This window comes from Oryza glaberrima, chromosome 11, assembly GCF_000147395.1.
Source record: "Oryza glaberrima chromosome 11, OglaRS2, whole genome shotgun sequence".
Classification (NCBI taxonomy): Eukaryota; Viridiplantae; Streptophyta; class Magnoliopsida; order Poales; family Poaceae; genus Oryza; species Oryza glaberrima.
In genome coordinates this window covers 8262042-8334130 of record NC_068336.1, presented here as the reverse complement: position 1 = coordinate 8334130, position 72089 = coordinate 8262042, and the positions used below count along the sequence as shown (strand labels likewise).

Genomic DNA, 72089 nt, shown 5'->3' with positions numbered 1-72089 from the left:
CTACCTATCATCTCTTATTTCAATGAGCAATAACATAGATTCAACCTAACTGGTCTATATCATTGTATTTTATGTTTGTGTTTATTTCCCTTTTTCACTGACCTATACGGTTCCATCAGTTTTTGTTAATTCTCACATATTTCATTTAACTGTTTCGCTAATCAACCCCTGAAATGAAGGTTTGTTAGTGGTGTTACCTTCATACTTGTTGGTGCTAAGATCTTTAGATTATTTTCCCCACCCTTCAACAAATAATTAAAGCTCTTGCATTCCATTGAAAATTTGAAAAAAGAGAGAAAAACATTAGCTTTGAATTCAAATGTTAGTTTAGGGTCTGTTTAGTTTGCGAACGAAAAATTTTGGCGTGTCACATCGGATATATGGACATACATTTGAAGTATTAAATATAGACTAATAACATTAGTTTTTTTTCTATATTTAATACTCCATGCATATGTCCAAACATTCGATGTGAGTCATGTGACAGGGTAAAAAATTTTTATTTAGGAACATGGCCTTATACAAATTATATATACTAGTCGCCAACCCGTGCGTTGCACGGGATTTTGTTATGGAGAAAATTCTTTTATAAATAGTAAAAATCTTAATCATAGCCTAAACATGCTTGTTAATTTGCAAATTACTTAACTCAGGACAAACTTTTTATACGTGGACATGTTAGCTAAGCTGTACCATTATTGATTTTGGGTTAAATTAACATATACCAAATTCATAATCCATTATATTTGAATTTGCTTGTTTTATTTAATATGAACTATGGTTATGATTTAATATTTAACTGCGATGATAGTACGATCTACCTAAGATATATAAACTGTCAAATCAAATAATGCCATGCTGTTTTGACAAATGTGGCAATTTCGTTGTACACCTTAATCAATTTATGGGCAACTTTCATGGTATGTTCCTCGACTCAATTCATTATTTGAGATGCAATTTAGCTTCAAATTATCATAAAATGGTCGTGAAACATTATGGGGCAAAGATTACTGATTATTTGCATGCCTTCTAAATAACCATGAAGATTATGGAAAATGTTGAGAATATAAATTATGTCATCGTGTATCACCCATATATATAAAATCAAGGTATGCATAGAAATTTCAAACAATATAGATAATTTTATTTCTTCCAGTAAATAGATGAAACAATACTCTTTCTCGTGAATTAAAAAAAAACCAATTAACTTTATCCGCTTCTTGTCACTGTCTCCATATATAGTGTGATTCGAATCGTTTCAACTATCCGTATGCTTAAAATTCAAATAAACTGCTGCCAATACTTATAAGGATTAAATGATATTAATTAAACTTACACAGTTTAGGGCATAATTTTGTGGATATTTCTCATTCCACCACTTTACTGTGTTTCTTCAATCAGTCCTAGCTATGTGAGATGGTAAGACAACGATATCTGCACGAGGAAAAGGGTGAGGTCAATATCTATCTATTATATACTAAAAATCTATTAAACTTCCTACAAACGCTCTCAAGCCGCTACATGGGACTCCTACAAATGCTCTTTGATTGCCATGTGGCATTGTATAATCTCACCATTGATTTTCAATTAAATTGGTGAACCCATTATTTTATACTATTAGATTAAATATATTTCCTTGCTATGTAAGTACGCACAATGGGAAAAAAAAGGGAAAAATCTCATGTCACGTACGTACGCGGAAAAAAAGGAAAACCTCACGTAACTACACACCATGGGGAAAAAAGGAAAATCTCACGTACGTACGCACAATTGGGAAAAAAAACTTTAGATACTGTTTTTTAAAAAAAGTACATATGTACGATAAAAAATCTATTAAAAAGGTACTGTTTACTTGAAAAAAATTACATATATATGTATGCGAGTAAAAAGAAAAGCTATAAGACCGAAAATATATATATGTACGTCGGTAGAATAAAATAGATGGTTTTTTAAAATAGTACTTTCTATAGTAGAAAAATAAATTTTATTACTCCACAAATATGGTAAAAAACATACAATAAAAATATATGATTGAAAAATATATGTTTTCAGGTGCTCGGGCATTCTTCTTATTAGTGAGGCTTTAAAAAGTAGATCTAACAATAACAATATATAGTCACTTTCTATTTTATTTATGCATAGCGGTGAAGTGGTATAAGATGAAATAATATATAGTCACTTTCTTTTTATAATTTTTCATACATGTTTGAATAACATTCAAGGGATACTAGATACTATTAGAAGAAGAATATACATTTTACAAGTGAAGTAGACAACATATGTCATAAATTCTAGTTGTGGTTTTTATCATAAATACCAGATGGGTCCAAATAGATAAAAAAATGAGCGTATGATTTAAAAGTTAAAAATTATGACAACATAAAATATATTGTTACAAATAAATCTATAATTTAGAAGGTTGTAGTAATTTAAAAATTATTGTTGCAAATATTTTCATAAAGAGAAAAAGGGAGAAAAAGTAATCAAGAGGATAAACTTCCTACAAACCCTTCTAATCTGCCACATAGTACTCTATAAACACTCCTATACTGTTATGTGACGCACTAATAAGTTATAGAAATTTTAAGAAAAAAGCAAAACATTTAACCATCGAGTTTCATTTAATCTGGTGGACCCATTATTTTCAACCATTAGATCTATCTTAAAAATTACTAATTAAATTTATCTGTAAAAAGGTCCATGTCGTAATGCCACTACCTAGGTACGTAGGTATTCCTCCATAAGAAAAGTATGTAACTACGTACAGTATATACACATACACATGTATTCCTCCCTAAGAAAAAATATGTACACACGTCTGGTCCCACATCCTTTTTTTTCTTTTTTTTTCTCATTTAGATTTGACGGAAAACCAAACTAATAATTTAAACACATATTAACTATGCTTTAGGTTGTAAAAAATTATGCTATTTCGAGTTGTATTCAAATTAGGCGCATGTGATCGAAACATCAAAAAAAATATAAATAAATTAAAAGTATAGATTATGTGGTTGTTAAATTAGAATTACATTTTCCAAAATATAAACAACTTAAACCGTGGGTAGAATTTTCTAAAATTACTTACTCCCTATTTAAAAAATACTGATATGGCAAAAGGATGTTACTAAATTTATCATAAATATATTTTTATGTATTATGTGTTTGCTATTCATATATTACTAGAAAATTGAATATCCAACATACTCATTTGACACCATATCAATATCCTTTTTATCCTACTTAGCCTTGGTTCGATCTGGCTCATTGATTTAGCTTATCCAGGGCCTGTGAAAAGACACACGCCATTAGCTCATGATTAATCGAGTATTAAATATTACAAACTTAAAAATGGATTTTATTTTTTCAGAAAACTTCTATAATAAAAAATATTTTGTAAAATACACACCATTTAGCAATTCGGTAAACGTGGTCACGATAAATAACGAAGTAGCCAATCCGATATGTACTTTAGAAGTTAACCATAAATTTATCACTTATGTACTAAAACTAAATATGTAGTATATAATATACTTTGTGAATCAAGAATAGCATAATATATCAATCATATGTCCCCGCTAAATCCTATGTAATAAGTTCTATATACAAACCAGTGTCACCAATCGTCAAGTTATATTGCTTATGATACATCCATGCACAATACACCCAATAATTAGTTGACATCCAGTAAACAGGTGTGTCATCAAGCACCAAAGATAAAAGGATGATACTAAGTGGGAAACCATTAACAATAAATCATAGGTAAATAGAGGATGCCACGAAATCACACAATAAACAATAGTTGACTACAAGCAGATTGTGAGTACGAGTAATAGCGTTCCTATACTCCTACAAGCACTTGTAAGATGCCATGAGATGCTCTAATAAATAGGAGAAAATTTAAGAAAAAATATTGGGGAAAATAAAACATATAGCCATCGATTTGCACTTAAATTGGTGAATCCATTATTTTCAACCATTAAATTAGATTGATTCAGGTAAGCTCTCGCTCCTAAGAACCAGCTAATCCCTCTATATGCACGTACATACACAAGAGATGTCAAAAACAAAAAAGAAGAGTGCATATATGGTCCACCACGTGTGGTAGTTTTCTGTTTTTTTCTTTGTAGCCCTAAGGTTTTTCTAAAATTATGCATATATGTAGCGACCACTCTTTGTGAGGTTAACGAAGAAGCCACGCTGCCATGGCGCTGCTTCATACCACCCTCGTCAATTTTCTTGAAAGTATTTTTTTAACTAACAATGTAAAAGGCAATCATAAGCGGTCGTATAAACGTGTGCACACCCACCCTATGAATGCACATACACAGACCCTACCTCCTATGAAAGAAAAATATTTGTCCAAAAAAACACGAAAAAGTATGTAGATATGAGAGACTACCATTCGCAAGAAAAAACTTACGTACATACGGACATATGGAACCATATTTTATCTTTTTTAATTATATTGTTCTCATATAAATTGTGCTAACAATTAGTACAAATAATTTTGACAATATAGAGTATTCCTTTGTATATTACCCATGAACATGTATACGTAAATTAGATGTATAATAAAAGAAAAAAATCAACACTCATATTATGTATACAAAGGATGATAATAGGTAAGTTTACATATAACCGAAACAAAGCAATTTTTGTTTGAATATGATAGACATTATCATTTAATGTATCAAAATCTATGGTCTATTTCACGGTTTAAATATTTTCTTCTTTTACGGTAAAGTTATGAGGTAATCTATGGTTTTTTTACGATGATATATGACTTTTCTCAATAGTTTTTTATAAAAAGAAATAATAAATTAGCTCGCGCATTTGCGCGGGCTTTCTTCCTAAGTTAATAAAGAAACTTGTATATGATAGAAATAAATTTTGTTGCGAATAAATAATGGTCCAAACTCCAAACCAACACCTTACCAAATAAATATATTTTCCTTGGAAACACTCCCAATGTTTGAAAATGTAAATGTTTAAGAAGTTGACTGGATATCATTGGAACTTGGAAGTTGGACAATAAAATGCTACAGATGAAACTTTCAAATCTATTATCATGTACACTTGACCATCTGTTATTAATGGACCTAAAATTTCTTTACTACCATATATCATGGTGACGTGCAACAAAGAAAATAAATGATAAGAGATATAAATATGAATAATATCCGTACGTGGAAAGAATAACTAAGTATCATGTCAAGGCTAATAACTATTCCTTCTATCCACAAACATATATAATGGATATGGGTTCAAAATTTATCCATAAATATAAGAGATTTTACAGTACTACTTCTTATTTAATTTTCACCAAATCTTAAATCCAACCACCATATCTTCCTCTCCAAAACTATCCATCCATTACTTAAAGAGGGACATCAGAATCATTTTCGTTTATCTTTAATCTCTGGAAAAGACTTAGAATCACTTTTATCTGTGCATACGTTGTTGTTCAGATTATGATAAGCATTAGTCTAATTGCTCTGACCTTGCCTTTCCATGTTTCCTTCTTAATTGGAACAATTTTAGCCATAGACATGCCACTGTGTTATACTCCAACTTTGATAATTAAAAAGAACAACTATGGATTAGGCTGATAAATTATATATATCGTCATTCAAACAAATATATTTGGACGAAGTATGAGACAGATTTATTATTAATAAAAATTGAACGGCCAATAATACTTAGGTTGTAGATTACATACATTACATATGGACTTATAGAGACATTGGGCATAGGAAAATTAATCATTAGTTGCTAGTTTATATGCATAAAAAAATTATGTATATATATATATATATATATAGACACTCATATGTTTGGATGCTATATACCTAGAATCAAATTCTAATAAAAACATGTTTAAATCCAGTTCGAACTTGTTTTGAACTAGTTAGTAAAAGTAGTTGATGTTAATATGTAAACATTTAAAAAATTTCAAACTCATTCAAATTGAGTATATACTCAATTTGAATCATGGAGCCCGGGCACCATGGAGCACCAAACAAATTTAATATATATATATATATATATATATATATATATATATATATATATATATATATATATATATATATATATATATATATATATGGCGCTACAGGCGCCACGTATTAGATGGCGCCTGACACAGCCGCACCACCACCCTGTCCACCTTCCCCCCACCCACCACCACGTATTTGAGTTAAAATTTAACTCACGACACCCCACACCTGCGCCCTCCCCCACGCCCATAATCCAAGTTAAATTTTAACTTGATGTTACTCAACTTTTAGTGTATATATATACCAGTGTTGTTCATCCACCCCGTAACCAACCACATATCCAGATCCTATTTTTTCGGATATGAGAGCGGCGAGTGGGCGTGGCGCCGGGCGGTGGCGGCATTGGGCGGATCCGGCACGGCACGGCTGGCGGCGCGACGTCGAGCGCCACCTCCACTGCCGAGCGGCGGCGGGCGTGACGTCGGCGGATCCGGTACGACACGGCTGCAGGCGTGGAGGCGACGGTTGACGGCGTGTAGGAGGCGACGAGGCGGCGCACTCTGCCGCCGATCTGCGCCCCACGCGCACGGATCCGGCTATGGTAGGGCGTATCCGGCGCGATGACGGATCCGTGGATAATCCTGCACAGGAAAGCACGGCGTCGGCGGATCCAACATGGCATGGCGAGGCGTGGGGGCGGTGCATCCGGCCGCCGCTCCACGCCCCACGTACACGGATCCGGCTGCGGTGGTGCGTGTTAGGCGTGGATGCAAGCGACTCGACGGCGGATCCCGTGACGGGGCGTATGCGAGCGACAGCCGAGGCGGCGGCGGATCGGGCCACCGCTCCACGCCCCACGCACACGGTGGTGACCTCCGCGGCGGCAAGTTCGAACACCGAAGGACATGGAGGAGCAGCGGCGAATACCTCCATGACGCTCCGCCGTTGATGTCCGGAGCAAGTGCCAACAAAAATTTAACTTACGCTTATAGATTGTGAGGATGTATATGTTGAGTTAAAATCTTGTTGTACACAAGTTAAAATTTAACTCATACAAACTGAATTAACTCTACAAGTTTTGTATCACGAGTTAATTTTTAACTCAGCAGCGACCAGACTCAATCACATATCATCCAGAATTGAACAACAAGTAATTTTTTAACTCCAAAACCATGTCATCGCATCCCACCACCCAATTGTACATAAGTTAAACTTTAACTCATATCATCTGAAACTATGTATAATATTAACTCCTCAACGACGTCATTGCACCCACCACCTAACTATATCTAAGTTAAAATTTAACTCCACCGGTTTTACCCCACCACCCAACTGTATCTAAGTTAAATTTTAACTTAGACCAACTGAATCATCACATAATATTAACTCCTCAACGATATCACCGCACCACCACCACCAACTGTATCTAAGTTAAATTTTAACTCCGCGGGTGGGTTGGATGCCTCGTTGGTGGGATTTTGTCGGTGGTGGGCTGACCTCTCCTCATTTGTGTCTGGCGCCATTTTGTTTCGTGGAGCGCAGCGCCTGTGGGTGGCGCTGTCTAGCGCCACCGTATATATATATATATATATATATATATATATATATATATATATATATATATATATATATATATATATATATATATATATATATATATATATATATATATATATACTTTTTGTTCTCCCTCCCCTACCGATCTCTCCCAGTCCCCCTCCCTCCCGATCTCTGTTCTCTTTTTTTTTCTTTTTTTTTCTTTCCTCCCTTCTCTCTTTTTTCTCTTTTCTAAAAAAATAAAAAATAAATTGGTACTTCAAGATTTGAACTCACAATCTCATAGTTCATAGCAAGTTCTTCTAACCAATCTATCCAATGATGATATTTGTTTAAAGGATTATTGTTGTTTCTTTTGTATCTCACTTTGTGAGAAAGAAATATGGTGACCGATTCTAATCTTTTTCACCATCGCCATACAACAAAATAAATATGTTATTACGAAACTCAAAGCATTTTACTATGTTCCAGTAGTAACATTATAGTATGTCACGTTACTGCAAAACATATATGAAGTTACCACAATGTTGGCAATAAACATTATGGTAGAAGTGTAGTAACGCATTACTGCAGAACATATATGGTGTTACCACACTTATGACAGTAACATTGTGGTGAAATTGTAGTAAACTAGGAACCGAAACAAAAATATATAGGTTAAAGGTCTCACATGCTAACCATATACTTATTATTGTATAAAAAGTAGTAGTATTACTGCATGGTAGACATACGTTACCACATGTTCATGTAGTAACACTATCCAATAATTGTAGTAAGACGCATTGTTACTGTAAAACTCATAGGATGTTACTGCGTTTTTTTAGTAAAATTATGGTGTGATTGTAGTAAACCAGAAATTAAAACAAAAATACATGAGTTAAAAATATTACATGCTAAATATACTTGTTACTGCACAAAAGTGGAAGTGTTACTACATGGTAGACACATGTTACCACATGTTAATGCAGTAACACTACAGAAAATTTGCAGTAACACTACACAAGAATCACAGTAACATCGTGATGCGATTGTAGTGACGTACAACAGACGGTAGTAATAAGAATGCTAGAGTATTACTTATTGTGGAGAGTCAAATTTCAAAAAGTCAATGTTTGAAGAACAATATCTGTCACGTGATGTACATTTTTTTTAAAACCGTTTGCACATGATGCTAGAAAAAAAGTGCTTATCAAAAGTAGATCCGTCATGACTATATTTTGACTATATTCGAACTTTGTTACTGCACACAAGACACGGTGTTACTGCATGATGGCTGTCGCGTTACTGCATCGTTCCGCAAGACGAGAGCTGAGAAGAGGTGGGTGGTGGGGGGAGTTGATAGGCGGTTTGACCGGACTTTGACCGACGTTGGAGTGCTTTGACCGAACTTTGACTGAGGTGGGAGGTGGGTTTGGCCCTTGGGAGGGAGGGAGGTATAGAATAGCTATTCTATACCCGTGTGTATATATATATATATATATATATATATATATATATATATATATATATATATATATATATATATATATATGTTCACTGCTTCAAAATTATGATTAGTGATCAATATCTTCATTGAGAAAATTATGGGGTTTTTATCTGTTCAACTTATCTGTAAAGAAACTCATAATATATAGGAAAAACAGAACATGATTAATTAATCAAAATCGTAATCAAGAATATGTTGAACAGAACACCTGTATGGACTGTAGATGCGACTACTTTATATGAATACACGACAAATCTAAGCAGATGGCCGTGGACAGCAAGTTCGTGAGGCGTTTCACCTGGGGCTCGATAGCTCTGTCGATCTCTTCCACCTCTGCAGGCAGGACTCGAACTGCATGCAAGAACGGATGGGAACCCTCTTTCTTTCCAGCACATAAAAAGGAGCGCGCATTATTGCATGATTAATTAAGTATTAATTATTTTTTAAAAAATAGATTAATTTATGATTAATTAAGTATTAATTATTTTTTCAAAAATGGATTAATTTGATTTTTTTAAGCAACTTTCGTATAGAAACTTTTTTTAAAAACCACACCGTTTATCTGTTTGAAAAGCGTGCGCGCGGAAAACGAGAGAGAGGGGTTGAAGGAAAGAACACGGCCTAGCAGCCATCAAACCCATCCACTACCACTAGTCCGAGTGTGAGCGAGATTGCAGGAGCACAGTCGATGCAGATGCTCTTAGGGCACCCGCAATGGTTATCTATAGGCTCTCTACAAGAGATCCATGTCAACATATTTTCTTACTTGGAAGAGATTAAATGAAGAGAGAGAGCAAAGCTATCTACTAACCTGGAGATAGTCTATAGAGAAAAATGAGGCAATGGATTAGAGAGCTATAGATACACATGTAGACATACCATTAAAGTGGTTTACTATTAATCTAGCCTATTGCTGAGATGTACATGTTTTATAGATAGCACCTTACTTTACCATTGCGAGTGCTCTTACCATCAAACACGTGCGGCTGGAGGATGACGACGTGTTGCCATGGCTGTGTTAGTCTACGTTTTATTTTATCATTATTCTACGTTTAATACTTCAAACATGTGTTTGTATACTTCAAAATCTTTACACCCAATGAACAGCACACCCATAGTTCTGGCGCAGACGAAGCACAGCAACGAACATAGTAGGTAGCTAGGCTCCAGAACTAGCCGACCACAATTTCTGAGGTTTCAGAAGCCTAGCTACCTATCAAGTGTTTCATCTGAGGGTGCTTTTGTACGAACATAGCTAGCTATAGGCTTCTGAAACCTTCTCCTGCTTGGCTTTCTACAGATGAACCACTTGATACAAGCCTTCTGCTGGCTTTTGATGTTCCTACTTCCTAGTGGTCTCTCCATGACCGTTTCACTGCCTTCGTCGGCTCACCGATTCTCGAAGCAGTTCACCAAATAATTCTTTTGCATGTTTGATGGATTAATTATGTGGTCGATATGCGAGAGGACTTGGCTGCTAGTTATGTGGAACCTTGTTCATTTTGTTCCCGATGTCTCATATCCCCACATGTTTCCAAGCCTTCCTTTTCTTGGGGCTCTTTTTTTTCCCCCTTTTGCATATGCATTTGCATTTGCAAAGCCTTTCATTAGTTTTGTTCACCGGAGAGAAGTAGTTCTATATATAAACTATAACGCAGTTCATATTGCTGTATATCCCATGCATTGTTTACCATACAGGGTTGCCTGTTTGGTGGATTGTTTACTGTACACTGAATAGTAGTGCTACATTTATTTTTGAGTAAATTTCATAAAACTACATGTTTTATGGTTCAAGTTGCAGAAAACCACACATATTTTGACACTTGACACTTAAGTACATATATTTTTTTGATAGTTTAGTTTCACAAAACCACACTATCGATGAATGAATTCACCCGTCTGATGATGTGGTTGTTCCATCTAGGATAATGACGTGGCATATCCAATTAATTTCGTGCGATGGCTGATAATTAGGATGTCACGTCCTCGTCTTATATGAAACAACCATATCATCTCACGGGTGAATCCATTCATTGATAGTGTGGTTTTGTGAAACTACACTACCAAAATATATGTACTTAAGTACCAAGTGTCAAAATGTGTGTGGTTTTCTGCAACTTGGACCACAAAACATGTAGTTCTGTGAAATTTACTCTTTATTTTTTATATTTCATATAAATTGTAGTTTGGTACGATATTTTTAACTCTCACTTCACATGAATAGTTAAACAATGTACGATCGCTCTTAGAAAAATGAACCATTTATCACACAATAGAATAGAGAAGTGCAAGGTATATGTATATATTTTACCAGTGGAGAGAATATATCATATACCACTGAGTATGCACGGATTCAATGAGTTACCATTGAATTTGCCCTTTTCTATAATATTTCATAGAGTTTATCAGCTATTTCTGTAATGTGTTATTGGGCAAGATATTTCTCAAAACTTGTCCCGAATGCACTTACAAACGTACAATATTCAAAAATTTATTTATCCTTGTTAGAAGATTCCAAAAGCTATGGAAAATTTGTCCAGCCTCGTAGCACATCATAGACTTTAGGGAGAAAAGATGCTAGTCGTTTTTCTCCGAGTGACAGTTTTGCTAATTTGGAGGTACTACCTCGAATTCCATATGTTAGTCGTTTACTAGTTTTCGAGTTCGGTTTTGCTACTTATCTGTCGACAATTTTCAGCGCTAGAAACTGTCGATTTGTTGGCTGTTCGATCCGGCTCCAAGATTCGTGCTGGGATATTTCGTTATTGGATCCAAATCAACTTTGTCTGCCCGTTTGGTGCTGTTCCCAATTTTCAAACAGTATAATGCCGCGTCAGTTCTGTTCTTTTCCAGAAATTTCTCGTTGGGGAGGAGACCCAAGCGGAGGCTGAGGCGGAGACCCCGCTCTCGGCGATTTTCTCGACGCCGGCGGAGACCCAGTCTCGGCGATTTTCTCGCCGCCGGCAGAGAACCTGCTCTCGGCGCCGGTGGTTTTTCTTGCTTGCGTGCTTCTCTTCATCCGCTCGTGTCCATCGTGCCCGTAGCTGATCTGCTTTTACCTTGCTCTCTTCTAAAATTTCCAGGTGATTTTTTCGCTTTATTTCTCGATTTGGTTTCATTTTCTGGGGCATTTTAGATGTTGTGTTTAGATCCCGCATGGTGTCTGCCATATAAATTGTTTTAGGTTTGGTGGTTGTTCTTCTCCTAGATTTTTAGGGGGTTTGATTCGTTGATTTCATCCCACATGTATAGTCGTGGATCTGGGGATGGAGACACTAATGCTTTCTCTTCATGGTGAACCGTGATATATGTGTGCTCTTGCTTAGTTATGTTCACTAGATCTGGTGGTCTACTGTATCGTGCTAATTTGTGTTTATAGCAGATCTGCACAGTACAGATTTGCATAGTTTACAGACCGACCATTTGGATTGATCCCTAGTATGTATGTTCTCCGTGTTGCATCTGAAGCATTTGTTCAGAAAAGTTTCAGATGTGCATTTGGGTTGATCCCCCCTAGTATGTTATGTGACTTATGTGTTTCAAGCATTTTTCGTTTGATTGATGCATGGACAGATCTAGCAGTATGTTCTTGATCGTTTGGTTAATTGGAATGGTGGGATTCTAGTGCAAGAGATCTAGTTGCAGGTTTTGCAGCATTTCAGTGCTCGATGTTTTCCTGTTCATAAATTTGTATTGGGTGCAACTGTGCAAGTTTGGGGTTGCAATTTGCTTGGATTCTGATGTGATTTGAATAGTGAAGGGAAAAAATTAGTTCAACTTTATCTGAATGCTGCATTCGTTGCAACTTTTCCTAGTATACTGCCTGTTGTTTGGTTGATTAATTGCCCAACTCCCTGTTTGTGTTTGAATTCTTCTGCATTTGAACCATTTCATTTCAGAGATGTATGGCCCAGTATGTTCTGAGTTGTTTAGTTAAATTAAACCCAATTCCCTGCATGTGTTCTGCACTTCTACTCATGCTTTCTTCTGAATTATTCAGATGGTATCCTGCTGTGTTGTTTGCTTTACAAAATTTTTGTACATGTTCTGGATTCTTCTGTTTCTGCACATGTTCTGAATTCTTCTGTGCTGATTCAAATGAGTTAGCAGCAAGGCAATACTTGGCTCCTGTTGCTTTGAGAAATTATGGCTGTTGATTCACCTGCTGCTTTTCTTCTGTTTTGTGTTTCTGTTCCCTGTTAATTGCTGCACAATCGTCAATCCGTTTGAGTTGGCGTTGTTTCTTAACTTGGGAACAGGGGATTGCACAGCTACACAATTGTTAACCTGTTTGAATTGGCCTTTTTTTGAATTTGGGGACAGGGGATCAGTGGATCACACGGCTGCACAATTGTAAATCTATTTGAATTTTTGAATTTTGGGAACAGGGTACTGCACAGTTTCAGTCGACATGTACATTTAAAATCTCAGACTATGGCAAACTGAAGATAATTAGGCATGAATTCAGTCTAATGCGTGTCAGTAGTAGCAAAACTAAGGTCACTTCGGTGCAGAATACATGTTTATATTTCAGAAATGTAGATATCGTTTCAGGTTGTAAAAATATTTTGCACATATGCACAGTTGCTTATATTTCTGATATGTTTGTTCAGATTTGTTTGGTGGCATGCAGTTCCATTTTTTTACTTTTGCTTTTTTAGGTTTCAGTTTGTTTTGAAACATAGGTGCAGTATTTTTAAGTGCAGCAGTGTATTTGGGAGATTTAGCTTAAATGGGGTTTTTTGATGGATTGGAAAAAAAATGCTTTGCACAGCATGCTGTGTTTTCTGTTTTTGATATATATTTAGATAAATGCCTCTGTTCGGTGGATCTGAAATGTGTGGGACTGAAGGTTTTTGATGGTCTGTTCTAAATTATGAGAAGCATATTTTTTTGTTTTCAACATATGAGATATTAATCTACTGCATGTGTGTTCTTAATACCATTCATAGGTAGGCCAACAGTCACTATTAATTATCATCTACACAGAGCGTTATTTTTTTGTTGCACTATGCAAAATAAGTTCAATTATATTCCAGTTACATATAACTTACAACCTAGTTACAAACTAGTTACAGCCCAGTTACAGCCCAGTTACAACCCAGTTACAGTATGCCAATTTACAGTTTTGTGATATAGAATCATGTATTTTTCTGCTGTTAGATTTGAATTGAATTTTGTATTTTCCCTTATGCACATGTATATGTATACAAGTAGGACACAAAGAATTATTATATTTTGTAATAGTGCTTGACGATTTATTTTTACTTCTGTACAAACTTTGTACAAAACAGATTAAAATTCATAATTTTACATAAATATTTTTTTGTTTGACATGTACTGTTGTGAATTGGTCACCTGTGTTCCTTATTCTGTTTCACCTCCCATTTGCTCATAGTTCTCAGGAAATCTATTGCTCGTCATTATCATTGAGTTCTACAATGATAAAATATCAAGGAATTATAACAAATCTAAATACCATGTTACCTTATGTAAAGTTTTTTAACCAAAAAGATTATGTCATTTTTCACCTCAAATCTAGCTGGAGTATGTAAGATATCTCTGAACATGCCCAAATAATCTTGATCAACATTTATAGCACTTTTTGGAGTTTGCATTATTTCGTGCATCAACCCTGTGAAGGTACATTGTTGCCCCTGCAAGAATTTGTGCATTACAATCTAAACATGTTTTTTTTTGCATGCTGAGTAATTTGTGTAGATATTTTTCCAAAAATATGCCATGTGACTCACAATCCTTGTAGAATCTGACATCATTTGGTGCTCATCATACAACATGGTGTGCCCATAGAGTGTCATATTTCCTGCCCCTGCAAAATTAGCTCAGTTTATAATCTAGTTATATAACATTTACACCCTAGTTACAAGGCAGTTACAAGGTAGTTACATGGCAGTTACAGGGTAGTTACATGCCAGTTAAAGGGTAGTTACATAGCAGTTACAGGGTAGTTACATGAAAGTTATAGGGTAGTTACAGGGCATGCATTGGAATTGAGCATGAGCTCCTATGTCACTAGTCTTTTTTCATCTTGTTTGCTCAAGTTGTATGCAGCTTTTAGGCATTGTGTTGAAAGATGATTTTTTAGTGGTGCATGTATCATTGTGTAGAAAAGAAGCAAAAGCATCAGAGTGTGATAATCCAGTTATCCAGTTACATGAAGCAGTTACAAGAGTGTTTTGTATGATGCAAGAGCATTAAAACTACTAGACATGGGCTAGTTGCTAGCTAGGGTTAGTTTTGTTACCCAGGTAGCTTTGTAACTGCTTTTTTTGGGAGTTTATATCGTTCATATTTTATCATTTGCTAGATTAATTGTTGGACTGTTTTCTAAGCATACATGGTAGATGAAACCTGAATTAGCATTCTTCTGTCCATCTAAATGTGACTGATTTTTCGCCTGTGATGGTCAGATCTAAATGCTGAACAGAAGAAAAGGAGAAGATGGGGGTGAAGAGTTCTTGGGAAAAAAAACTGAAACTGCAACGCAATCTTAAAAGTATGTGAGAAATCCAACCTGGAGGAGCAGATGTCCAGTAGAGTTTCTTGCTCTTTGTAAATTTTAAAGCACTATATCACGTGCATTCTAGACACTTTTCTCCCATATTTTGTTTTGATCCCTTTGCTAATTACAATTAGGCCCTGTTTAGATTCCAACTTTTTTCTTCAAAGTTTCAACTTTCCGTCACATCGAACTTTCCTACACACACAAACTTTCAACTTTTCCATCATCATTCCAATTTCTTTAAACTTCCAATTTTAGTGTGGAACTAAACACATCCTTAATAACATTTTCAGTCTGTGTAACTGACAATCATTCTTCTCTCCCAATTAATTCCTAAAACAACAATCTGTCGTATGGTGGTTTTTTTTAGTGTTGTCGTTTTCTTAGTTTATTGGTACTTAGATTACTTTCATCACTTCAAGAAATAAAAAAAAGCTCTTATGCTCCAAATTTTTTTGAAAGAAATGAAAAAAATAACTGCCTTTTATGAATTACAAATCGTAGTGGATGTGCACAGATCCATAAAAGAACTCAGGTTTCAGAACCAACAGATGCAGGGTCAACATCATTTCAAGCTGTGTTTGCTCTCATCGTGCCACTCAAATATCCCAAATATACCCTTGATGGATACTGTGATCGATAACAAAGAGGAGGTGGCTGCTAGTTACATGGAGCGCCGTTCATTTTATTCCCGATGTCTCATATTCCCTCGTCTTCCACAAGCCTTTCTTTCTCTGGGTGCTCCTATTATTTTTTTCTTTGCATTTGCAGTTGAATTTGCAAAGTCTTCCACAAGTTCTGTCGTCCATTGGAGACAAGTATTGCTATTTGCTTCGGTCAATAAAAGGTACCTCCGGTACCAAATCGTTTCCCTAACAATACCCATCTTGCCCAGCTAGATTTAACGATTGGAAACAATTTAGTACCGTGAGGTACCGATACCTCGAGATACTTTTTGCTGGACTTAGTCATGTGTAGCTGTTCCGTTGATTATATATAGGCAGTTGCGTTTGTCACTTGCTTTTGGATATATATATATATTTTTGCTCAATGAAAGTGCAATATGTACAACAGCTATTTTCATATCCATTGGTTATATATATGAGCCAGGATGCGAGCGTTGCGGCGACGATGTTGCTCGAGGGGTGGCCGGAGTGGAGAGTGGGTGAATGGGCGGCTGTGGAGCGGATAACGGGAATGTTCGCAATCGACCTATGGGGCTGGCGAGGATTCTTCCCCAGACAGCTTCGAGGCTCTGATCATGCCTAACTCAGATTGTATTTCCTTGCTTAACTCAAACTGATTTCATCCTCCTTAAATTGCCAGGCTAGGTAGCTAACTTAAGGATAAAGCCGGTTAACTAACACAAATCAAGTCAATCTAACAAACTGATAACCAATTATTGAAAATAATATAATCCCTAACAATTTGGAAAGGATAACTTGATAGAGTCAAACGGAAGGTGCGCCACTTTTGTCGGACGCGTTGTGCACCGTCTATTGCCGACAACACCGTCACTGATAGACCCGTCGATGAATTTGTTTGTAAGAAATTAGCGACCTTTCATACACTTAATATAGTAGGTATCATTCGCGTACTTAATATAGTTCTCTCCCCATTGATACTGTTTTTATAATATGATACATCTGTAATAAAGAATTAAAGATCACCCTTCCATAGTTTCCACAGTTAATTACTTCCTCCGTTTTTATAAGTCGTTTTGATTTTGGTTAAAGTTAAACCACTCTAAGTTTGACCAAATTCAATTAAATCTATAATTGAATACATTTTTATAATATATTTGTCTTGGGTTAAAAATATTATTACTTTTTCTACAAACTTAGTCAAACTTAGAGCAGTTTGACTTTGACGAAAGTCAAAAACGACTAATAACCTGAAACAACATTTTCGCAGACGTGGGTTTTTTTTCCCACACAGACATGACCCTCGGAGCCAACTAGCCATCTACAAAAATGAAAAACAGGGTGGAGCTCGCCGTCCGCCTGCGAAAATCAATTATTCCAGGTGGACCACTTAAGAGGTCCGCTTGTAAAAATATCTTTATTTTTGCAGGCGTACCTTTTAAGTGGTCCGCCTAGAAAATTTGATTTTTACAGGCGGACCTCTTAAGTGGTCTGCCTGTAAAAATCATGGCAAAACAAAAAAACTAAGTCTCATCCTTATCCTTTCCACCACTCATTTCCCTCCCCCACCTCTCTCTCTCCCTCAACCTCCGCCACCTTATCCACTCCAGAAATCCTCCGCTGCCGGCTCCCCTCCTCCCTGCTTCTGCCGCTAGCTCCCTCCCCGCCGCCGGCTCAATCCTCGACGCGCAACAATGACAACGGCGCTGACGGCCGCGACGACGACGACAACCGTGATGCCTCGGGTGCCGCTGGCTCCCTTCCTCGATCCGCGACGACGATGGACCCAACTACCGCGACGACCCAGGCATGCGGATCCGCCGCCTGCTCCCCTCCTCGCAGCCTCTGACAATGGCTACCCTCCTCGATGACGACGACGAACGCGAAGCTGTGGATCCGCCACCAGCTCCCCTCCTCGACGTGCAACGACGACATCGACCGAGACGCCCCTGGTGCCGCTGGCTCCCCTCCTCAACGCGCGACGACGATGGCGCCGATGGTCGCAACGACGACGATGACCGCGACGCCCCGGGCGAGCGGATCCGCCGTCGGCTCGCTCCGGGCACGCGGATCCGCCGCTGGCCGGTCTTAGGGAGGGGAGGGGAGGCGTCGGCGATAAGGAGGAGAGGTGGCGGCTCGGCTCATCCCTCTCTCGGCTATGACCGACGGCGCCGACGACGACTGCCGCGACCACGACATGACGACGTCACGCGACAACGACGATTGTCGCGACCATGACTGATGGCGCTGACGCCTGTGGGGGCGGCGGTGCATGGAAAGGGAGGCCGGCAGCGACTGTGCGTCTTTTTTTTTATTTGCTGATTTGTTTTGTAGGTAGGTGAATCTACTGCCTGCGAAGATGATTTTCGCCCGTGGGCGAAAATCATCTATTTTTGTAGGCCTTTACGTATAGGCGGTCTTTTCCCCTGCCTGCGAAAATTGTTTTGACCGCTTGAAAAAACTATTTTTCTAGTAGTGGTAGTTCTATTCATAGACATGGATGTGTTCTTACCTTTAAGTTCCCAATCTCTCTCTCGTTTTCCGACGCACGCTTTTCAAACTGCTAAATGTTGCTTTTTTTGCAAAAAGTTTTTATACGAAAGTTGCTTAAAAAAATCAAATTAATCTATTTTCGAAAAAATAGCTAATACTTAATTAATCATGTATTAATATGTGCTCCGTTTTGCGTGTCGGGAGGAGGGGTTCCTTGGGGGGCAGTCAAACTAAGCTTCAGTTTCTCCGTAGCCTCTAATGGAATTGTTATATGAATCAGCAACGGTACTACTTATTAATTAGTTTTCGTTAGAGCAAGGTCAATGGAGCGCCCACTGCCATCTCCAATTTTCTGTCCAGCTCAGGAAGAGCTAGCATATAGCTTATCAAGTATAATAGATTAGCTGTAAAATGTCAGAGATTAATACATTGAACTATTTAATGCATGCATGCCAATAGCAGTTGTTGGGATCAGTCCTGACATCCATATTTGTGGCCATTTTATTGCACCACATATACACAATCACATCAGAGCTAGTTAAATAGAGGATTAATAATCCAAACAGTGAAACAGTTACGATGATTCACAAATCTTCTGGCAACATGCCATCAAACAAAAGGACCACAGAAACTAGATAAAGTTCTTGGTCTGATTAGACACTAGTAAGCCACACAAGGCAACTTTTTAGGGATAACAAACTAACAGTTAACAAAAACATAGATATAAACTAAGATAGTTCTTGATCTCCATGGACCATCATCAGCCATCTTGATTTGTTGCCACCAGCCTGTAGTGGAGAGATGGAGCAGAATATAAATTATGCTATCAGCAGAACAATCAAAGTACAAATGCAATATTAATGCCAGAAATCTAACTACTTAGTGATGGTCAAATTTCTGCCAATTAAAGTAAACTTTTCCTAAAACTAGAAAATTAGGTGTGTCTCATTCCAGTAAATTTTCTTGAAAGATTGTCACAGCCCCTACACTATAGTTACATGGATTCACGAATCATATTTTTGAACTGAGATGTAAAAAAAGATCAATGATGAAGCTAGCAGTTCATGTATACAACATATATAGCATATGGAGGAACAAAATCGGTTCATGTACACAAAAATTCCGATGTTCATTACAGCTGAAAGTACTCACACGATAAATATACCATATGATGGAAATATACCTGTAAGAGGTGTGTTGCAGAGGTGCAACACAGTAGACATCAAAGCTTAATTGTTCCTGAAATAAAACATATAGAAGGGTAAATTAAAAGGCTCTATATATGACAAAAAGGGGAAATTATATGCTAATTACCCTACCATGGTTATGCACGCTGCGTATCCCGGAACCGGTTCCAAATATGCTCAATTAAATCAGTTTTAAGCTGGGTATGCATCGAACGAGCACGAATAGCAAATTTCCTACTTAGCACATCACGAAAACATGGGTTACCATCACTGGTTACTTCTGGAGGCAGTACTATTGATGTCCTAGGAATTCTATTGAGGTCTAGGTCACATATTGCATCCTCACCCTCGTCTTCAACAATCATATTGTGGAGAATCACGCAAGCTAGCATAATATTTCCAACACTCTTTCTCTTCCATTTCTTTGCCGGACGACGTACAATGTTGAAACGAGCTTGCAATACCCCAAAAGCCCGCTCCACATCTTTCCTCGCCCCCTCTTGATGTTCAGCATATAACTTATGCTTCTCTATTTGTGGAAGTGGTATAGTCTTCTGGAATACAGCCCATTCAGGGTATATACCATCAGCTAGGTAATACCCATGGTTGTACTCTTCCCCGTTGACATAATAATGGACCCGAGGAGCCTCACCTCTTACTGTGTCAAGGAAAAGAGGGGACTGATTCAGCACGTTGATGTCGTTGTTAGAACCAGCGACACCAAAGAAGACATGCCAAATCCATAGGTCGTGTGAAGCAACTGCTTCGAGGATAATTGTTGGGACTTTGTAATCACTACGGGTGAATTGACCCCTCCAAGCCCTCGGACAACTTTCCCACCTCCAGTGCATACAATCAATACTACCTAGCATGCCCGGAAACCCACGAGACTCGTTAACATGTAATATATGCTCTACATCCTCCCTTGTGCGGCGTCTCAAGTACGTCCCACCAAAGACCTCAATCACCCCTCGTGAAAACATTTCTAAGCATTCTAAGGCTGTGCTCTTGCCAATTTTTAAATATTCATCTAGTGCATCAGCAGGTGTGCTATATGCTAACATACGAAGTGTTGCTGTGCACTTTTGAAGTGGAGAGAGGCCGGTGCGGCCAGAGCAATCTCCCCTTTGAGTAAAGTACGGTGACCACTGACCTAAGGCTTCAACAATACGTAAAAAGAGTGGCTCATGCATGCGTAACCTTGTGCGAAACATCCGCTCTGGGTACAACGGATGTTCTGCAAAATAATCAGCCACCAAACGGCTGTGGGCATCTACATGATCCCTATGAATTGTCTTCCTTGTTCCACCTTGGCGCTTCGAACGCCCAGCTCCAAACCTACCCTTCATCTTCTCTATGATTCGAGAAGCAAATGAGTCTAGTACATTCTACTCAGAAATGTACTTGTCTAGAACTTAGATGGGTCTAGGTCATCTGAGTTGGAGGATGAATAGGAGGATGAGTCCAACATGGTTGGACGAGGAGGAGGAGGAGGAGGAGGAGGATGGATTGGGTTGGCAGTTTCAAGTTATGAGAGGTAATATATAGATGCTGCAAAGGACTAGCTATAATAACCATACAAATTTTAATATGGCTGGACTATGACTGCATTTTAATTAGGACCAGCTGAAAAATTTAATATGTCTGGACTATGACTGCATTTTAATTAGGACCAGCTGCAACAACCATGGAAATTTAATATGGGTTGACAATTGACTGCAATTTAATTTGGACCAGCTATAATAATCATGAAAATTTGGGTTGACTGCATGGTTATTTGGACTAATGGCAGTTAATCAGCACAAAATATGAGACTATATGCATGATTATTTGGACTGACAGCTATTAATTACCACAAAACAGGGACTGGTTGCATGGTTGTTTGGAACTATAGCTATAAATACAGTACAATAGTTTGACTACTGCTCAAAATAAACGTAGATATATGCATGTTTTACTACTGCAAAGAACTTGATGATACATACCTCACTGGTTTTTTGTAAATATATCTTCTCTCATGCATTTCAACATTGCAACAAGCTGAGACCTTACATCATCAGGCATATATCTTGTGTCTTTGTTCAGTAACTCTCTATATGCTGCAATCATAGCGGTCTGGCGACCAACCTTCTTCGCTTCAAGATTATCACTAGCAACACGTCGTTGGGTCTCCAACAATTCACTTTGCTGCTCCTTGGCTGCTTCATGTGCATCCATAAAACTTGCGGATGTCATCTTCTAGCTCAGCAGTACAATCTTGAACCTTGCCTTTTCCTTTGCCTATACGCTGCGCCTTAGCTGCCTTGACTCCCATTGGATGTGGGATCTCCTCGTCATCAAGGGGGATAGCATCAGCATAATCTCGCTTCCTTTTGTTCGACTTGTCAAGCTGATCCAAATATGCATGCCATTTAGGTTGGGTTTTTTGTTCATTCCAACACTGAGTAACCAAGAATGGCCCATCCTTGAAGTCATTCTCATATATTTTCTGTGCCTTGGCCATGAGATCAACATTATACTCCCCACTAGCATATAATGAATTAGCTTCCTTCCAAGAGCAACAAAAATTCCCAACTTTTTTCTTGATCTTACTAAAATGGTCCTTAACTTGCTTAACTTGCCTAAACAGGCTTGACGGAGTAGTGCTATTGTAAGCAGTAGCAACATCAGCGCAATATTTATCATTCTTTTTGAAATTCGATTCTATCGGATCATTTGAGTTGTTTAACCAAGCACTGACCTACAATTTCCAAATATTTTACTATTGTTAAATTGCAAGTATTATGAATGCCACTACCAAATAAATAACTCGCGTAGGACACTTACCAGCCTCAAGTCTTCTTCAGTTGACCAGCCTAGGCGCTTCTCGGTCCTAGTGTCATTTCCATTATTGCCATTCTCAACATTAATTGGCTGCAACTGACACTCTTCAGTCACATGGTGCATAGGGTTCGTGGTGTTTTTGATAAAATCAACCAAACCACCGAGCGGGCGAGATTCTAGTCCCCTATATAAAAATCATGAACATGGAAATCTTGATCAAGTTATGTCCCATATATAAAAAGGAATGAACAAGCCAATCTTGATCAATGCAAGGCCTAACCCAATATTACCCCAGTATAATGGTTACCACCACTGCATAAATACATGGTTACCACCACTGCTAATTACCCTAGCATCATTACCCTACATGTAACATTGGACTCTTGTTTGTACTTAGCTAAATTACTGCATAAATACATGCTACAAATCATTGCAGACCAAATTACATGGGCCAAGTTACTACGGTAACCTGATTATCAGAACAAAATCACCTTTTTTTCCCTAAACAAATCATTGCACTAGCGCTGTTATGGATCAAAACAATAACGACCATGGAACTCTGAATATTAGACAGGGAAACAGAAGCATATCAAAATCAGAACTGATAAAGCCAAATAATAAATGTACCATTGTTCCAAATCAATTTGGACGTCCGTCTTGGCATCAGTAGGAGGACGATATGCAGATGAACCCGCCATGGCTTGTGACGGGGAACAAAGGACCTCCATATGGATACGGTGCTGCCGGCGGGATATGAACACCGGGAGGACCAGACGAGCTTGCAGATGAGTTTGCAGTGGCGCAAGGGGGTGGCGCAACCTCTCTCTTCGTCCGACAAGACATGGTGGAAGGGAACTAGGGTTTTGGTGCGGTAGAACTGTGGAAGAGGACAGGGGTGGCGGCCGTTGATCTATCCACCGGGGAGATAGATTTTAGGGGCGATTTTGGGGCTTTGGCATCGTTCTACCTGCCGGCAAAATAGATTTCGCGCGCGTGGGAGAAGTTATAGGATTGGGAGAGAAGAAAAAGGAGTGGGGGATAGGGAATACCGCGCGGGAAGGAGATCGATCGATGCGGTGGGTGGGAGATCTGTCCATCGATTTGGTGGGAGGGGGATCGATGCGCTAGGAAGGAGAAATCGATGCGCTAGCCTCCTTTCTTGCGCTCGTGCCAAGAGGGAGAGGGAGATCGATCTCATGGCAAAGAGAGAGGGGATCGCGTGGCAGAGACAAAGGAGAAAGGGGATCGGATCGGCGGCCTGGGAGCGATGCGCACGGGATCGTTTTTTCTTTTCGTGGGCCCCACAACCCGCGTTTTCTAGCGCCTGCCTCGGCTGCAAGCGGGCGCTACGCCCCTAGAAAATACGTTATAGTTTGGCGATAATTTAGTCGCCTGCTCTTCTCTTTCCCCTCAATCATTACCCTTTCACGTAGGAATAATGTGACCTGACAATTATTGGAGTCGATGAGTCAGCCTATTGTACCTGCTCTTATAGCTACTAATCTAATGAGCGAGTGTTGTTGTACGATCGACTTTGATGGCTGGTTTAGCAGAAGTTTATTATCTTCCTACCTCCTCATTGGTAATCTTATATACTTATACAATTGATTCCTACTAACTTTAATACCTAACAACCTCTTAGTGAGCCACGTCACCTGTTTTAATGGTTGCCATCGGATAGCAGATCAATGGCTCAAGGCACCTCTTAGTTTTCCTACCTCAGCACATGCCAGTGATGAATCACAGAAGCCCACTAACCTTGAAACATTCGATGGCTCTCGTTAATGCTGAATCAACCTAAACTTATGTGACAACACGCTGCAGAGAGCCTTTCATCTTTCACATGCATGCATGCACTAAATTTTCTTCCGTAACTAACAAAGTAAGGTGGACAGTCATTCTCCAATTTTCTGAGATGGCCATCACAGATTCATGGGTTGGAATGTTGGATCAATATGCATGATTTGCAAACGGATTGCATCAGTTCCCGTCATGCGAATGAATAACATATGACATTCTATATTCTGTACCGGTTTTGTTTCTTAATTAGTATGATTGTTCATTCTAATTTTATATATCCAATTGCTCTTAAATTTTTATAGCAACGCGCGGAGTAACGTTTTATTCCCCAACCATTATTTACTCATCGCATATAGCAAACCATTCAGATCGCACCATCACAGTGTTATTGGGTTCTAGCATGCCACGTGATCACATATGCTCCCATCTAGAGTTAGAAATTTCGGATCCCTCCGATATAATATTATTTCAGCTGAAATTTTTCAATTTTTCATGAACTTTGGTAATATTTGTTTAAAATTTCGAAAATTTTGGAATTTCGGTATATCGGTGACCTCCGATTAAATTGGCTAAACTGAAAAAGTAAACCCTGCTCCCATCGATGCAGCAACTATTTCATTTCTGGTGGCTCTTTCATTCTATCCTTTATATACCTAAAACAAACAAAATGGAGATAATTTGAACGATATATGCAACCTTTTTAAATTAGAAACTTAGCCCTCAAATAATCCAATCTGAAATTCGCTTCTATGGAGATTTGAACTCAGTACCTTAGGTGCTACTTAGTTAACTGTAACCACTAGGATACATACCCTTTCACATATATAAAGTACATATACATATTAAATATTCTTTTGCATGCAAAATCTTAAGAATAAACTAATGCCATGTTTTTTGTGAGAAAGGCTGGCACTAGAGCATATTTACCAACAATAAACTCCCAGTGCCTCCTAGTCGTATGTTTGGTGTACCGGGTTGCATTTGTCAATACATACAGTACTATGAAATTCCTATTCTAACGTCCAACTCTCAAAGAGATATTGTTCATGAGCTAGGAAGTATGTTTGTAGAAACAGGTATCTGTTGTAGGCCTCCGGGACACAAAGAAATGAACGTGTCTGTCTCTATATATGTAGGAGGGAGGGGGGGGGGGGGGGTGGTGGGGTAGTAATTGATTTCAATATTTCTATGTTTTAGATCTGTCTCTATTATTGGTAATTTATATGTTTTAGATTTAGTGAGGCGCAAGTACAGTATAACTCTATATAAGTTTTATATGTAATCGTTTGGTAGTTTGAGACTTTACCTCTTGTGGACAACCATATGCAGAATAAGGCCATTTCCAACCTAATGACTAGGATAGTGTCCATAGCATTAAATAAGTTGCCACCTAGGATGAAAAATGATGTGGCAAATGAATAAATGAGGAAAGAGAAGGAAACCATGTCTTGCATGAGACATGGTTTCTACACAACATTCAAGACATCATGTGAGATAGCATTAAATTGAAGTATGGAATAGTGGTGTTTGCATTGGAAGAGTAATGTCTAGTACTAGTTTCTTGATGATGTGGAGTTTATGGAAACTATGTCTAGTGTCATGAGTTGGGAATGGCATAAGAGTAACTACAATTAGCTAAGAGAGTAATAATTATAGAATCAGGATAGTTGGTCTTTATGCATATGTTAATTGCAATAAATTTCTTGTGGTGGTACTTGCCACCCGAGTTAAAGTGCTGACTCAACATGAATGCTCGTATAATATTTTGTCAGTGGAGCAAGAGGAATCCATCGATAGCGAGATAGCTGTAAAATCAAAGGTGTTTTTGATTATTATTCTGTGATGAACAATTGGGCATTGGAGATTATTGGTTTTGCTATTTGGAATTTATTCACGAAGGGTTTTGGAGATGATTGGATTCATAGGTGATCGCAGGATTCATTATTTCATGTGACCGGTCAGACCGGGCTGTGTATGCCGGTCAGACCGGCGCGTATTGCGCGGTCAGACCGGCACAGCCCGTGGTCTGACCGGCCGACGCTGTGTCGGTTTCGGTTTCGGGTTGTTTGTTTGGATATCTGTGATTGTTTCATGATTGTGGCTTCTAGATGGATACTATACATATGTAATAATGTTGTTTGCTACTAATGAGTAAAGTTGGAGATAGCTTGGTCTCAGAATATGGTTTCTTTGTTTATTTCATGTGTAGGTGACTCGATGCCTCGGGAGAGTATTTGCGGTGATGGACTGGGAGTCGGCTTGGGGATAAGACGACGTCTGTGATGGTCAGAGATCATGCGGGATACTTAGGCTAGAGTTGATGCACGTGGTTGATGGAGATTCCATATGGCATACAATGGAGGTATTGTGTGCGTATGGGATGTGGAGTCGAATTTGAAAGGAGTCCAAATTTGGTACGATTGGTTATGTAAAGTTCCTTTCTTGTACTAGAGGGTTTTCCTAAGGTGTTTAGGACTCTTAGTATGAGTTTGGTTCATGGTTTTAGGCTGCCTACCTCGGGTATAAATAGAGGGGGAGCGTGAGGCTTCCCGGTATCGCTTTTGAGAGCAATTGAGTTGAGTTTTGAGTTAGGGTTTCGAGTTTAGTCGAAATTTTTGTAAGGAGTGATGTTGGTGCACTTTGTAAACACAGAAAGAATCAAGAAAGTCGTCATTCACTTTAAGAGTTCTTCGATTTGTGTTTACCGGGTTTCGGCGGTTTAACCGGCGATATACCGGCGGTCTGACCGACGGCAAGCGGCGGTTAGACCGACGGCATATGCGCGGTCAACGGTCGGCACAGGCAGGCGGCGGCAAGCGACTTCGGCGGTTCGACCGATCGATCTACATCGGTCAGACCGACGTTCATCAGGCGGTCAGACCGGCGCAATACCTTTGGTCAGACCGCGATCCATCGACTCGGAGGGTAAATTTTATTTCCGCTAAAAGTTTTCAGTTTTTGGATATACCAACCATTCACCCCTCCTCTAGTTGGCTTATTTCTTGTGTTTCGGTCCTACAAGTGGTATCAGAGCCTTGTTTTCTTCTTTGGATTTTTATCGATCTAGAGTTTTTGCCATGTCTACTCCTGTTAGGTTTTCAACTAAGCCTCATGTTTTCGATGGAACGGATTTTTCTCATTGGTGTAGTAGGATGCAATCTTACATTATGGCTGAAGATTATGATATTTGGAGAAAAGTTTATCATCCTTATGTGATTCCTGAAGTTATTAATACTGCTGCTACAAAAACTGAGTTTGAACAAAATTGCAAACCTTGCAATATTCTTTTGAGTGGGATTTCTCGTTCGGATTATGATCGTGTTGCGCATTTTCAAACTGCTCATGAGATTTGGAATGCTTTGAGTAACTTTCATCAAGGAACAAATAACATTAAAGAACTTCGTTGTGATATTTTCAAAAAGGAGTACATTAAATTTGAGATGAAACCTGGAGAGGCTTTGGATGACTATCTTTCTAGGTTTAATAAAATTTTAAGTGATCTTAGATCTGTTGATTCTTCTTATGATGCTAACTATCCACAATCTGAGATTTCTCGTCACTTTTTGAATGGTCTTGACATGTCTATTTGGGAGATGAAAGTTACATCTATTCAGGAGTCTGTTAACATGTCTACTTTGACTTTAGATTCGCTTTACACAAAATTGAAAACACATGAGATGAACGTTCTTTCTCGTAAAGTTGATTCTAAGTCGAGTGCTTTGGTTTCTTCTTCTTTTTGTTTGGATGTTGATGCTTCTTCATCTAAGTCTTCTATTCTTGCTATTTTTAATGCCACATCCAATGATCAACTCGAACAAATCGAGGAGGAGGATTTGGCTTTGGTTGCTAACGGAATTGCTCGAGCTATGAATAATGCCAGGAGCAGAAAAAGAGGTGGTCCAAATCGTTGCTTTGAATGTGGTTCAATTGATCATTTTCGTTCGCATTGTCCTAAGCTTGGGAGAGGCAAAAGAGAAGACAAAGATGGTGAGAAGACCAACGACAACAAGACGAAGGATACATACAAAGGAAGGAAGATCAAGGAGAATCTCAAAAAGGCTTTTGATCAAGTCTGCACCGCGTTCGAGCCACTAAGCGACGTAGATGGTGATAGTGGAGATGAAGCTAAGGAAAAGAACATCTGCGGTGTTTGCTTCACGGCACGTGGTGAATCGGATTCAGAGTGTGAGGACAATGAGGCTTTGGTGGCAAGGAAGGAGAACGTGTGGATCGTGGATTCCGGTTGTTCGCGGCACATGACCGGTGATAAAAATTGGTTCTCCTCTCTCAAGAAGGCATCCAAGACTGAATCGATTATCTTTGGTGATGCTTCTACAAGTGCCGTTCTAGCTACAGGTTTGGTTAAGGTAAATGAAAATTTTGAATTGAAGAATGTAGCTTTGGTTGAGGACTTAAAGTACAATTTGCTTTCGTTTTCACAAATTGTTGATGAAGATTTTGAGGTTCATTGTAAGATTTTGAGGTTCATTGAAAGTTTTGATTCTAGTGGTGATTTTGTGATGAATATTTCTCGCTATGGAAGAGTGTTTAAAGCTGATTTTGATAATCCTGTATCACCTGTGATAACATGTTTGGTTGCTAAGTTTGATAAAGATGTGATGTTTTGGCATCGTAGACTTGGACATGTTGGTTTTGATCATCTCACTAGATTAAGTGGTTTGGATCTTATTCATGGTTTGCCTAAACTTAAGAAAGATCTTGATTTGGTTTGTACACCGTGTCGTCATGCTAAGATGGTTGCTTCTTCACATGCTTCTATTGTTTCTGTGATGACGAATGCACCGGGACAGCTATTACACATGGACACTGTTGGTCCAGCTAGAGTGCAATCTGTTGGAGGAAAGTGGTATGTGTTAGTTATTGTTGATGATTTTTCTCGATATTCTTGGGTTTTCTTTTTGGCAACTAAGGATGAAGCTTTTCAACACTTTCGTGATTTGTTTCTTCGATTGGATCTTGAATTTCCTGGTTCTTTGAAATGAATTCAAAGTGATAATGGTGGTGAGATTAAAAATGCTTCTTTTGAACAATTTTGCAATGAAAGAGGTCTTGAACATGAATTTTCTTCTCCTCGTGTTCCTCAACAAAACGGTGTTGTTGAAAGGAAAATCCGTGTTTTGGTTGAGATGGCTAGAACGATGTTGGATGAATATAAAACTCCTAGAAAATTTTGGGCTGAGGGGATTAACACTGCTTGTTATATTTCAAATCGGGTTTTCTTGAGATCAAAACTTGGAAGAACTTCTTATGAACTTCGATTTGGACATCAACCCAAGGTTTCACATTTGCGTGTTTTTGATTGCAAGTGCTTTGTCTTGAAATCTGGAAATTTAGATAAGTTTGAGGCACGTTCTACTGATGGATTGTTTCTTGGTTACCCCGCACACACTCATAGTTATCGTGTACTTATTTTGGAGACTATCAAAATCGTTAAGACTTGCGAAGTTTCTTTTGATGACGCTAGACCAGGTACTAGACCTGATATTGCAGGTACACTGTCACAGGTTCAGGGGGAGGACGGTTGTATTTTTGAAGACGAGAGCGACGACAACGACGACGACGAGGTCGGCTTGGCCGGTCAGACCGGGCGGTAGGCCGGTCAGACCGCCGGCACACCTCCGGTCAGACCGGCACAGGAGGTGCGGTCAGACCGGCCAGGGTCGTCGGCTAAGGGTTTTGTTGATGCTGTTCGAGATGGTCCTTCGGAAACTAGAACTTCGACCAGTACTACTACAGAGCGTGGATCAACTTTAGAAGTCGCGGCTACTTTGCACATTCAACGACGACATCCGCCGGAACAAATTATTGGTAATATATGTGAGCGAACTACAAGGTCTAAGGTGACGACTCATGATGTTTGTGCAAATTCTGCATTTGTTGCTTCTTTTGAACCTAAAGATGTGTCACATGCATTAACTGATGAATCGTGGATTAACGCCATGCATGAAGAACTTGAAAATTTTGAGAGAAACAAAGTTTGAACTTTAGTTGAACCACGTTCTAGACATAATATTATTGGAACCAAGTGGGTTTTCAAAAATAAACAAAATGAGGATGGTTTGATTGTGAGAAATAAAGCTAGACTTGTTGCTCAAGGTTTTACTCAGGTGGAGGGTTTGGATTTTGATGAACTTTTGCTCCTGTTGCTAGAATTGAAGCAATTAGACTTTTGTTGGTTTTTGCTGATTCAAAAGGTTTTAAATTGTATCAAATGCATGTGAAAAGTGCTTTTCTAAATGGTTTTATACAAGAGGAAGTTTATATCAAACAACCACTAGGTTTTGAACATCCTGATTTTCCCAACCATGTTTTTAAATTGTCTAAAGCTTTGTATGGCTTGAAACAAGCTCCTAGGGCATGGTATAATTGGCTTAAGAACTTTTTGCTTGCAAAAGGTTTTACAATGGGAAAGGTTGACAAAACGCTTTTTGTTCTTAAGCTTGGTGATAATCAACTTTTTATTCAGATTTATGTGGATGATATCATCTTTGGTTGTAGATTTTGCTGAGACTATGCGCAGGGAATTTGAGATGAGCATGATGGGGAGTTATCATACTTTTTGGGATTGCAAATTAAGCAAACACCTCAAGGTACTTTTGTGCAACAAACGAAGCACACGAAGGATCTTTTGAGACGGTTCAAGATGGAGAATGGCAAGCCAATTTCAATACCAGTTGGTTCTACAGCTGTGTTGGATCCTGATGAAGATGGTGAAGCTGTTGATCAAAAGGAGTATAGAAGTATGATTGGATCTTTGTTGTATCTAACTGTTTCTATGCCAGACATACTATTCGCTGTGTGTTTGTGTGCACGCTTTCAAGCTTCTTCTCGTGCTTCACATCGTCAAGTGGTCAAGCGAATAATGAGGTATTTGAATCATACACTTGAGTTTGGAATTTGGTATTCTATTCCATCTTCTATATGCTTAAGTGGATATTCCGATGCTGATTTTGGAGGTTGTACAATTGATAGGAAAAGTACTAGTGGACCATGTCATTTTCTTGTTACATCTTTGATTGCATGGTCTTCTAGGAAACAATCTAGTGTTGCTTAATCAACTGCTGAATCTGAATATGTTGCTATCGACGTTTGATGTCGCGATTCCGGTATTTGCATAGTATGGGGATCGTTGGTACTAGGATATGCTCCCAAAGTCGAAGTCGAGAATTTGTTGTCGGGAAATCCATCTCTTGAAACCATCTCGTTGAAACCTTTAAACACCAAAATCCCCCTACCTGGCACGTCACTGTCGACGTTTGATGTCGCGATTCCGGTATTTGCATAGTATGGGGATCATTGGTACTAGGATATGCGTGAGACTGAGGTAAAAGAGACGGAGACAAGGATTTTTATACAGGTTCGGGCGCCTGAATTGTCAGGTAATAACCCTACATCCTGTTGGCCAAAGCCGGTATTGCTCTTATTCACCATAATCACACCAGTACAATATTTGGGGTAGCCTATCTAACTGTTATCGACATGGCAGTCTGAAGTTCTGACTCGTAGTCGACAACAGGGTAGTCTTCCTACTCGAATCCGTGTCCGGCGAGATCAAAGATAGCGCTAGATCCCTACGGCCGGCCTCTATAGGTACCGGATAGGGCCGATCCAGGCATATCTTTGATGTCGATATCCGATGTTTTGTCTTGGCGTATGTAGGCTTGTATGTTGATCTTCTGTCTTGATCTATTGTTCCGTCTATGTTGATTGTCGTCTATGGTGGGTGTGTGTATTCCACCTCTCCTCCTAGGGGGCCTTGTATTTATACCCATAGGTATCCCCTTATCCAAGTAGAACCAAGGAAACCAATATCGATACAATCCGAGTAGTCCTTGTCGTTTCCATTTAGAACTCTGGTTGTCTTTCCTTATCCGGAACTCCTCCTATATCCGAAGGTTGTTTCCGTATAGGACATGGTATGTGGTGGGTCCTGCCGAAATTTAGTCAACTACTATTAGGTATGTGGTATCCATAACCCTGACAGTTGCTGCTGCTAGTTGTTGTTCACAGATTCTTTGGCTTTTATCTACTTTGAAAGATTATGGTCTTACTGTTGAGAAAGTACCTCTCTTTTGTGATAATAGTAGTGCTATTAACATTGCTAAGAATCATGTTCAACACTCACGCACAAAGCACATTGATATTCGTTTTCACTTTTTGAGGGATTATGTTGAGAAAGGAGATATTGAATTGCAGTTTTTGGACACAAAATTGCAACTTGCTGATATTTTCACTAAACCTTTGGATTCTAATCGATTTGCTTTTCTTCGTGGAGAATTGGGAATAATCCATCCTTTTGGCATGGTTTGAGGGGCAGTTTGTACCTTTTGGTTTTATCAAGCAAAAATATGACAATAAGAAAAATTGAGAAAATAGAGCTTTGTTTATACATATGGTATTTTCTTGTGCATGCTAGCAATTTTTTGAAGGTTTATTTGTCTCTAGCATAGCTTGTATGTATTCTAGTCTTTTCATGAGATTTAGATTTTGCTTTTAAGGGAGATGATGCATGATACTTAAATTCTATACTTGAATTAAGAAAATATGCAATGTTGATGCTAGCATATGGTTTGATTTATAAATGCTTTATATATGTGCTTTATTGACTTGTTATTCCTCAAATAGCTTTAATTGCTCATTGTGAAAAAGAGAATAAAAAATAAGAAAAAAATGAATACCGAATCCTTGGAAACAGTCTTGACGACAAGGACGTATTCGATGTGAGCAAAATAATGGGTGCCGAATCCCTGGAAACAGTCTTGACGACAGGGACGTACCCGGAATAAAAGAAAAATATGAGCAAAAAGGCTCTAGAAAAGAAAAAGTTAAAAAATTCTCTTGGTTATTTTGTGCTCAAGGTTATTTGAGAAAGAGTGATAAATGCAATAGGTATATGTGTTTAGTGTTTATTCTTCAACCTATGTACTTGTTAAGATATTGCATTATAAATTGTATGAAATCATGAATTTTGATTGTTGATTCAAGCTTAATTGTAAAATCTTTGGTTCATGGTTATACTTTAATGCATGACTGTTATATTATAGATGGGTTCATCTTCTTTTTATTGCAACACATGACATTATATGCGATATGTATGCTAAGCTCTTAAATATTAATGAACATAATTCTTATGCTTGATGAATCATTTTTAAAAGGGGGAGAAGTAATGTGAACATTTTTGATTTTTGGGAGAGACCGGCGTGTATCGCGCAGTCAGACCGGCGCAGCCCGCGGTCTAACCGACCGACGCTGTGTCGGTTTCGGTTTCGGGTTGTTTGTTTGGATATCCGTGATTGTTTCATGATTGTGGCTTCTAGATGGATACTATACGTATGTAATAATGTTGTTTGCTACTAATGAGTCAAGTTGGATATAGCTTGGTCTCGGAATATGGTTTCTTTGTTTATTTCATGTGTAGGTGACTCGATGCCTCGGGAGAGTGTTTGCGGTGATGGACCGAGAGTCGGCTTGGGGATAAGACGACGTCCGTGGTGGTCAGGGATCATGCGGGATACTTAGGCTAGAGTTGATGCATGTGGTTGATGGAGATTCCATATGGAATACGATGGAGGTATTGTGTGCGTATGGGATGCGGAGTCGAATTTGGAAGGAGTCCAAATTTGGTACGATTGGTTATGTAAAGTTTCTTTCTTGTACTAGAGGGATTCCTAAGGTGTTTAGGACTCTTAGTATGAGTTTGGTTCGTGGCTTTAGGCTGCCTACCTCGGGTATAAATAGGGGGGAGCGTGAGACTTCCCGGTATCGCTTTTGAGAGCAATTGAGTTGAGTTTTGAGTTAGGGTTTTGAGTTTAGTCAAAATTTTTGTAAGGAGTGTTGTTGGTGCACTTTGTAAACACAGAGAGAATTAATAAAGTCGCAATCCACTTTAAGAGTTCTTCGATCTATGTTTATTGAGTTTGGGCGGTCTAACCGGCGATATACTGGCGGTTAGACCAGCGGAAAGCGGCGGTCAGACCGACGGCATACGGGCGGTCAGACCGGCGGCGCAGGCAGGCAGCGGCAAGCGACTTCGGCGGTTCGAACGATCGATCTACATCGGTCAAACCGACGTTCATCAGGCGGTCAGACCGGCGCAATACCTTCGGTCAGACCGCGATCCATCGACTTTGAGGGTAACTTTTATTTCCGCTAAAAGTTTTCGGTTTTTGGGTATACCAACCATTCACCCCCCCTTTGGTTGGCTTAGTTCTTGTGTTTCGGTCCTACAATAGCTACGGTGACTTGGTCAATCTCAAGATATACCGACACAGTTTCTCGCTGAGGTGCTTATAGAGGTAGGATGTGTGTGTATACCTTTACTAGGGTGATTGTGCATGTGTGTATACGAGCTTATTCGTTTGTACTATGTTTTTAAAATAACTCTTAAATTCAATTAAAATTAATAGAAAAAACTAACTGCCATGAATTTGATTCTCTGTTTTACTAAAATGTGTCGTGTTAGAGACAAAGCAAGGGATAGTACAGTTGCACTAGCATTTTTTTCCCACTCTGGTTAAATCATGCAAACACTTCACTTCCAGCTAGAACAAAACCGTAGATGAACTCAGGTTTCAGAGTCAGCCCATGTAGTGTAACAACAGTACGATGTTCAGTTTAATATTCTAGATTTTTCTATGGACGGCCTACACTGCTCAAACCTCCTGCCGGTATTCTCCGCCCTTTCTCCACCATTAGATCTCTGACACATTCTTGATCGATGATGGCGTTTCATGGGTTCTGTGCTATACATTGATCTTCAGATGGCTGCTAGTTCTGCAGAGCAAGCTCTGCTCATTTCACTCCTGATGTCTCATATTCCCTCCTGCCACTTTTCAAGCCACCTTCCTTTTTCTTGTCTTTCTTTTCTTTGGGATTTCGCAATGCCTTTCGCTGGTTTTGTTTTCTGAAGACAAACACTGCTATATATGAAGTGTAGGGCTAATGACTGCTCTGTATACTGTGGTACAAAACACTGTTTACAGGAGTGCTTGTTGACGTATCATATGATCGGGGTCACAAATGTCACTTCATGTTACTATATGAATCGAAATTCTTATCCTAATGCTTTCTCTAAAAAAAAATTGTGAGATAGGGATAAGTGCCTTTGTAGAAACAGCTATCCGAAGGCAGAAAGAAATAATCATTGCATTTGTGCTCTGATGTGATCAATTTCAATATTATCTCATGTTGATTAATTTCAGCTGTGGCCCAATGCAAGCCGATTCTCTGGGAGCTGATCGGGAGGACGAGTTAGTCTAGCAGGAGTTTGTTAGAGATGCAAATAAGTCGCGAATCAGTTGATCGTAACCGAGTCGAGCGCTAGGAGTGGCGTGCGTGTGTGCGTGGAGTTCAGAAAAAGCGGATCGTGGGATGGCGCGATTTTAGCCTCGGATTCCAAATTTGTTTGTTGAGTATAAGTAGTTGTCTTAGCTCTTTATTTCAGTTGTAAGGTTTACATTCAGTTAAATGAGAAAAACCCCAGAAAATTGCCCCATACATTCTCGCAAGAATTCTTTCTCTGAAACTTCTCCTCTGCTCTGTTTGCTGCTCTGTTCGTTGTTGCCGCTGCAGTTCGTGCCGTGCCGAACGTGAACAGTCTGCCCGCAAGGTGTTTGATCGGAGTATTTTTGCTACCGCCAACATCTCATGCCAATGCCTAATAAATGCTAAGTTGTATCCTTTAGTTAGTTCTCTATGGAGGTGCAAGTACAGTGTTGTTGAGAATTAATGTAAACCTTTGGTGGTTTCGGACTTTAGCTCCTGCGGACGACCATATGCAAAATGGGAGTACCTATCATGGTTATTGAAGAGAGAAAATATAGATTCAGGTACTCAGGCTAACTTGTCTTAATGAATGCACTCTATGCTTGTGTATTTAATTTCCCTTTCACTGACTCTATAATTCCATCAGTTTGTTGATATCATATATTTACCTATTTCATCATACTGTTTTGCTAATCAACCCCTAATAGTGAACTAATAAAGATTTAGTAATAAATGGAGCCATAAATAAAATTGAAACTATTCCAATTGACAGTTCTGCCAATCTCGATATACTCCTTTGAATTCCGAATGCCAATTGTTTTGAAGTTTCTCTCTTTGTAAACTATTATATAGGATGGATGTTTTATACTCCGGGAATATGTACTCCCTCTTATCTATTGGATACTCCATTAGTGGTATTAAAAATGATCGGTGTTGAGTTTTTTTAATTTGTTGCATGGATGCACATTTTTTCGGGGTATTATATCAAGTGTCTTCTGTCTGCCACTTTCTTTGTTTTATTCCGTTGCTAATCAGTTGTTCTCACTGTTTATCATTTTTCTTGGACAACTGTCAGCCCTCCAATCCTGAAACTTAATTGCGAGAACAAAATAAATGACAGATATGCCTATAGTGGTTGGTGTTTGCATCTTCAGATTGTTTTCCTCACTTCAACAAACAAACTAACGAAGCTTTTACGTTCCATTAAAAACTTAAAAGATGGAGAAACTTAACTGCCTTGAATTTGATTTCCGGATATAAAAATGTGTAGACGAATTAGCATCGCCAGCACAGATCCACAAACGAACTCAGGTTTCAGAACGAGCAAGCACAGTGTGAGGATCATCTGATATGAATTTGCTGCCATGAATTTGCTGTTCCCCTGCTTTGCTTTGCGACCCTTCTTCCGGCTTCGCTGCTCCGTAGTACGTAGCCACTCCATATGCCCGTTTCTCCAGTGTTGACATGCCATATACAAGGTTTGAAATATACTCCCTCCGTTTCGTTTTATTTGACGTTTCCGACATCTTCGTCAAAATTAAGGAAGCTGTGAAATTACATATTTGTCCCTATGTCTTCTCCTCATCAGTGCAGGAGAAATCCCCAAAAATGACCGGCCTCCAATGCGCCGCCACGGTGAATGTCAACACTGAATTATAGAAGGAGTACCATTGATGCACCTACATCAAACAATAATGCAGCACTTGATGGATTCATTGATCTATCTGGAAGGATATCTGGGTGCTAATTTAATGGAGCACCGTTCATTTCGTTCCTGATGTCTCATATTCCCTCGTGCTAATTTTTCAAGCCCTCTCCTTTTCTCTGGGCTCATTTTCTTTTCCTTGTTTTTGCATTTGAAAATTAAGTCTTCCATTCAGTAGTTCTCTTCGGTGCAGTGAAGCACTACTATATATGAATACTATATCGAGATGAAGAGTAGAGCTAATTAATCACTGCATTGTTTACTTCTGGATTGGTGGGCGTATTTATCGTGCATATAGTTTTAACGTTTTATTTATTTCATATTGATTTCGTAGCAACTGTAGTCCGATATATAGGGTAATATATTGATATGAATATGTATTTTTTTTGAAACCTATGCCAGCTTTGCTGGTTTTATATTAAGAAAGGGGAGAACTGTACAAGGTCACCGAAGTGCAGAGAGAGACAGCAGGAAAGAAAATAACTTCAGAGGCGGAGAGGGAAGAAAGAAAAACAAAACAGAGTAGAGACGGCAGGGGGACACAACAGGGGACTGCTTAATTACAACACTATTCTCGCTAAATTCTTCGCCCCGCATGCAACCCAGAAGTTGATTTCATCAAGGATTTTTGTCACCAATTGTGGGATAGCGAGCTCCTTGTTCTTGAAAACGCGCCTATTCCTTTCACACCAAATTTCCCAGCTAAGGAGCATGTGAATGGAGCGCGTTCCCTTCGTCTTGTCCTTGTCATTTTGCTAATTTCTTCTTCCCACCAATCAAGCAGCGTTTCATCTGGGTTGTGCGTTGTGGATATGTGATCACAGTCGAGTCTTGCGGATACTTTGTCCCTAATGTCCCGTGTGACAGTACAATCCTTGAAGAGATGCTGCTGTTTCCAGGTTTCTGTAGCACAATTGACAAAAATAATTATTTGGCCATTGCCGAAGCTGCAGGCAGTCGGCCGTCCAGATCTTTTTTTGCAGTAGCAACCACGTGAAGTTCTTGCATTTGGACGACGCCCATGTTTTCCAGGTCAAGCCGGCAGCCCTGGATTCAATTCTACCGCTGAATTGGGCCAAATAGGCAGACTTCGCTGAATATTTGCCGCTGCTCGTCCATCTCCAAATAATCGTGTCCTCAGTCTCCTCTGATAAAACCATTGCATTTTCCCATAGCAGCCGGAAAACAGTGAGGAAGTCTTGTAGCAATGTCATGGTCAGGTCGTGCCTTATGTCCTTGATCCATTGCTCGCCAAGCAGTGCATCATGGACTGTTCTATACTTCCCCTTGGAGTGATTGTAGAGAGCTGGTGTGAGATACTTAAGTGGTTGATGCCCAATACAATTTGAATCTCAGAATTCCGCTTTTCGACCATTTTCAATAGTAACCTCGGTTGCCGTTGCAAAGATTCTTCTATCCAAGTCATCGCAGGGAGGCGGGGTCCCAACCCACGGCTTGTGTGGGCATTCCCACCGGAACCAGAGCCATCGAAGCCTGAGTGCTCTTGCGAATTTGTCGAGGTCCAGGATATGAATATGTAGACAGTAGTGTTGGTCACTTGCTTTTGGAAAGAGAAAATCACTCAATTAAAGTGCAATATAAAGTAGCTATTTTCATTCCCATTAGTTGGGTGACCTTATCATACACTATGTACCATTCACATACTTAATACTATAGTTCTTCTATCCCCTTTCATACTGTTTTTACACTGTGATGCATCAAAAATAAAGATCATTCTTGATTAGTTTCCAAACTTAGTTCTATTCATCGAGAGTTTCTTTTGTTGGTAGTCGATGTAATCCCGGGGCAGGTCACATGATATTCTTATCTGTACGGCCCAAGAGTCGTGTCTCCGCACATTCGATGAGGATAGTACAATGCCCTTAGTCAAACTAAGCTTCAGATCAGTTGATCCATGGCCTCTAATCAAATTGTTGGTTGTTGGCTAACTAACCTATGATGCAAAATTCAGAAACGGTTCTTTTGTAATATTCCATTGCTAATTAAAAGCTACTAATCTAATGTGCGAAGGCTTACAATTCCCGATGCCTCTTTCACTCTATACCTGAAATGAAAAGAAAGGAGAGATAATTTGAACCTATAACTAGCAACTTGTATTGCATCCAGCTAAGAAATGAACAGCATATATAGTTCATGTACATATTAAATCTTCTTTTGCACACAAAAAACTTAAGAATATAATAATGTCAAGGTTTTTTTTTCTCGGGCTGCATAGCACAAGAACATATCTATCTATCTATTATATACTAAAAGTCCATTAAACTTCCTACAAACGCTTCTAAACCGCCATGTGGTGCTCTACAAACGCTCCTAAATCGCCACATGGCACTATCTAATCTCACCGTTGATTTTCACTTAAATTGATGGACCCAATAATTTACACCATTAGATTAGATCTATTATTAAAAAATAATAACCTCCTCATGTTTATAACATACAGGCGCTGCTAATGTCTATAGTATGAGTTTGTACGATACTACTGCTGATCTTTCCATACGTACAAACGTAACGTACATGATCTTTCCTAATTTTGCTGGAAAAAAAAGTACACATGAAAAAAAAAAAAGAGAGAAAAACCATACATCCATAAAAATCAACGGTTTTTAAAATATGATTTTAGATAAAATATATTACTTCACAAATATAAATATATTTAGTTAAATAAAGATCTATATAAATATCCAATCAATGTTCTTTAAACCATATTCTAAATCTATCTATCATATATAAAAAGTACATTAAACTTTCTATAAATGCTTTTAAACCGGTACGTGGATCTCAAATAAATTAGAGAAATCCTAGCAAACTATTATATACTAAAAGCCTATTAAACTTCCTGAACGCTCCTACATTATCATGTGATGCTCTAATTTAGAGTTATCGTAGAAATTTAGAGTAAAAAAAAGCATCCAATCTTCAATTTTCACATAGATTAGTGGACAATTATTTTAAACATTGGAAGTCCATTAAACTTTCTACAAACACTCCTAAACCGCCACGTGGCGCTCTACAAATGCTCCTAAACCGTCACATGGCACTCTAATATAGTAGAGAAAATCTTAAAAATTCTGATAAAAAAGAAACACATCTAATCATTATTTTCCATTAAATAGGTGGACCTATCAATTTTAACCATTACATCTCTATTAAAAAAAACTAGTGTACAACACCCCGCACCGTATTTGCGTATTTGCGCACGTACATACTATGTACTCCCTCCGCCCTTCGTATCTCTTCTCCTCTCCTATTTTCTAACAGACTTTTCATATTTTTCTAGCTAACACTTAATATATAAATAAAAAATATTAATTTGATAGATCATAACTCCCAAGTTATCAGAAAAGAAAAAAGATAAAGATTCATCCGTCGATTTCAACTAAAGCTAATTGATCCACTATGCATGTCAAATAGTTAGATTAGATTTGTAAAATAACATGCCTACGTTCGGCCTTGGAGCGATCTAGAAATAGCAAACCCTTTTTTCTCTCTCTCTCTAAGTGTACGTACATAAGTTAGTCAAAAAATAAAGTGTACGTACATAGTGCAAGAGTATACTGTGGTTAACTATTTAAAAGTAATATTCAAATAAATATAACTGCTTAACTGTGCATCTAATTTCCAACTGGTTTGAATATTTATAATATTTGTGATTAAATTAATAAGTTAAGACCTATGTTAACCATATTTTGATTATAGAAATGATATGCTATGCATCAAGACAGTGATGAATTTTTTTTAAAATAAGTACGATATCAAATGTGCTATTCTATATTAATCTAGAAACATATATGTAGCTAAATTAGATCCATGATAACAATGATGACGATGCTCTACGTATTTTCAATGTGTCTATTACGCGTTTTGAGTCTATTTTTTCAATGTTTCAAATAACCAACTACACTCATCAAATTTAAAAGACAAAAAATGTTTATATACTACTAAAATTTTATAGTATAATTTAAGTGTACCAATTACTTAATAAAAATGTGTCTCTACTAAATAAAAAATAGACTCAAAACACGTAATGATACCCTCACGGTTCCAATATATTTTTTTTGATCATCCCTATCTTCTCTTTATCTCTCTGTCTCTGACTCTTCTCAGTGTCCTCCCTAATAGTCCCCAATTCATCCCATAAGAACAGGTACAATAGCAGACTATTAGCCAACTATAAACATATTTTAATAAAATAAATAATGAGAGAGAAGAGCAGCGGGCTACTGATATATAGCCAGCTGTAGCACGGACTCCAAAACGCTGTATGTGTATGATAGGTGGTACCATATATTAATAATATAGTAAGGAACTATTATATGAATTGGCTGTTAGATTGACTATAGATGAATTGGAGCTAGCAGTGGGCTATACTATTAAACTTGCTCTAATAAACTATCATAATATATATGCAATTAAAAAACACCTTACTTTTACTTCAGATGACATGGTTTTTAAAGAAAATAAGTCTACTTTCTTTTCAAATGATGAAGAAGAATATAAATAATTGCTTATAAACATTACTTAAATATGATAGTATAATATAAAGCTAATAGGTTAGAAAATTATAAAACAATTAATGCTGATGAAAAAAAATTGTATGGAGAAATCATGGCAGATGTTCTCGGGTTAATATTTAGCTTTTATAACTGTCTCAAACTTAGCATACGACGCATGCCCGCGCGAATGCGCGGGCTACCTTCCTAGTTCAGAAATAAACTCTAGGTGTCTCCTAGTCGTATGCTTGGTACGTGTACGGGATCACATTTGGATCATGCCAATGAGAAATTATAATTGTGTTAAGATCTTTAGATTATTTTGCTCACTTCAACAAATTTATCGTAGTGAAACTTGCTGGCCCATCTGAGTTCAGTGGTGGATCCACCTCCGGGGCAGGTCAAGTGACCGCCTGGGCTCCGCCGATGTAGTCTCTACTACCGATAGTTGTCGATATTTATAAAAATCAATCGATCACCAGAAAACACTATTAGTTGCCTGGGCTTGACAACGTCGCTGGCTCCGTCACTGCCTGAGTTTGAGCTCCAACTCAGCATGAGTGGTTATATTTACGGCGTATATTCTTTCAGTGCTAGCCTAGTAACGGTCTTCTGTCTGTTATATCAAGTGTCTTCTGTCTGCCATTTTATTTCTTTTATTCCGTTGCTAATCAGTCGTTCTCACTGTTTTGTATTTTTCTTGGACAACTGTCAGCCCTCCAATCCTGAAACATAATTACGAGAACAGAATAAATGACCGATCTGCCTATAGTGGTTTGTACTTGCTTTTGTCAATTCCTTGTTGGTGTTTGCATCTTCAGATTGTTTTCCTCACTTCAACAAACAAACTAACGAAGCTTTTACGTTCCATTAAAAACATAAAGGATGGAGAAACTTAACTGCCTTGAATTCGATTTCCGGATATACAAATGTGTAGACGAATTAGCATCTCCAGCACTGATCCACAAACGAACTCAGGTTTCAGAAACGAGCAAACACAGTGTGAGGATCATCTGATCAGATTGCATTTGCTGTTCCCCTGCTTTGCTTTGCAACCCTTCTTCCGGCTTCGCTGCTCCGTAGTATGTAGCCACTCCATGCCCTATACAAGGTTTGAAATATACCATTGATGCACCTACATCAAACAACAATGGAGCACTTGAGGGATTCATTGATCTATCTGGAAGAATATCTGGGTGCTAATTTCATGGAGCACCGTTCATTTCGTTCCTGATGTCTCATATTCCCTCATTTTCTTTGGGCTCATTTTCTTTTCCTTGTTTTTGCATTTGAAAATTAAGTCTTCCATTCAGTAGTTCTCTTCAGTGCAGTGAAGCACTACTATATATGAATACTATATCGAGATGAAGAGTAGAGCTAATTAATCACTGCATTGTTTACTTCTGGATTGGTGGGCGTATTTACCGTACATATAGTTTTAACGCTTTATTTATTTCATATTTTGATTTCGTAGCAACTGTAGTATGATATATAGGGTAATATATTGATATAAATATGTAGGCAGTAGTGTTGGTCACTTGCTTTTGGAAAGAAAAAATCACTCAATTAAAGTGCAATATAAAGTGGAGTAGCTATTTTCATTCCCATTAGTTGGGTGACCTTTTCATGCACTATGTACCATTCAGATACTTAATATAGTTCTCTCCCCTTTCATACTGTTTTTATACTGTGATGCATCCAAAATAAACATCATCCTTGATTAGTTTCCATACTTAGTTTTATTCATCCAGAGTTCCTTTCGTTGGTAGTCGATGTAATCCCGGGGCAGGGTCGCATGATATTCTTATCTGTACGGCCCAAGACTCGTGCCTCCGCACATTCGATGAGGATAGTACAATGCCCTTAGTCAAACTAAGCTTCAGATCAGTTTCTCCATGGCCTCTAAACAAATTGTTGGTTGTTGGCTAACTAACCTACTATGCAAAATTTGGAAACTGTTCTTTTGTAATATTCCATTGCTAATTAAAAGCTACTAATCTAATGTGCGAAGGCTTACAATTCCCAATGCCTCTTTCATTCTATCCTAGTATAACTGAAATAAAAAGAAAGGAGAGATAATTTGAACCTATAACTAGCAACTTTTATTGCATCCAGCTAAGAAATGATCATCATATATAGTTCATGTACATATCAAATCTTCTTTTGCACATAAAAAACTTAAGAATATACTGATGTCAAGGTTTTTATTTTTCTCAGGCTGCATAGCACAAGAACATATTTAGCAATAAACTCTAGGTGTCTCCTAGTTGTATGTTTGGTACGTGTAAGGGGTCACATTTTGATCATGCCAATGCCAAAATTATGACAGTGTTAAGATCTTTAGATTATTTTGCTCACTTCAACAAATTTGTTGTAGTGAAACTTGTTGGCCCATCTGAGTTCAGTGGTGGAGCCACCTCCCGGGCAGGTCAAGTGACCACCTGGGCTCCACCGATGTCGACTCTACTGCCGATAACCGTCGATATTCATAAAAATCAATCGATCACCCGAAAACGCTATTAGTTGCTCGGGCTTGACAACGTCGCTGGCTCCGTTCCTGCCCGAGTTTGAGCTCCAACTCAGCATGAGTGCTCGTATTTACGGCATATATTCTTTCAGTGGTAGGCTAGTAATGGTTGATAGCTAGATGTCTATGGCGACTTACTCAATTTCAAGATATGCTGGTCTAGTATTATAAGAAATTATAGTTTTTTTTACAACCTATCATCTACTTGCAGCAGGCTACAAACCGAAATGAAACTGAGAAGATACACAAACTTGATCCATAGCATACTTTCCAAATAAGTATTAATTATTTTAAATATAAAAATAAATTAATATGATTTTTAAAGCAACTTTCTATATATATTTTTTTAAAAAAACGTACAGTTCGGGAATGGTGTGAGTGGCTTTCTCTCTTTTCTACAGTTCAAACGAACGACCAACAGAGCAAGGAACAGGGAGGAAGTCAATCCAAAGCTAGGCCAGCCTCCTTGCGGTCAGGTTATAGCCTGCACGGGACTGAGAACACCACGGTCATGTTCCCCTGCTTGACAACTTTCTATGTACGTTGCCGTAAGCCTTGCCGGCTGCATTGCTTCGTGTCAGTCACTCCATGGCTGTTCCTCCAGCCATCTCAGACGTCCTAGATCTGCAATATACCCTTGATGTATAGGTTCGTCAAATAATTCTGGCATGTTTTATGGGTTCTGTGGCGTACATGGAACTTCAGCCGGCTGCTAGTGTCGCAGAGCTTTGCTCATTTTGTTCCCGATGTCTCCTATTCCCTCATGCTTTTCAAGCCATTTTTTGGGTTTTTTTTTCTTTGGGATTTGGAATGCCTTTCACTGGTAGTTTTTTTCAGTGGAGATAAGTAGCGCTATATATGAATTGTAGGGCAAATGACAGCTCGACATATATACTGCGGCAGAAGGCATTGTTTAATTCCCTGTCCCAATTCATATATATGTCTAAAAAAATGTGATTTACTCTATAGAAATAGCTGTTGCACGCCTTAAAGGCAGAAAGAAATGAACATGTCTCTAAAAATTTGTAGTGAAGGTGTATTAAGGCTCTGATCTAATCCATTGTAATATTATGGATCTCATATGGCAATGTCAAATAAGTGCTCTGAGCTCATGTTTGTGTATTTCCCTTTCACTGACTGTACAGTACCATCAGTCTGTTTAGTCTCATATATATATAATTTTTTCTTCAACACAGGTCTCATATATTTCATTTCAGTTTCGCCGATCAACACCTATAGCATGTGTGTTGCACTTTTGTCCCTTTATTTTGCTTTTATCCCCATGCTAATTATGATTAAGAAGATTTCCAATCATTACGACGGATCAGATCACCTCTGATGGGTCCAAACCCTCACATTTGATGGGTTTGGCCCTGGTCAGATTTTAGTGGTCACTGATTACACTACTCACCTTTCACAGGCGGCGGCCTGTCAAAGGTGAGCGGCTCCACAAACCTAGGGGTGGTTGCAGCACATTAGAGATGATATGCATATGATGGGTCTGAAGGTTGACGGCCCGTCATAAGTGGCCCATTCTCTCACGTATCTACCTTGGTGCCTGTCACACATGACTCATCTGTAACGGGTTGAAGTAGCAGAGCAGTCACAGCCACAGATGAGGTCAACTGTGATGGCCTTTGCCCTTTCTTTATGACCCGTAAATTAATCTGTCTGTTTTTCACTTTGCTTTGGGACTATCGTTCTTCTGTTTCTGAAACTTGTGAGAATAAAATAAACAAAGATCTGCCAACGGTGGTTTGTCGGTGTTCATATTGTAGGATCGAAACACACGAACTAAGCCAACCAGAGGGGGGTGAATGGTTGGTATACCCAAAAACCGAAAGCTTTTAGTGGAAATAAAAAGTAACCTTCGAAATCGACGGAAGTCGGTCTAACCGAGATTGATCTTCCGGTCTGACCGAAGCGTAGCCGCCGGTCTGACCGGTGTTGATCTTCCGGTTGGACCACCCTGGAATCCCTGCCGCGCCTGTTGTCGCCGCCGGTCTGACCGCAGGTCACCCGCCGGTCTGACCGCCGTGATGCCGCCGGTCTGACCGCCGGTGTGTCGCCGGTTAGACCGCCGAAACCCGGTGAAACACAAATCGAAGAACTCTAAAAGTGGATGACGACTTTATTGATTCTCTCTGTGTTTACAAAGTGCACCAACAGCACTCCTTACAAAAATTTCGACTAAACTCGAAACCCTAACTCAAAACTCAACTCAATTGCTCTCAAAAGCGATACCGGGAAGCCTCACGCTTCCCCTCTATTTATACATGAGGTAGGCAGCCTAAAGCCACGAACCAAACTCATACTAAGAGTCCTAAACACCTTAGGTAACCCTCTAGTACAAGAAAGAAACTTTACATAACCAATCGTAGCAAATTTGGACTCCTTCCAAATTCGATTCCGCATCCCATACGCACACAATACCTCCATCGTATGCCATATGGAATCTCCATCAACCACGTGCATCAACTCTAGCCTAAGTATCGCGCATGATCTCTGACCACCACGGACGTCGTCTTATACCCAAGCCGACTCCCGGTCCATCACCGCAAATACTCTCTCGAGGCATCGAGTCACCTACACATGAAATAAACAAAGAAACCATATTCCGACATGAAGCTATCTCCAACTTGACTCATTAGTAGCAAACAATAGTATTACATACGTATAGTATCCATCTAGAAGCCATAATCATGAAATAATCACGGATATCCAAACAAGCAACCCGAAACCGAAACCGACACAACGTCGGCCGGTCGGACCGCGGGCTAGCCGGTCCAACCACTCGGTAACCGCCGGTCTGACTGGCATACACAGCCCGGTCTGACCGGTCCACATAAAATAATAAACCTGCGATTCACCTGTAAATCCAATCATCTCCAAAACTCATCAAAAATGTTTTGGTGTTTGGAAAAATAAAAACAAAAGTGGTAAAAAGCACACTTCGTACAAATGTACACATCGTGCTTAAAAATCCAAAAGAAAACTTCTCCCCCTTTTTAAAAGAAAGAAATTCCCTCATGAACCAAAAACATGCTCTTCTCAACAACTCCGAAAATTCACCTTGCTTCTCCCAAAAATCCAAAAATTTTCTCATTACTTCTCCCCCTTTTGACAATGATGTCATCAAGCATAGGAATTATGTTCATTAATGGTCAATAACTTAGCATACATATAGCATATCATGTCATGTGTTGCAATATAAAGAAGATGAACCCATCTATAATATAACAAGTATGCATTAAAGTATAAGCATGAACCAAAGATTTTACAATTAAGCTTGAATAAAGAATCAAAATTCATGATTTCATACGATTTATAATGCAACATCTTAACAAGCACATAGGTTGAATAAACACTAAACACATATACCTATTGCATTTATCACTCTTTCTCAAATAACCTTTAGAACAAAATAACCAAGAGAATTTTTTTTCAAATTTTCTCTTTTCTTGAGCCTTTTTCTCATATTTTTCTCTTTTATTTCGGGTACGTCCCTATCGTCAAGACTGTTTCTAGGGATTCGGCACCCATTATTTTGCTCACATCGAATACGTCCTTGTCGTCAAGACTGTTTCTAAGGATTCGGTATTCATTTTTTTCATATTTTTTATTCTCTTTTTTACAATGAGCAATTAAAGCTATTTGAGGAATAATAATTCAATAAAGCATATATATAGAGCATTTATAGATCAAACCATATGCTAGCATCAACATTGCATATTTACTTAATTCAAGTATAGAATTTAAGTGTCATGCATCATCTCCCTTAAAAGCAAAATCTAAATCTCATGAAAAGACTAGAATACATATACGCTATGCTAGAGACAAATAAACCTTCAAAGTATTGCTAGCACGCACAAGAAAATACCATACGTATAAACAAAACTCTCTTTTCTCAGTCTTTTCATTGTCATATTATTGCTTGATAAAACCATGAGGTATAAACTCCCCCTCAAAACATGCCAAACGGATGAATTATGCCCAATTCACCACGAAGAAAAGCAAAACGATTAGAATCCAAAGGTTTAGTGAAAATATCAGCAAGTTGCAACTTTGTGTCCAAAAACTGCAATTCAACATCTCCCTTCTCAACATGATCCCCCAAAAAGTGAAAATGAATATCAATGAGCTTTGTGCGTGAGTGTTGAACATGATTCTTAGCAATGTTAATAGCACTAGTATTATCATAAAAGAGAGGTACTTTCTCAAAAGTAAGACCATAATCTTTCAAAGTAGATAAAAGCCAAAGAATCTGTGAACAACAACTAGCAGCAGCAACATATTCAGATTCAGCAGTTGATTGAGCAAAACTAGATTGTTTCCTAGAGGACCATGCAATCAATGACGTACCAAGAAAATGACATGTTCCACTAGTACTTTTTCTATCAATTCTACAACCACCGAAATTAGCATCGGAATATCCACTTAAGCATAGAGAAGATGAAGTAGAATAACAAATTCCAAACTCAAGTGTATGATTCAAATACCTCATTATTCGCTTGACCGCTTGACGATGTGAAGCACGAGGAGAAGCTTGAAAACATGTACACAAACACACAACAAATTTTATGTCTGGCCTAGAAGCAGTTAGATATAACAAAGATCCAATCATACTTCTATACTCCTTTTGATCAACAGCTTCACCATCTTCATCAGGATCCAACACAGCTGTAGAACCAATTGGTGTTGAAATCGGCTTGCAATTCTCCATCTTGAACCGTCTCAAAAGATCCTTCGTATACTTCGTTTGATGCACAAAAGTACCTTGAGGTGTTTGCTTAATTTGCAATCCCAAAAAGTACAATAACTCACCCATCATGCTCATCTCAAATTCCCTGCGCATAGTCTCAGCAAAATCTACAACCAAGGCGTGAGTCGAACAACAAAAAATGATATCATCCACATAAATCTGAATGAAAAGTTGTGATGCGGACATCACTAACTCGGATACACACAACAATCCTCCAACGGTCATTCAAGGACCGATAACAAGAGCTCGTACGCGACAATTAAATTTAGAGGTGAGCTCGTTCCTATGTTCTTCTTTGTATGAATTCGAGAATAGATTGCTACCTAATGATTATATTGTGATTAGAAACAATGGAGGGGACAAGGAGACACTTGGAGAAGGACTTAGAGCCATGGAGGATCATCGAGGACGTCCAAGTCAAGGTGGAGGCCCAAACCAAGTTGACGTCGGGTGCAATTCGGAGTCCAGGACTAGTTTGCACTAAAACGGGCGCCCAGGTCGCATACATGCTCGGATTGGGGCGTTCTTTATATGTATGGAAAGCTAAGAAGATAATCTTTCCAATGGTTTTGGTCCCACGTCCAAATTCTTTCCGAGTCAATGGGAATTGACCGAACAAGTTGACGTCCAGAATCTGTTCCGGTGCTGCGTCACCGTATTTGGGCCTTTGGCCCGTGTATCGTGTTGGAAACCATTAGGGTTGCGTCGAGAGGGGGTTGCACGACTCTAAACTCTATATATCAGTACCCGCCGCCATCTTTAGGTTTTTGGGTTTTGCTTAGATTAATCTGTTGAGAACAGTTTTGCCGCTAGATCGGTTTGTAAGACCCCAACTCGTGAGCTTAATCATTCATCTGCAATTTTGGTTGTTTTCTATCTCGTTCTTGTTTGTGTTCTTCGATTGGAAAACAGGGATTAGGTCATCCGTGTCTCGATACGGGTGATAACCAGAGGAGACGTGGTGCTGCGATTGCGGGGCTCAAGAGCGTGCATGTTCAAGAAGCCGGATCGATTTGTGTCGCGACTCCGCCCAAATTGTTGTTTATCAGAACCTTTCGGAAGATCGAGAACCCTAGTGCACATCAAGTTGATTATCACCATGCTTAAGAACAAAAAGAGTTTTGTCAACCTTTCCCATTGAAAACCTTTCACAAGCAAAAAGTTCTTAAGCCTATCATACCATGCCCTAGGAGCTTGTTTCAAACCATACAAAGCTTTAGACAATTTAAAAACATGGTTGGGAAAATCAGGATTTTCAAAACCTGGCGGTTGTTTGACATAAACTTCCTCCTATATAAAACCATTTAGAAAAGCACTTTTCATATCCATTTGATACAATTTAAAACCTTTTGAAGCAGCAAAAGCTAACAAAAGTCTAATTGCTTCAATTCTAGCAACAGGAGCAAAAGTTTCATCAAAATCCAAACCCTCGACTTGAGTAAAATCTTGAGCAACAAGTCTAGCTTTATTTCTCACAATCAAACCATCCTCATTTTGTTTATTTTTGAAAACCCACTTGGTTCCAATAATATTATGTCCAGAAGGTGGTTCAACTAAAGTCCAAACTTTGTTTCTATCAAAATTTTCAAGTTCTTCATGCATGGCGTTAATCCACAATTCATCAGTTAATGCATGTGACACATCTTTGGGTTCAAAAGAAGCAACAAATGCAGAATTTGCACAAACATCATGAGTCGTTACCTTAGACCTTGTAGTCTGCTCACCTATATTACCAATAATTTGTTCCGGCGGATGTCGTCGTTGAATGTGCAAAGGAGCCGTGACTTCTGAAGTTGATCCATGTTCTGTATCAGTACTGGTCGAAGTTGTAGTTTCCGGAGGACCATCTCGAATAGCATCAACAGAACCCTCAGCCGACGACCCTGGCCGGTCTAACCGCACCTCCTATGCCGGTCTGACCGGAGGTGTGCCGGCGGTCTGACCGGCCTGGCGCCCGGTCTGACCGGCCGAGCCGACCTCGTCGTCGTCATTGTCGTCGCTCACGTCTTCAAAAATACGACCATCCTCCCCCTGAACCTGTGACAGTGTATCTGCAATATTGGGTCTAGTACCTAGACTAGCCTTATCAAAAGAAACTTCGCAAGTCTCAACAATTTTGTTAGTCTTCAAAATAAGTACACGATAGCCACGAGTATGTGCGGGGTAACCAAGAAAAACAGTCCATCGGTAGAACGTGTCTCAAACTTATCCAAATTTCGAGATTTCAAGACAAAGCACTTGCAACCAAAAACACGTAAATCTGAAACTTTGGGTTGATGTCCAAATCGAAGTTCATAAGAATTTTTTCCACGTTTTGATCTCAAGAAAACTCGATTTGAAATATAACAAGCAATGTTAATCGCCTCAGCCCAAAATTTTCTTGGAGCTTTATATTCATCCAACATCGTTCTAGCCATCTAAACCAAAACACGGTTTTTCCTTCCAATAACACCGTTTTGTTGCGGAACACGAGGAGAAGAAAATTCATGTTCAAGACCTCTTTCATTGCAAAATTGTTTAAAAGAAGCATTTTTAAACTCACCACCATTATCACTTCGAATTTTTTTCAAAGAACCAGGAAATTCAAGATCCAATCAAAGAAACAAACCACGAAAGTGTTAAAAAGTTTCATCTTTAGTTGCCATAAAGAAAACCCAAGAATATCGAGAAAAATTGTCAACAATAACCAACACATACCACTTTCCTCCAACGGATTGCACTCTAGCTGGACCAACTGTGTCCATGTGTAATAACTGTCTCGGTGCATCCGTCATCACAGAAACAATAGAAGCATGTGAAGAAGCAACCATCTTAGCATGACGACACAGTGTACAAACCAAATCAAGATCTTTCTTAAATTTAGACAAACCACGAACAAGATCCAAACCACTTAACCTAATGAGATGATCAAAACCAATATGTCCAAGTCTACGATGCCAAAACATCACATCTTTATCAAACTTAGCAACCAAACATGTTATCACAGGTGAAATAGGATTTTCAAAATCAGCTTTAAATAGTCTTCCATAGCGAGAAATATTCAACATAGAATCACCACAAGAACCAAAAACTTTACTTCCAGTTTTCTTAAAGTGACTCTCAAAATTTTCATCAACAATTTGTGAAACCGAAAGAAAATTGTACTTTAAGTCCTCAACCAAAGCTACATTCTACAATTCAAAATTTTCATTTACCTTAACCATACCTGTAACGAGAACGGCACTTGTAGAAGCATCACCAAAGATAATCGATTCAGTCTTGGATGCCTTTTTGATTGAGGAGAACCAATTTTTATCACCGGTCATCTGCCGCGAACAACCGGAATCCACGATCCACATGTTCTCCTTCCTTGCCACCAAAGCCTACACACAAGCAGAAATCGAAGCCTCAGTACTGGGGTTAGATGATAATAAAAATTTAGGAATCCAGTACTGAGACACATGACCAGAAGATCCAATAGGCATATATCCATGTGCAAAATCAATTTTAGAATTTTCAGAAAAATTCCTCTGAGGCCGGTCTGACTGAGGTACAGTGGCCGGTCTGACCGAGGGCCGGTCTGACCGCCTCTGTACCGCCGGTCTGACCGGTGCCCGGTCTGACCGACGCTCAGTAGCCGGTCTGACCGGTCGCCGGTCTGACCGCGGTACCCACTGCGGTCTGACCGGTTTCCTCGAGGGAAAACCAGATTTTTGCCACTTTGATTTTGCAAAAATATTCTCTCTCTCCTTTTTCTGTTTATGAGCTAATCTGAAACAAAAACCAACAATATGTCCATCTTTGCCACAAAAAGAACAAGTATATTTTTCACGATGATTAGACACATTTGAAGCATTAGAAGATTTAGCAACACAAGCAGCAACAGGAGACTTTGCATGCACAACATTAGATTTTGAAGAAGATGCATTCAAGGTAGACATGATACCAACAGATTTAAACACAGTTTTGTTAGTATCAGGTTTAACCAAAATCTCACCACTTCTAGCACCAACACCTAACACAATAGGAGGATGTCTAGAATTATGAGCATAAGGATTAAAACCTTAACTACGGTTATGTGTGCTAACCTTTGATTGATCCAAAATCATGTTGAGGTTCTTTTTACCATCAGAAAATCTTAGCAAAGAATTTTTCAAATAAGCAACCTCTTTTTCCAAATTAGCACAATTTTCACAATCTACCATGACATTTAGGGCAAGAAAGCACTTTATTGTTTTTCACAACATCTTCCATGTACTCAACACGACCTAAAGCATCTTTCAATTTCAACTTATTCAAATTACATGTTGAGCAATCCAAAACATCATGAGGTTGTTTTAACTTTTTAACAGAAATCACGTTAAACATCAAACTAGCATGAAAAGCAATTTGATATTTTTGCAACAACTTTTTAGTTAAAAACAACTCATCCAAACTGCGTGTGTACAAAGCAAAACTATAAGCAAGAGAAGATCTATTTTTCAAATCATGTGCAGCATTAACATCTCTAATTTTTGAAATCTCATTCATTAAAACCTCACAGTTTGAGCAATCATCATCATTAGGAATAAGAGATTTTAATCTAGCAATTTCAGATTTAAGAGATTCAATGATAAATTCCTGTTTTCTATACATCTTCTCACACTTCTTATTTTTTTGCACTCAAAATATTAATAGCTTCCTCAAAAACACTTACCTCATTATCTTCATACTCTGTATCTGATTCACCACGCGCCATGAAGCAAACACTGGAGATGTTCTTTCCCTTATCATCATCTCCACTCTCACCATCTACATCACTTAGTGGCTCGAACACGGCGCAAACTTGTTCAAAAGCCTTCCTGAGGTTCTCCTTCATCTTCCTCCCTTGGGATGAACCCTTCGGCTTGTTGTTGTTGGTCTTCTCACCATCTTTGTCTTCTCTTTTGCCTCTCCCAAGCTTAGGACAATACGAACATAGATGATCAATTGAACCACATTCAAAGCAATGATTTGGACCACCTCTTTTCCTGTACCTGGCATTATTCATAGCTCGAGCAATTCTATTAGCAACCAAAGCCAAATCCTACTCCTCGATTTGTTCGAGTTGATCTTCGGATGTGGCCTTAAAAACAGCAAGAAAAGAAGGCTTAGATGAAGAAGCATCAACATCCGAAGAAGACGAAGAAACCAAAGCACTCGACTTAGAATCAACTTTTCGAGAAAGAACATTCATCTCATGTGTTTTCAATTTTGTGTAAAGTGAATCCAAAGTCAAAGTAGACATATTAACAAACTCCTAAATAGATGTAACTTTCATCTCCCAAATAGACATGTCAAGACCATTCAAAAAGTGACGAGAAATCTCAGATTGTGGATAACTAGTATCATAAGAAGAATCAATAGATCTAAGATCACTCAAAATTTTATTAAACCTAGAAACATAGTCATCTAAAGCTTCTCCAGGTTTCATCTCAAATTTAATGTACTCCTTTTTGAAAATATCACGACGAAGTTCTTTAATGTTATTTGTTCCTTGATGAAAGTTACTCAAAGCATTCCAAATCTCATGAGCAGTTTGAAAATGTGCAACACGATCATAATCCGAACGAGAAATACCACTCAAAAGAATGTTGCGAGCTTTGCAATTTTGTTCAAAAGCAGCTTTTTCAGCAGCAGTATTAATAGCTTCAGGAATCACATAAGGATGAGAAACTTTTCTCCAAATATCATAATCTTCAGCCATAATGTAAGATTGCATCCTACTACACCAATGAGAAAAATCCGTTCCATCGAAAACATGAGGCTTAGTTGAAAAACTAACAGGAGTAGCCATGGCAAAAACTCTAGATCGACAAAAATCCAAAGAAGAAAACAAGGCTCTGATACCACTTGTAGGATCGAAACACAAGAGCTAAGCCAACCAGAGGGGGGGGGGTGAATGGTTGGTATACCCAAAAATCGAAAACTTTTAGCGGAAATAAAAGTTACCCTCGAAATCGATGGAAGTTGGTCTGACCGAGATTGATCTTCCGGTCTGACCGAAGCGTAGCCGCCGGTCTGACCGGTGTTGATCTTCCAGTTGGACCGCCCTGGAATCCCTGCCGCGCCTGTTGTCGCCGCCGGTCTGACCGCAGGTCACCCGCCGGTCTGACCGCCGTGATGCCGTCGATCTGACCGCCGGTGTGTCGTTGGTTAGTCCGCCGAAACCCGGTGAAACACAAATCGAAGAACTCTAAAAGTGGATGATGACTTTATTGATTCTCTTTGTGTTTACAAAGTGCACCAACAACACTCCTTACAAAAATTTCGACTAAACTCGAAACCCTAACTCAAAACTCAACTCAATTGCTCTCAAAAGCGATACCGGGAAGCCTCACGCTCCCCCTCTATTTATACATGAGGTAGGCAGACTAAAGCCACGAACCAAACTCATACTAAGAGTCCTAAACACCTTAGGAAAATTCTCTAGTACAAGAAAGAAACTTTACATAACCAATCGTACCAAATTTAGACTCCTTCCAAATTCAACTCCGTATCCCATACGCACACAATACCTCCATCGTATGCCATATGGAATCTCCATCAACCACGTGCATCAACTCTAGCCTAAGTATCCCGCATGATCTCTGACCACCACGGACGTCATCTTATACCCAAGCTGACTCCCGGTCCATCACCGCAAATACTCTCCCGAGGCATCGAGTCACCTACATATGAAATAAACAATGAAACCATATTCCGAGACCAAGCTATCTCTAACTTGACTCATTAGTAGCAAACAACAGTATTACATACGTATAGTATCCATCTAGAAGCCATAATCATGAAATAATCACGGATATCCAAACAAACAACCCAAAACCGAAACCGACACAGCGTCGGCCGGTCAGACCGCGGGCTGGCCGGTCCGACCACTCGATCACCGCCGGTCTGACCGGCATACACAGCCCGGTCTGACCGGTCCACATAAAATAATGAACCTGCGATTCACCTGTAAATCTAATCATCTCCAAAACCACTTCGTGAATAAATTCCAAATAACAAAACCAATAATTTCTAATGCCCAATTGTTCATCACAGAATAATAATCAAAAACACATTTGATTTTACAGTTATTGTCTCATTGTTTTCAACAAAACAATAAAGCTCTTATATATGTTCCATTAGAAAAAAAAAGAACAAAATTAACTGCTTTGAGTTTGATTAATTTTCTGATTTTCAAATGGGCAGTGACTGTGGTGTACACCAAGCATATCTTCAACAGCATTCCACAAACAAAACTCAGGTTTCAGAACCAACAAACCCAATATCAGGATTACCTTAGGCTGCGTTTGCATTTCGTCTTCTTGGCTTTCTACAGTATCAACAATTTTTAATAATCGACCCGGTCCGGACTTAATTCTTTATCTATAAAAAAAACGTTCCGCTATAATATATGCGTGCTTTTGATTGAAAATCAACGATTTTTAATATATTCGACCGTTCCGCTATAATATATTCGAACCGGTCCGGACGGTCGCGGAATTGATTTTTTATCTATCAAAAAAACCGTGCAGCTATAATATATGCACGCTCGACCGAAAATCAACGATTTTTAATATTTCGACCTGGTCAGGATGGACGCGGACTTAATTTTTTATCTATCCAAAAAACTGTTCGGCTTTAATATATGCGCGCTCGACCGAAAATCAACGATTTTTAATATTCGACCCGGTCCGGACGGTCGCAGATTTAATTTTTTATCTATCAAAAAAACGTTCCGCTATGATATATGCTTGCTCGACCGAAAATCAAAGATTTTTAATAATAGACCCGGTCCAGACTGACCCGAACTTAAGTAACTTAAGTTTTTATGTTAAAATAAACCCTTCCGCTATAATATATGCACGCTCGGCTGAAAATCATTGATTTTTAATATTCGACCCGGTCCAGACGGTCGGACTTAATTTTTTATCTATCCAAAAAAAAGTTCCACTATAATATATGCACGCTCGACCGAAAATCAACGATTTTTAATATTCGATCCAGTCCGGACTGACCCGAACTTAATTTTTTATCTGTAAAAATAAACTGTTCCGCTATAATATATGCTCGCTCGACCGAAAAACGATTTTTAATATTCGTCCTGGTCCGGACGGTCGCGGACTCAATAGTTTATTTGTCCAAAATACACCATTCGGCTATATTCTATATACGCGGCGTCCAATTCAATCTGTTAGACGGTTATTACCTATTATAATTACGCGACGAGGATTAGTTTGGATTCACATCACTATCTTGTTAGTTGTCCCTACCACCGAATGATTTCATATATGAATTTTTTTCATGAAATTAACATAAATAAAAAAGAGAAAAATGCATCACTCCTGATCAATACATGGCTGATAGGAGCGGATGCGAAGAGGGGCGCCAAATCGGGCGACGAAGCGAAGCGCGAAGCGCATGAATTGGTCAAGCGACAGAGATTGGAACGCGAAAATACGGTAATACCCTTCCACCAAAAATAAGAGGACAAAAATACCCCCACAAATCAACGGTCAGATGTGAATATGTGATCCTACTACAGTGCTACATGTAGAGGTGGGGTACTGTAAAACGCCCCAAGTTTAAAGCAGTAAAGCAGAGGTGCTTCTCTCTCTCATAAAGCTAGCTTCTTCCTATACTACGGGCCTGTTTGGCATAGCTCCAGCTCTAGCTCCACCCCTCCTGGAGCTGGAGCTCAGCCAAACAGTTTCAGCTCCACCAAAACTAGAAGTAAAGTTGGGTGGAGCTCTCTCACAAAATGTACTAGAGTTGTGGAGCTGAGTTTCAGCAGCTCCACAACTCCACTCCAGACTCAACTCCTGGAGTTATATTTAGGAGTTAGAGCTGTACCAACAGGCCCGACTACTCGATATATCGATATATATATACATGCCCTGTTTAGATTATAACTTTTTTCTTCAAACCTTCAATTTTTCCGTCACATTGAACTTTCCTACACACACAAACTTCTAACTTTTCTATCACATGATTCTAATTTCTTTAAACTTCCAATTTTAGCGTGGAACTAAACACAGCTGTAATCTTGATGTCCTGTACGGATCAAGCAATTTGTCCGATCATAGCATGTGTATACTAAGACCATGTAGGTGTAGTGGTGTGTCTCCTTTACTTCCTACCAGCTCTAGTTAAACTCTTCTAGACCTCTTCTCTGAACGAAGCTTCCCCTATATATACAGCTAACATGTTTGTTACTCAGTAGTTCTCTGACAGCTAACATGCGACCAGCAGGCCATTCGTCTTCTCTCTATATATACACGGCTGGTTCTAGAGGTCACTGAAACTGATCCATCAATACCTTGAGTGAGAGAAGACGCTGTCACTTTGTACACTGATAGAGCAACAATGCAGTGTAGTGCTCGACTGCAGCTAGGGTGAGAAATGGCTTTGTTTTCAACTGGCCTCTCCTTAGGAATGCAAGGCATCTGGAGAATCTGTGAGAAAGGTACTTGATCAACTTTTCTCTACTAAATATTGGGTGTGTCATTGTCACCAAACAGCATTTGGAACTGCATTTCATCATGTTGAAAATTTGAAACTCATTGGAGACTTCGATTTGGCACCTTTTAGAAGAAAGTAATTTGGTTTTTGTATGGTGTATTGGTGTACACCATCATCTTCAAGGGCACTCGTAATTTTCAAGCACATTGACAACATGCCAAAAGAAAAAAAAATCTTATTTTCAATGTGTGGTAATAGTAAGTAGATCGTCAAAAAACCAGAGCGACCGAAGCACCAAGATTCTAGTTTATCTTATGTTCATGTCTGATAATTTTACCGAACTTTTTTTGCTTATGAACTGTTCGACTGACGATGTAATTACATCATTTTTTTTATGCAGGACCAACTAAATCCCTTACACAAGGATATGGTTGACGGAGTTTAGGAATTTGGTTACCGACAGTTCATGTCAGTACTAGGTGTTTTCAGTTTCCTAGGTCATGTTATGCAGGACCACGGCACCAATCGTCTCACTAGATGATTTCATCGTCCGGGTTCTCCTCGCAGATTATATCCTCTGCATCATAGCATTCAATGTCATCATCGTCGAGGCTCTCATCATCATCATCATCATCTTCCAGGTCCTCCTCGCGGTCGATTTCCTCCTCGTCGTCGAAGATTTCATCATCGGGGTTCTCCTCGCAGATTCCGTCCTCCTCATCGAAGCATTCAATGTCATCGTTGTCGGTCTCATCATCCAAGTCCTCGCCGGAGAAGAAGGTCGTGTCCTTGGCGGCGGTGATCCTAGACTCGACGTGGCCATAGTTGCTCTGTGCCGCGTCAGATATCTCGGTGTTCTCGTGCACCACCGCGAAGCTGCTCTCGCTGCCGTCGTGGAGCTCCACGCTGTCGCCGTCGCTGTTGCTGAGAACGACCCAGTCCTCCATGGCCGGCGTGGCGCTCTCCTCCTCCTCGGCGGCGGCGGCTGCTGCTGCTGCGTGCGTAGATCGAAGTATCGAATAACCGATCGTGGTGAACTCTGGTTGGTGGGGTGGTGATCAGATTTCGCTGTGAGGTTCGAGGCGGTGAGGAGCGCTGCTTATATTGGGGTGGAATTATACGGGGGGTAGGATTCGAACTCGGCGCTAGCTGTGTGTCGATGTCCGTTTCAGTTTCTGAAGAAATCCAGAATCGGAAACGCGTACGTTTTCGCTCCCGGGTGCAGGTGCACGCGCTATCAGTGGGGCGCGATTCGTCCGCAGCAGCCGTCCACACGGCCAGCAGGGCGCTGTTTCGCCGCCGTCGCCCAAAACATTTATTTAAAAAAAATTCCTACCAAACACGGAATTAATTACTACTGGTCTATTTAGAGCAAGTATAATAGTAGGCTACAAGCCGGCTAAATGCTGAGATGGAGGAGAGAAGAGAGGAGAGAGAGGAGAAGCGGGCTGTAAACTTACAGCCGACTTGAACACAAGAACCAAGAAACTCTGTGAGAGAGGTAAGTGGGCCCTGTATTAATTGTAAAGAGCTAACTATTATATGGGTAAGCTAAGAGAAGACTACACAGAACCTTATAGTTAACAGGTCGGCTGTATTACTAGCCTTGCTCTTAGTAAACTGTGTGCAACGATACTACTGGTTCGTGTACACATAATAGTGAGTTATAAGGGCAGTCCCAACCTTCCACCTAAGATGGTGTCTATAGCATTAACTATATTACCATGGAGCACTTTTAGCTTATGTGGCACTATATTAATTAAGAGAGAGTGAAGAGAGGAAGAAACTGGGTCTCATGCAAAACACAGCTTCAACACGAGAACCTATACACTAGACATTATCAAGTTTTGCATTGAGAGATAATAGTATCTTCATAATAGATGAAGAATAAATATGACCGGTCGAGAAAAGAGATAATGTATTTATTAATGGCCCACTTTAAGAAACCATAGGTTATAGAGTGTAATTTCTATTGTGATGTCTTATTGACATGGCATCATAGACACTGCTTATGAACACTATGGGTTGGGACTACCCTAAGTCTACTATAAGCTTAGGTGGAGGAGAGAGGTAGTGAAAAATTAAGGATGTGACGTTTTTGACCAAAATTTTTTGGATCTAGACAAGGTCCAACTGAAGATCTACTAGAACGGTAAGTAAAACATCACCTTTTGGAGATGTGATAAATACGTTGTATCGGTGTGTCCCCGTCCGCGTCGCTATCGTCCCGGGGGCGACATGGACGGTGAAAACCCTCCGCCGCCTCCCCTCCATCCTCCTCCCCTTCGCCTTGCTGCTGCCCGAGCGGCTCGTCGGTAAAGCTGGATGGCCGCAAGGCTAGCGGCGGCGGGGCGCTCTCTACACAAGTATGCCCAGCAGCGGGGAACACCGGGGTCTTCTCGGCGGCGGCGGGTCACAGGAGATGGCGCCCGGGCAGGCAGCGTGGTGGATCTGGCCACGCCGGCTGCGGATCCGTCTTCCCCGACGCCGGATCTGGCCTTGCCGCGGCCAGATCAGGTCTGGGCGACCCTGACGACGGCGGACCTCGCGGCGATCACTACACCATGACACTGGATTACCAACAGACATCTGTTGGCAAATATAAACTATTACTGATAATCTATCTGTTGCTAAAGGCTTTTGGCAACCTATATGTCGGCAATACCATGTATCAAGACATATTATATGTTAGCAATTCTAAATATGTTTAGGGTCAAAATATATGTCAGCAATTATAGGAGTACAAACCAATTGTATGTCAGCAAAACTTATTGACCATCTATCTGTCAGCTATGTTCGGTACATCAGATCTTAATCCAACGGTTAGGACAGAGGCGAAGTTTAACCCTAGCGCGTTCCCTACTCCATCCACCGCGCCACCTCCACCCACCACGCGCGCCGCCTGCATCTCCGCCAAAATTTACCGCGCCGCCTCCTCTCCATCGGTCTCCCTCCACACGCATCCTCCTCCGCCGCCTAATCTGCCTCTGGGCCGCCGCTCCTCACTCCCCCATCCACACCTTCCTCTTCCCTATCGGCCTTCTCCCCGACAGCCTCCCTCTTCCCCATCGGCCGCCGGCAAGAGAGGGCTCTGAGAAGGGAGCCCTACGACGCCCGACGTTGCGTGCCCAATTCCATCCGTGGACAACCATGTTGGGAGGTGAACCAGGTCGGCGTGAATCAGATCTAGGAGGCGGTGAGCACGAAGCTGTGCATCACCTTCGACGGGCTAGCACAGCCGTGCGCCAAGGTATGTGGCAGCAACGAAGCGATGATTTTCTGTGATTTTCATGCAGGCCGGTGGGTTCCCCAAGCCGGAGACCGTTCAGAGAAGAAGGCCTTCATGTTCAGAGATCAGGTTGTATACATTAATTGCTTCCCTGCTACTTCTGAAAAATTTGCTGCTGCTAGTGTTCTGAATTTGCTGTGTGATTGCAACAACTGTAGCATTTCCTCCATGTCTTGTTGAGATGGCAATAAGTCTATCACCATGCATTTTTTTCCCTATATTTGTTTGTGCCTGAGTATTTGCTGATTAATTAATTGCTAGCCTCCCTCATTTCATTTTACAGTCCATACAAAGGGATTAAGTGATCAACAACATATTGACTCATCTGAAATTAACCTGTTTGAACTCTGCAACAAACGGCACAGCATAATTAAATACCTGATTAACTATGTATTATTCATGATCTTGATCACTCTTCCTGCATACTTGCATTTAATTGCCTGCAATGCTCGATCTCGCTCTATATGTTTGTTTTGCTTCATTTTTAAATTTTTATACAGGTCATGCATAGCATTTTTAACTTAGCATGTTGGTTTTACTTTATATACATCTTAATTAGCTTTGCCAAAGATACAGTCAAAGATAATATTGACTTTGCTTGCTGCACATGCAGGCCTTGCTGCCGGGGCAGTAGAGGAGCATGTACCAGAGCCAGAGGATGATTTGTTGGATCATTGCTCAGTAGAGGAACATATAAATGTAGACTTGTTGGATCCAACCTTTCTTATTTGCTTATGATTTTACCTCAATGTCCAACAATGCTGGGTTGTTTGGCTAGCCACTGATGACCTGAAGGCTCATATACCATGTAAGTTGCTATGCTCCTATTATAGTTGCTTGGTCAATAGGAAATATGAGAACCTTCTTAGTCTCAATTTAGCTACTTGTATATAATATTATATATTCCCTCTTCTAATAGAAATGACAGTTTGATGGTAGTCAAAACCTTTCCAATGTCAGAGAAGGCCTCCTAGAAGGTTGTACAAGTCACCACCAATGAAACTAATGACCTGATCAGGCTCATATGCCATGTAAGTCAGCACGCTCTGATAGTTTGGGCAAAATATTGGGTATCATAAATTGCATTTTGTTTATTCTTGGGGGATTGCTTTCTTTTCCTTTTAAATTGAGACATACTCCTATATATCTTGTAGCTGTTTTCAGTCTCTGGGGAATATGAGAACCTATGAGCTACAATTGAGCTTCTGCAAATATATTTGAAAGGCTAATTGATAACTTTACATGCACCGCGTATTACATCAACTACCCAAGTCAAGTTCCCGTATATATCAATTTTAGAAACATGAATGTACACTATGCATGGACTGAGTTTTTACTTGTACAATGTGCCATCTTAGTATAATTATTTAGATAAACTCCCTTAGTTGTTCTCTGCAAAGTAGGTGCCTAGGTGGTTATCTGCCCTTACAGTGAATAGTCATAGTATAATTTGAAGGAGTCTTCAGACTGTAGTTTTTTTTTTATCCATGTTACTTAATTATGAAAATGTCACCTACATACATTACAGTTCTGATATAAGTTACCATTTGCTAGTGAGAGCACAACTGGAGTACTATATATGATTTGCAAATTGTGGGCAGCCCCCTCCTTGTAGTGTCAGAGAAGGGTACCTCAATGATTTGCAGATCACCACTGATATCTAAGCTCATACACCATGTAAATCAGCACGCTCCAATAGTTTGTGACATAACTCGCATCTCTTCTTTTTAATTGAAGCTGTCCTGCGTCTATACGGTTGTAATTATGTTGCTTTAATGTCAATTTCTCATCAAATGGAACTGGTAGTTTAATATTGGACTATGAGAATGTCAGAACTATGCTACCGATTGAATTAAATGGAGGAACTGCACACTGACCCTTTACCTGCACATTTGGCATTGACTTTTAATTCAAAAGTAGAAGTAGTTGTACATTTTATTTATCATTATATAGGCAATATCAGAACTCATGTGCCAAGCGGTGATTCTCATTTTGCACTGCATTTGGTATTTACCATGCTTCGCTTTGTCAGTTGCACTGCATATTTTTGTGATCACTGTTCTAGGCTATCTGTGCATGCATTGTATTCAGACAGTTCTGTTTTTTTTTATAAAAAAATCACGTTACGTGGAATAACAGTACATATTGTTTTTCTTCTTCAGCAATAAAGATATTGGTTTACTGCCTTAAGTGAGGAAAAGGGAAAAGTATACAGGTGCCCTTGCATGACTTTACATGATTAATATTGTAAATGTTTATACAGGTCATCATAGCCTATCTCCCTTATCATGTTAATTTAACTGGTTGTAAGGATCTTAATTAGTTTTATCCAATTTACAGATTTATTGATTATTTGAACAACTAGAGTAATGCTCCTGACTTCCTATTGATAAAGAACGATAATTCTCCTCATGTGGATCTACAACACAACACATGTGTCGTCAACAAGGTATCATCTCTGTAGGACTCTAGCTATTTTTGTGTACCATGGTTTATAATAAGCTTATCGATTATCGATCTGTTGTGGTATTTTTCTCTATAACTTTTTTATCTCCAAAAACATGTCCTAAGCTGAATATATAAAAATTTAGTTGGTAAAATTTCAGTGTAGTTTGGAACTTCTGAGTACTATTTATCTCGGAACTTTGAGGAAGTGCATGACACTGAATATATCTTAAATGCAAAAGGACTGTTGAGGTAATAAAGTGAAAAACAGTCCAATAATAAAGACACTTATTAGATTATGTAGTACTAGGAGACATATATGAATGGTATGATTTCAGTCATGTGCTTATGGTTTATCCACCATTTACTTTTTAAATCTTTAATTCATACTACCGGTTATTTAGTGGATGCAATACTGGAATGGAAATGTATGGTGTGAAACTTCCGGCCAGCTTCTGCTTTTATTTTGAATGTAGCTGCCAAGCCAATCTTCAGTATTTGTAGTACTAATTGTTGAGCTTTAATTTGTCCTCGGTTATTGTTAATATTTGTGTCTCTTCTGCAACTTTTTTATACATCTTTCTATTGTGGACACGAGAAAATATTAGTTCTCTGAAGTAGATAGTATGTTCCTTAGTAAATATCGGCATACATTTCGGCTAGTAGCTAATGACTATGGGCTTTGATAGCAGGTTTTGAATATATTTCTTTTCATCCAGTATATATGGCATTCAATGTTATTGTCTATGTGATAATACAGGTTGATCATTTTGCAGGCTGTTCTGTGTTGATCCTGTATTTACCTTGGTGGTAACATGTATTTTGGGGTGTGCTTTTGGCATTTTTGTACATGCCTAGATATGTTGCTTTGCTATTTTAGATGTTTATTGGAGTAAATAATTGTATTTCCCAATAATGGAAATGGCAAATGTTATGTATTGCTAGAAAATTGTACAAGGCATTTCTCATTGAATAGCAAAATCATGTATTGCTGGAATGTTATCATGGAAACTATTGATTAGTATGTGATAGCATACGATTAATAGAATTCCATGCATAGAAATTTCGTTTCTGCCCTCACTTTCATGTCCAATATTGATTATACCCCTACTTTTTAGGGTTTTCGTTTTTACCCTCACTTTTTTGAATCAAACAATTTTGTTGCCCTTGTTTTGGATGGAGAAGTTAACAGTGTTAACTTATTGTCAAAAGGACATTTATACCCCTTCCATCTCTATTCATTAATTGTGTTTTTGCTCTTAATTTATGTATGACTTTGGAAATTTATTGTTGTGAAGATGTTTAAAATTAAATGACAGATTTGGACATATTTGAATTTAGTCATTATAATTTGGACATATTTTGAATTTGATGGAATTTTGATGAAATTTTGGCAACATTTTGACAGAAATTGAACAAAATTTTGACAAAATTTCAAAAATATTTTACACAATCATATGAAGTCATAGAACAACCTCACAAGTATCACAAACATTGACAACATAATAGCCAACACCAACATAGGCGCCGCCGTTGCCGCCGGCGTAATGGACCCCGCTGGTGAGCCCGTAGCCTGGCGCGCGGCCAGCCGCGTTACGTTGTCCGCGGGAGTCGGATTCCACTGCCCCGTGATGATGGCGTGCGGTGATGGATTCCTCGGCGACCGCGGCGGTCGGATTCCAGCTTCGGTCCGCGCCGATCGCCTTGCCGGCCGCCTCCAAGACCCCTGTTGGCCGCCGCCTCCAAGCACCCTCTCGGCCGCCGCCGCCACCTAGCCCTCTCCTCACTGCCGCCTAGCCCCCTCCCGCCGGCCGCCTACCACCCTCCCTGCTGCCGCCTAGCGTGCGCCTCTGCTCGCCGGCGGGAGGGGCTGTGCCTGGCCGCCGCCTACCCCTCTCCCCACTGCCTGGCAGCCACTCGCCGCCACCTACCCTTCTCTTGCTCGCCGGCGAGAGGCATCGGGAAGAAACGATTCCTGCGCGAGAAAAGGAAAGATGGGAAGTGTTAGATATTTCCCAGGGGTAAAATGGTAAAACACAAATTGGAAAAATCTTTATTTCCTTTATTTCTCTATTTTTTTTACTGCCATAAATCTGGTCCCACTAACTTCCATCCAAACCAGGGGTAAACGTCTCTTTCGGTTCAAAAAAAATGGGGGCAAAAACGAAAACCCTAAAAAGTAGGGGTATGGTCAATATTAGACATGAAAGTGAGGGCATAAACGAAATTATCCCAGTTTTTTTATTCCTCATATGAGATGTGCTGACAAAATATCTGTCAGAAAAAGTGATATTTCCCATTGAATTATCTGTCTGTAAAACGCCAACAGTCGGCAAAGACTATCTGTCGGTAAATATTATCTGTCAGCAAAGATAAAACAATACCGTGCACCTATCTGTCGGAACAAGTTTATCTGTCGGTAATGATATTTGCCGGCAGCAGTTGGTCTGACAGACCTTGCCTGACACATAATATAACAGCATATGGGGTCTTTACTGACAGATTTGTAGTTAAGGAATTCAGGGCGTGGTGTAGTGGATGGTGGCCGGAGGAGATGCGAAGCGGCAGCAGGAGGCTGACGCAACGGCACAGAGAGGCTGCCGGGGTCGGCGCGAGCGCGACGCCATCTTTACATAAATAGGGTTACTACAGGCAAATCATCCCTCAACCTTGTCAAAAATAATTAATAGTTTCTTCTAAATGAACGAGTTAATATTTTTTTTAAAAAAAAGAGTAAAATACTGCATTTGAAAATCTAAACAGCAACAACAATAATTGTCTTAAATAAGTAATATGTACTGGCTATAAGTTGGTATTTTAACGGATACACCGATTTTCTAGAATAGGGAAGCAGGGAATATAGGAAAAGGATATGGAAAGAGGATTTTGTGCATGTTTAGTATGTTGCCACTTTCAGTCTTACCAAATTTTGGTAGCAAACACACTTCCACTATTACAACGTTTCCAAATTTTGGCTGTTCCAGAAGCTCTCTTTTGAAGGCATCAAAATGTGGTAAAGGCATAAGACCAAACAAAGCTCATGTTACCAAAATTTGATAATACTAAAATATGTCAAAATTAGGCATTACCAAAATTTGATATGCTTGATTTTGCCAACAAAGTGAACAAGCCATTTACATTTGTTAGTAATTCTGATTTTTAGGGTGTTCAGAGTGAAAAATGTCGGACTACTTATAATCGAAGCCATCCCTATAGACACTGTGCATTATGAGATAAACAATTTTTAGACATGTTATCTCATCCTATGTGGCACTTTGAGGCCCCTCATAGGAGGCTCTTACACTGAGATGATAGAACTACAGCTTTTTGGTTTATACATATAAATATTGGGATATCTAAATGGGCTATTACTTGCCATAAAAGTTGAGCATCATTTTAACTAGTTATAAATATGCAAGCGTCTCCCCATCTATCCACATGTGGCTATTAAAGAGCGTGCATTGCATGACCCTCTTTCACGTGTGATAAATTTTCCGAGTACCCAAAAAATAAGCATATAGTGGAGAAAAGAAAAGAAAAGGAGAGAGGTGTTCCCGTCGTCCGTGCGAAAAAAATCTGGCGAAAAAAATGGGCAAAAAAACAAAGGAATCCGATTCCGTGTAAAACAATAATGAAAAAAAAAAACGAATCTGTCCGATTCAAAAAAAAAAAGGAATTGGGTGAAAAAAACTGGGTGAAAAAGATCGGGTGAAAAAAAAAACCGGGAGAAAAACGAATCTGATTCTGTGGACGCGGCAAAAAAAGGGTGAAAAAAAAACTAAAAACTAAACTGTCCGATTCCAAAAAATAATAATTATATGTGACACGGTATATCTTTATCTCTTCTACTTAAAAATTTGAAAATGTTTCCGTCGTCCGTAATAACGAAAAAAGGGCGAAAAAAGCATTAAAAAAGAAAATCTGATTCAATTTACTTCCGTCGTCCATGAAAATCTTATCTTATCTTAATCTCAATCTTTCCGAGGGGACCGAGCAGCGCCCTCCATCCCCGCCCGCGTGATGAAACACTGGCCAAAGCAAAAAAAAAAAAAAACGAAATTGAGCAAAGGGATAAACTAGATTGAAGTTCCCAAAATTAAAAGAGGATAAACGATATTGAAACTCCCCTAACTCGAAAAGAGGGAATAAAATAGATTGAACTTTCCCGACAAAATTCCCCAAATTCGAAGAACCCTAGTTTCGGATAAGAACCCTAAGAGTCAAAATCCAAATCAATTAAGCTAAGTGTTAGGGTTACTTACTGGACTTGAAGCCCCTAAGCTCACCAGAGCTTTCCGGGAAGCAGCACCACCGCACCTTCACCTTCTCGCAGTCGCGTTGGGTTCCCCGTGCGCGCGTAGTCCTGGATCACCCCTCCACCGTCCCTTGCCAAAGACGGGAAGCGTCGGCTTGGCGTCACCCCTCCCACCGATGAGGCCCAGGCGGATTCAGCAGCGTCAGCGGCTTCCCACGAGATTGAGATAAGATTTGTGTGCTTTTTTATTATTTTTCCCGTTCCTTTTATCTTTCTTTGGATTGTCCATTTGGATTTCAATCATATTTACGGATGAAAAGTTGATGTTAGGGATGAAAAGTTGATCTTACGGACGACGGAAGCAAATTGAATCAGACTTTTTTTTTCGCCCGATTTTTTTTCACCCTTTTTTCACGGACGGAATCGGATTCGTTTTCTTTTACCGCGTCACAATTTTTTTGCCGCGTCACATATAATCGGATTCAACTTTTTTCGCTCGATTTTTTCACCCTTTTTTTCACGGACGGACGACAGAAACACTTTTAATTTTTTAAGTAGTAGAGATAAGTAGAGATAGAGAGGTATAGATTTTGAGGTGCTCTTTATCTCAACTCTAAATGTCAACTTTCTCATTTTTCGTTAACACGTTTTTCAAAGTGTTAAATGATGTGTTTTTTTCAAAAAAAAATTCTATATAGAAGTTGTTTAAAAAATTTAAATAAATCTATTTCTTAAGTTCATAATTATTTATGTGCTAATTACGTGCCTTAAAAATCTGACTTCAAGACTGCCGATCGAAGGCAACCTGAGTCGGAGGGCTTTTCCTTTTTTTTTCACGGATGAGAAGTCTAGTCGGACGTTTTTTTTTTCTTTTTTAAGTCGGACCTTTATTTTCATTTTCTTATTTTAAGGAGTCGGACATTTGTTTTCATTTTTTAAGTTTTTTTCTCGCCCATTTTTTAGTTTTCACGGACGATGGAAACGAGTTTTACTTTTTAAGTAGTTTTTTTTTTAACGAATCGGCACTAGACTGTGCCCATTTCATAGAATATAGTGGGAGAAAAACTGTACAAAGCTAAAAAACTTTGGAAAATTACGAGGGGAAAGAAGAAAAAAAATTAAGGGATTAAGGGATTATCTCAAATAGCCTTTTCGCGCCGGCTAAAGTCAAGGTCTTGGCCTCCTCCTTTATCTTTGCGCAGAGCAATAGTATGGAGAGTTTGCTGCGCTGGAAAATTCTTTGATTTCTCTCTTTCAAAATCTCCCATGTCACAAGCAACAGAAGGGTGCGATTTCCTTTTCTCGGTGTCCCTGGGTGTGTTGCTATTGCAGTCCACCGGTCTTGGAGCGACGCAGGTTGAGCCCAATTGCCCGGTTTGATGTGCTCTTGCGACGTCCAGCAAGTCAGATTCTCCCAAATCCTCCTAGAGTATCTGCAGTCTACTAGGAGGTGGAACACCGTTTCCCGGGTATGTCTACAGAGCGGGTAGAAAGTGTTATTCGGCCATCTACGTGTAGTCAGCCTGTCAGCCGTCCAGACTCTGTTTTGGATGGCCAACCATGCGAAGATTTTACATTTGTTTAGCGCCCATGGTTTGCAGATGATTGCGTCGTAGTTTGTATTGATGGATCTAAGAAACTGCATCTTGTAGGCGGAGCTTGTTGTATACTCCCCATGATTGGTGAACTTCCAAGTGATTTCCTCTGTCACGTCTGGACTGAGCTGCACGCTTTGGATTATCGACCACAAAGTCACTATTTGGTCCAGCAGCTCAACTGTCATTGCATCTGGGGAGGAGAAATTTAGGTCTTGCGCCCAGGCGTTATCTGTGACGCCTTCTTTGAGGCTTCTGTTTTTTCTTTTGGATACTGCATATACAAGTGGCATCACATCCCTCGGCCGCCGCCCTTGCATTCAAGCTGAGTTCCAGAAGCTAGCCGTTTCCCCGTCTCCCACAGTTATTGTCGTTGCCGCCGCAAAAAGAGTTTTGTCTGTGTTGTCACATGGGTTGTCCCGGCCAATCCAGGTTCTCTCCGGAGTTTTCCACTCTTGCCACAGCCATTTGATCCGCAATGCTCTAGCAAAGTTTCCTAAATTCAGAATGCCCAGACCACAATAGACAGTCGGTGAGCAGGTTCTTTTCCAATTTACTTTACATTTTCCTCCCGTTAGCTTTTCCGATCCTGCCAGAGGAAGCTCTTTCCTTGCTTGTCAAGCGTCTCCATCGATTCCTTGGAGACCTTTAGCGCAGTAAGAAGGTAGACCTGCTGTGATGATAGCACTGATTTGACTAGTGTAGTTCGTCCGGCGAGTCCCAACTTTCTACCTCGCCAAGCTGCCATTTTTCCCGCCAATTTGTCAAACAACGGCTGTAGGTCTGCCTTGCGCAATTTGCTCGTTGTTAGGGGAAGTCCAAGATATTTCATAGGTAGGGAAGCTCTTGTTGCCGGGGTGTTTTGGAGCACCTCATCCAGGTCCATGTTTTCGCATCTGATGGCCACCACTTGTGTTTTTTCTATATTTGCACGTAAGCCGGTTGCGAGGCCAAAGCGATGTAGAATGGCAGTGAAATTCTGCACTTCGGATTTTTCTGGTTTAATAAAGACTGCTGCGTCATCCGCGTAGAGGGAAGTATGTAGTGTCATAGACTTTCCTCGCAGCTTGCTTAGTAGCTTAAGTACTGTCGCTTTGCTAAGTAGTCTTTGAAGTGGGTCAATTGCTAAGATGAAGAGTAGCGGGGATAGGGGGTCTCCTTGTCTTAGGCCTTGCCCATGAATTATTTTGGTACCCGGTATTCCGTTTAGGAGTTTCTTGGAGCTGGAAGTTGCGAACAGAGCCGAAACCCAGTCACAAAAACGCTAGCTGGGGGAAGCCTCGATGTTGAAGAAGAGATGCCAATGTATGGCATATAAACTTGCACGAGTTGGGATACAAATCAGGGGTTGTATCAATACAAATAAAGATAAAGAAAATCTCAGCGTGCTACATTTGCTGTTTCTGAAATTTTTTCCATCAATTCCTACCAACTCTGCTTACACTCTTCTTCCATTTCTGACAGCTAACATTGTTTTAATTATGGATTTTCATTATAAAGGATATACACAGTCCGGGATGGTGGAAGAAACGCCGACCGATTTTTTATTAAGAAGAAAGGGTGCCTCAATTACATTTGTACAACAAATAAGGTTATTGCGACCTCTGACACATACACGAGTTCTCTGACAGCTTACATGCAGCCAGCAGGCCATTCGTCTTCTCTCTATATATACACAGCTGGTTCTAGAGGTCACTGAATTTGATCCATCAATACCAGAGAAGAAGACGCTGTCACGTTGTACACTGGTAGAGCAAC

The 72089-nt window shown here is 39.5% G+C and overlaps 3 protein-coding genes and 1 long non-coding RNA gene across 5 annotated transcripts; 1 reads left to right on the top strand and 3 right to left on the bottom strand.

The window, feature by feature from the left end:
- Window positions 1-20026: 20026 nt before the first annotated feature.
- On the bottom strand, window positions 20027-21133 carry LOC127755662 (uncharacterized). The gene has a single exon (XM_052281350.1). The coding sequence runs from the start codon at window positions 21101-21103 to the stop codon at window positions 20027-20029; it is 1077 nt and encodes a 358-aa protein (XP_052137310.1). The 5' UTR covers window positions 21104-21133.
- Window positions 21134-22092: 959 nt separating this feature from the next.
- On the bottom strand, window positions 22093-23410 carry LOC127755661 (glutathione S-transferase T3-like). Its single transcript, XM_052281349.1, has 3 exons — window positions 23340-23410; window positions 22716-22896; window positions 22093-22629 (listed from the first exon to the last, which is right to left on the bottom strand). Exons 1-3 carry the CDS (start codon window positions 23408-23410, stop codon window positions 22093-22095), a joined length of 789 nt encoding a protein of 262 aa, XP_052137309.1.
- Window positions 23411-59280: 35870 nt separating this feature from the next.
- LOC127755660 (nonsense-mediated mRNA decay protein 2-like) lies at window positions 59281-59694 on the bottom strand. Its single transcript, XM_052281348.1, has one exon. The coding sequence runs from the start codon at window positions 59692-59694 to the stop codon at window positions 59281-59283; it is 414 nt and encodes a 137-aa protein (XP_052137308.1).
- A 1922-nt stretch (window positions 59695-61616) lies between these two features.
- LOC127755432 (uncharacterized) lies at window positions 61617-65807 on the top strand. Of its 2 annotated transcripts, none has more exons than XR_008013014.1 (6): window positions 61617-62105; window positions 62650-62844; window positions 62956-63067; window positions 64199-64299; window positions 64377-64485; window positions 65258-65807. It is a non-coding gene; the product is annotated as an uncharacterized LOC127755432 (long non-coding RNA). The 2 variants fall into 2 exon arrangements; XR_008013013.1 differs by having other exon boundaries at window positions 61620-62105; window positions 64199-64251; window positions 65258-65796.
- Window positions 65808-72089: the final 6282 nt, after the last annotated feature.

Coding starts and splice junctions, on each gene's coding strand:
- LOC127755662 (XM_052281350.1), bottom strand. CDS start 21,103: ATGTTTCGCACAAGGTTACGCATGCATGAGCCACTCTTTTTACGTATT.
- LOC127755661 (XM_052281349.1), bottom strand. CDS start 23,410: ATGGCGGGTTCATCTGCATATCGTCCTCCTACTGATGCCAAGACGGAC. Junction 22,897..23,339: donor CAAATTGATTTGGAACAATG/GTACATTTATTA, acceptor ATTTTTATATAG/GGGACTAGAATCTCGCCCGC. Junction 22,630..22,715: donor CTGAAGAAGACTTGAGGCTG/GTAAGTGTCCTA, acceptor TGGAAATTGTAG/GTCAGTGCTTGGTTAAACAA.
- LOC127755660 (XM_052281348.1), bottom strand. CDS start 59,694: ATGGAGGACTGGGTCGTTCTCAGCAACAGCGACGGCGACAGCGTGGAG.